We start from the raw sequence: 69,740 nt of genomic DNA, 5'->3' as shown, positions 1-69,740 counted from the left end.
ACTGGCCTCAGAGATAAGAGGCGTAACAGGAATCTTGGAGGCTCTACTTTCATTGCGTCTTGTGCGTTCTCCTCTCTCGCGGAGGAGGCGGTGTCACATTGCCCAGCTGAGCAGCCGGCCACCAGCGTGACGATTACGGAGCACGCAACGATTATCCAGGTTTCGACGTGCAACGCTCGTCAAAAGTGTTTGGCTTTGATCGCTTGCCTGGACGCCGCGGCGAACACGTCACCCACAAGCCGCAAAGGCGTTATGCCACGCATCGCGTGCGCTTGGCAAGCGGCAGTGAACCTACTACGTGCATTCTGCAGGGTGACAATGAACGCATCAGTCACTCCGCAGAAGGAAGCCAAGACATGCCAAGACCATACTCTTTTTCTTTTATTTTATTTGCACGTTCAGTGCCATCTGGCGGAAACGGGGAAGCGCCGAACTCGGCCGCGAAAGGGCCCGGGTGTCCGCTCTTTACTTTTATGTTACTCTATGGTTCAGCTTCGTGGCTGCTGTTGGCCGGCGGCGGTTTACTGCGCGCCGGATCCCATCCTCGTCGCCAGATGTTCTGTTCTAAGCAGCAGACAGACCCTTCAGTGGCAGCAACACAAAAAGCCCTTTATTCGAGACAGCAGCGTACTTTTATAGATAACGCTGCATGGCGGCAGGCAAGTGCCATTGCTGATGCAATCTTATCACACCGACTGGCTGCTACAGAACAGTACTCGTGTCACACGACATTTGGAGGCCTTTTCAGCAAAGACACCTCTTTCCACTAAAGGGGCGAAAGCTCAAAGTAGGAGCGACGCAGCTACAAAGTACAGCCCAAAGGTGAAGTAGCACTTCAGGCTTGCCACCCACTGCTGTGCATGATGTGGCTGAAGGGTGTGTTTTGAAATTTAAGTGGGGTGTTCAATTCACTCGTTGAGCTGAGATATTTTTTTTATTCTTATTGCCTCCATAAAATAAGTGCAACAGGTACTCTCATCAGCAGCTGCAGGTTTTGTGCATTAGCTTCGACGCCAAGGGAACTCGGTGCTGGGGCAACAGTTTTACCGTCTTGAAGTCTAAGTGTAATATACAGGGTGTCCTAGCTAACTTGGACCAAGATTTAAAAAAAATAAACTAAGTGTTCTTCAGAACAGAAACCGCGTGGATGTTGTCAGGATTTATCTGAAGTTACAGTGCCATTTTTTCGCTCGTTCTATTTGAATAATTAGTCCAGATAAAGAAATTAACTTTTTAAATATAGCTTGAAACGTTCAGGAGTATAGGAAAGTTGTGGAGCTCCACAAATATTGTCCAACCTAGGCACTTCCAACGAGATAGACTTAGCGTGGCCGTTTTTATTCGGAAAAAACGAAACCCCGCGGAGATTAAAAATACCTAGTGAAAGCGCGCTCCGTGCACCCGGAGGCGCCATAAAGCCCCTTGATAAAAGAAAGTACCGACACTCTCCTCCGCGCGGCGCTTTCCTCCTCGTTTCTCCTCGCCCGCCGGCTACCAGCACTGCACACGGCACGCTTTTTCGTCCAGGCGCCCGTAGCCAATCCGCAGCATCGGAAGCTGGCGCGCGTTTTGAGGGCGGCCGCCTTGAGTTATCTGGTCGGAACGAAGTCTTTTCTTGCAATATTATCAAGCCACTGCTTCCTCCGCAAGCCATCCTGCTTTCCTTGCAGGAGCACGAATACGGCGAAACCATCCTCACGTCTATTTCTGCAGTTAAGTGCACAGCAACCCGGCATACTGCGAGCGCTCAGCATAGAGAACTGTTGCCAAGGCGCTTTGCAGAATGCGAAGCGTGCTCCGTCCGCTGCGTCCAGACAAGACGAAGAATGCCGCGAACGGATAACAAAATTGCAAGCACAGTCACAACCGGCGCGCGCTTCCGTGGGCAACGGCAGGAATCGGCGTGAAGCGAAACCAGGGAGGACGAAAAATGACGCGCACGGAAAACAAAAATGACAAGCAAAATCACAACCGGCGCGCGTTTCCATGGGCAACTGCAAGGAGACCAATCGGCGTGAAGCGAAACGCGGCTGGACGAAAAATGGCGCACCCAGAAAACAAAATACTAAGCAAAAACACCAACCACCCGCGTTTCCATGGGCAACGCCACGAAGACCAATCGGCGTGATGCGAAACCTGGCTTCCAGCCAGCGCCCGCGGCCCGGCAGCGCAGAGGCGAGGAGGAAGCGAGGAAGTCGCGCGGCGGCGGCAAAGTTCTAAGGTTTGCGGTACTTTATATTATCAAGGGGTTTTAGAGGCGCCGCGATTACAGCGCTCCCATCCGTGCTTTGTAAAAATATCACTCGTTTCGCGCCTTTCGTTCTGCCGAAGATAGCTTCGCGTTGTGCTTGGTTCCAAGATCAGCGCCAGTGGGTACGGGCGGCAGTTGGAAGAAAGCGTGGCTCCCTTTTCTGCGGCGATAACTGCGCTCTCACGTTAGCAGAATGCATGCGGAGAAACAATGACTCATGAGTTCGAATTTGTGAGCAAGATCCCAACAAGCAAAGACGCATATAACAAGCTTGATAACGTCGTGCGAATTACGCTGAAAAACGGGAGCCACGCTGTCTTTCGACTGCCGCCCGAACCCACTGGCGTTTATATTGGAACCAAGCACAACGCGAAGCGCTGTCTTGGGCAGCACGAAAGGCGCGAAGCGAGTGATGTTTTTTACAAAGCACGGATGAGAGCGCTGTAATCGCGGCACATCCGGGTGCACTGTCACACGGAGTGCACTGTCACGTGGAATTTTTTAAACTCCGCGGGCTCTCGTTTTTCCCGAATAAAAACAGCCACACTAAGGCTCTCTAGTTGGAAGTGTCTGCGTTGGCTAATATTTGTGGAGCTCCACAACTTTCCTGTTGACGCCTGAACGTTTCATGCTATATTCAAAAAGGTAATTTATTTATCTCGTCTAATAACTGAAATAGGACGAGCGAAAAAAATGGTACTGTAACTGTACATAAACCCTAACAACATCCACTCGATTTCAGTTCTGAAGAACTGTTAGGTTTTTTTTCAAAATCTTGGTCCAAGTTAGCTGGTTGTTTTTTTGGTTTGGTTTATTGGGGTTTTACTTCCCAAAGCAACTCAGGCTATGAGGGACCCCGTAGTGGAGGGCACCGGAAATTTCGACCACCTGGGGTTCTTTGACGTGCACTGACATCGCACAGCACACGGGCCTCTAGAATTTCGCCTTCATCGAAATTCAGCCGCCGCGGCCGGGATCGAATCCGCGTCTTTTGGGCCAGCAGCCGAGCGCCGTTACCACTGAGCCACCGCGGCGGGGCCAAGTTAGCTGGGACACTCTGTATGAACACCTGTCCAAAAAAAAAGCAAAGCCAAACAAGCCTTTGTATTTTTAAAGATGTTTTCAAAAATTGCCAGATGCATATATTTCTTCTCTGCCTTTACTTTTGGACGTTGAACGGCACTCAAATATTAGGTTCTCGAAAGCCGCACCTTTGGGCTCCAATGGTATCAGACAGGCGCCTACGCGTCCAAGGCCCTTAGCGGCAAAGGCACATTATTTGTGCTTTGTAGCGGCAGTGCTTACGCCTTTGAACATAGGGACTTGATTCTGAAAGGCCGTTTTATAGTATTTAATATTTACTTGACACTATTTCTTAATCTGACTGATATAGTTATTTCATTCCTCTAGAAAGAAGTCTTCTAAATTTTGTCACTCTTGCATGGTCATATTAGTATGTTTAAAAAAGCGTACTTTAACGTGTGCTATGAGCCACGTGCTTTTCATTGCACGATATGTCATGAGCTGTTTCATGAGGTAGTGCCTGATAGCGAAGCCTGTTTGGAGAGAAAGAACCGCAGGCGGGCCACTTGTAGAGCCGGTCAAGTGAAACACTGTAGTGAGATTGAGATAGGATGTGGCAAATAAAAGTATATTCGTTATTTATGCATGAGATGTAACTAAATTTGGCACACACGAAATTTCATCCTAATTCCAGTACTGCGTTCCATTTTCACCTAGATAGTACAGTAGCTGGGTAACCATAATTAACATCTGCGTCAAGTTATCCCTGGGTCTGTCTAGAAGGTAAAAATTTTTTATACCAGTAAGCCCACAAAGCCCTGTTTTGTGTGATGAAGATATTGGCTCTTTTTTAGATGCCCAGTACATATACATTCATATTTACTTTACAACGTTTCCTGCAAAAAAACTTTGACCTACTACTGCACGTGTACGAAAAAAATCCAGACATTTATTACATTCCTCAATGGCTGAGGATTTATTCGCGAAAAATAGTATCGTTGTATTTTCATTCGTTAAGAAATTACGAAGGGATGAGTGATGCTATTCGCCGAAAATGTGAAAGCTTAGAAAAACAACCTGAAGGTTTATTCCCTCGTTTAGCGCTTCGTAGGTTTTGCTTTGTTCAAAAAAGTACGGCTTTGAAATTAACCGAACCTCACATCTTTCGAACTCTCCTTTTCATGGTGATACTAAGATGGTGGTGCTCCGTCGTCGGAAACACGCGGAATTCGTGACACGCCGGGGCCATCAGAAGCGTGATTTGCTCACAATTTTCGACGATCACGCATCAAAAAGCGTAATTTTCTAAATTTACACCTCATATTTTGCTAGTTTTTCGTCAAAAAACAGATAAAGGCCCCCAGTGCTAGCAAAGAAAATCAATTCAGAAATCGAAAATTTTGACCATATTGACCATATTAACAAGGGGTGAAGTGGGTTTGGTTGGCGCATGGTCTTGAGGCGAAAAACAGCACTTACGCGAGCCAGCGCAGAAAGGCTACACGACGCTGTCACCACTTGTCGCACGGCACGCCATGTGTGCCAAGAGACTGTGAGCGCACGTCTGCTCCACCGAGACAATGCCACAGCTTCTCCTCCTACTGTCCTAAAGGAAAATCATTTTATCAAGTACAGAGTGTCAAAAACTGGTTATTTTATTGAATTTGTAGCGCAGAAACCAACGGACGCTACGCTTTGTTTGCCGCTAACAACATTATGTAAACAGATGTAAACAAAAAGCGTTGCTGCCGTCGATTTTGGAAAATACACAGGGCCGAGCTATTTCTCTGAATACATCTGACGTCGTAAACGCAGTTCTGTGTACTTCGACAAATAACTGAGTTCAAAGCATCAATTACGTTTCTGAAACTGAAAACGCGCCTACAAGCCTAGAAAAAATTACGAGGAACTTTAGCGGCTAAAGTGGTGAAAGGCGAAAGCCTGAGTGCTGCATTCTGCTACGCGATTGTTGACTGCTCATTTTGTTGGTGCATTAATTAACTGCTAATTAATGACGCTTAAGCTTCGCCTTTAGGAGTGGAACGCGACAGACTGTTGTATCGCTGCCACGGAGTCCAAGGAACGCCACCACCCGTTCGGAGCGATGCGTAGCCCTTTGAACGCAACGCTTCTTGAGGAAAGGAAATTACGCAGTAATTCACTGTCATCTCGGTGGACACCTGAGCCGCACCGTACAGGAAGGGAGAAAGTGTGAGTCACAGAAAGAAGAAAGAGGGGCCTTAATGAAGAAAATGAAAATTGTATTTGAGGAAAGGAAATTACGCATTAACTGACTCGCATATCTCAGTAGACACTAGTCCAAAATTGTATTTGAGGAAAGGAAGTTGCGCAGTAACTGTCTGACATATTTCGGGGGACACCCGTCAAAATTCGCGCGCGGTGACGTCACGACAATTTCGACCAATATGAAATGCGGGCAAATACGCCTTGCTCGTCGGTAAATTGGTTTTTGAGGAAAGGAAATGTATCTGTCTCTCATATCTCGGTGGACACCTAAACCTCGCCGTAACGGGAAGGGAGGAAGATGGGAGTGAACGAAGACACCCTACTCACTAGACGCACCTTTGTTCATTCCAAACCATCGAGCTGGCATGGCGGAGTGGTAGCGTGCTCGACTCGCACTCCGGAGACCGGGGTTCGATTCCCAAGCTCGGCCAATTTCTTACTCGGTTTTATTTGTTTATCAGGTCTGACTAGAAAGGTTATAATTAGACTACTAACTAAACTCAGTTAAACTTACTTGGAGCATCACTATACGATCCCTTTAATTGGTTGCATGGTTAGTAGCCAAAGTACAATTGGGCCCGTTTGAAATTCGCGCACTGTGACGTCACTACCGTTTCGACCAATTGAAAAGCGTGGCATTTCTGTCGACAGCTCCTGCTTACAACGATGAGGCATTAAAGGCTTCCGCCTTAAAAAAGTGCTCCAAATCTCTCCACGACGCCGCTCCTGGCCTCTTATCTACCGCGAGCCCGCTGGCAACTTCAGCGCCACCACGTTTCTTTGCAAACATGCAGGATGTCTTTCTGCTCTTCGGTATAAGACAGGGTGGCTGTGAGCAGTGATCGTCGCTGACGGCAGCAGTAGGGAGCCATAATCCTGTGCCCAATGTTGCGACAGTCCCTCAGTATAGGACAGAACGCTGCAGCCGTTCCTCGCGTTCGTTCCGCGAGTGCGGAAAAGTTTCATGTGCGCTAATCCGAAACAGCGCGCCGCGGAAAATTTGCAGTGGGGGACAAGCAACAAGTGTAAAAGTTGTCACTCAAGTTGCGTTTTCGCGAGACTGTGTTGAAAAACGTTCCGACTGCTCTGTCAAGTTGGCACCGAAACCAGCGCTGAGACTCGAGCGAAACCAACGATATTTTCGCTTGCCTAAATTTCCTTGTGCGAGCGGGAGTGCAACTATCATCGGCGCAGATAGAGAAGATTCATGTTGGCTACCCCTGAGACAACTCCGCAGTTGCCGATTGGCCTCATGTGTTTTTTAATTCGCATGCAGCACAGACGGCGGCACGCGCTAGTGACTAAATCGATGTGCCTGTAGCAAATGCGTTAGCTCTGAGTGCGCTGGTAATTTCTGAGGGAAAATACAAGTGCAGTAACCCACTGCAGTGGCAAAAAAGAAGAGGGCACACATCACCGTCACCATACTGCATCCGTTCGTTCTAGGCTTCCAGATGGTCGCAAGCAGGAGTGTCGCAGCCGTGTTTTGCAGCCGTAGGAGCCCAGAAATCCGAAGTGTTCTCTTAAAAAGGGACGCTAAGCTGGTTTGACGCCGTAGTCAAAGGAACTCTTTATCTCGGCAGCTGCAGCCTTATGTGACAGCACACGTAGATGAGAAAGCGGCCAAAAGCAACCCGACATATCGCTGAGAAAGAGGACAAGCGAGCTAACGTTGCTCCGACTCACGCGCCGAAAGCAGCGAGCAATACTGAGCGCGCTGCCCGGCACAGAAAAGGCAAGCGACGGAACGCGGTGGCACGTTAAACATCAAAGCAGGAACCCATCGATATAGTTGAGATCTGCGCTACTGCCGGAGGTCTGACTTGCGCGGCAGAGAAGCTGCTCTGTCCAGCTCTAGCACGGGCCCGTGGGATAGCAGAAGCTACCGGAGTCTTGGACTGAGGACCCCGGCCACCAGGACCGGCCCTCCAGACTCCCTTCGTTTTAGTGAAATAAATGTGATTTCACTGCAGGTGATTCCACTCTATAAATCAGGCGACAAGCATTGTCCTCTCAATTACCGACCTATATCTCTAACCAGTATCCCGTGCAAAATATTAGAACATATCCTATATTCATATATTGCAAACATTCTCGAATCTAACTCATTTTTCTCGAACTCACAGCACGGCTTTCGTAAAACGTATACCTGCGAAACTCAACTCTCCTCTTTCACACACAAGCTAAACATTATTCTTGATAATCGTTCAATGGCAGATTGTATTTTTCTTGACTATTCTAAGGCTTTCGACAAAGTGTGTCATAAACTGTTACTTTACAAATTACAGCTAATGAACATGGACCTCAAACTTCTTACTTGGATTGAATATTTTCTCACTAACCGTTCGCAGTACGTATCAGCCAATAATCAGAACTCTCAGTCAAATCCCGTTCACTCCGGCGTCCCGCAAGGCTCCGTCCTTGGTCCTCTTCTTTTTCTAATTTACATTAACGACTTTCCTCCTTCTGTTTCCTCACATATTCATTTATTTGCTGACGATTGTGTAATCTTCTGGGAAATAACATGCAGCGACGATATAACTACCCTTCTATCAGACTTAAACGCTGTTTCTTCGTGGTGTAAACATGGCTAATGGAACTTAACATCAATAAGTGTAAATCTCTTCGCGTATCCAGGACTGACAGAAGTATCCCCACTTATTTTCTGAATCATATTTCCTTAGAATCAGTACACTCATACAAGTACCTTGGTGTGCACATCACTTCCACTCTCACTTGGTCTCTACATATCACATACATAGTTAACAACGCCAATCGTATGCTGGGTTACATCCGCCGCAACTTCGCCAGAGCTCCTTCATCCCTCAAACTGCTATTGTACAAGACATTAATACGTCCAAAACTAGAATATGCCGCATCCATCTGGGACCCTCATCATGAAAGCCTTATTCGTTCACTCGAAATGGTCCAACATAACGCAGCACGCTTCATTCTCTCCAACTACAATAGGACCGCTAGCATATCTTCAATAAAATCAAGCCTTAATCTGCCATCCTTAGCTTCACGTCGCAAAATGTTTCGTATCTGCCTATTCCATAAGATCTTTCATCATCCACACCTGCGCAGTGAATTACTCTCCTCCCCGCATCACCTATCATCAAGATTAAATCATGCATACAAAGTCGGTGTCCCATTTTGCAGAACTAACGCTTTCTTTCAGTCATTTTTACCTCGAACAGCAGCAGAGTGGAATCACCTTCCCGCACCAACAGCAACCATCAAAGATTACCAGCTTTTCAAGAACGGCTTAGCTAACATTGTATGATTAGACACATCTGTAACTTTTTTGATAATAGCCCCATATCGTTTATTGTATTGTTATGTTTTTTTTTCACCTGTAACCACTCCCCTCTGTAATGCCAATGGCCTTGAGGGTATATGAAATAAATAAATAAATGTTTTGCACCACCACCACCTTCATCGAATGCGCCAAGGGTTTAGAGAACACGGCGCTAAAAGAACGGGAGCGGGTGATGATGGCGGCACATTCAACAGTCAAAGGACCTGGCCGAGGTCTGTACCAAAAGTGCGTCCAGCACCATCTGTGATCTCTTCTTATATGTCTTGAGCCACTCCTGCAATGCATTTCATATTTCCAGGTACTGGTGACGACGAGTTAGACCGAAATAATTTCAGACTTTACGAGATTTGTTGCAGGCAAATAATAACAGCTTAACTGTCACTAAGGCTACTCGTACAATGCTGCGGAGAATCAGCACTACTGAGCAATGTAACTATAGTTATCAAAGGTGAAAACATTTTTCAATAAGGACTCCAAAAATAACGTTAGAGGTCAATTGTTCAATAAAAATATGTTGAAAAATGTGCCTGTTTAATTATGGTGAATGATATGGGCAAAACTATACGAACTCTTCATGGAACTTGTTATTTCAAACGGTAATAGCTGAATAAATCAATGTCTAATCGGCGCTTCTGCGTGCTAAAGTATATTCTATTCCACGGGAAATCAGTATACCTAAAGGTTTTAAGGGGTCACCTCTTCTCAACAAATGCGCTCATAGGAACTGCAGGCTGTTACACCAGTCCACGATCTTAGAAGACAGCAGCCTTATAAGAATTTTTTTTTGATGCGCCAAATTTATGTCTTTTACTTGCTTCAGTATACTCTTAAAGAAAGATTGTGACATGCTACCGGACAAACTATCGATGCGTAATCACCTCTGCACAAGAAAAATCACTACCTATTGGTAGGAATAACTGCGAGGCACAGAAATTAAATTTTCATGTAAGTTTTGTGAAAAAGAAATTTTATAAAGAGGGAACTTTTTTTACTCCAGCGCAGATATTTTAAACGAATATGAAATAATGTTTAATCTACTGACCTGCTTTGGTGATTTCAATTTGTTCTGCTCACCATATTGGTGCTTTTAGGAATTTCTTTTCTCCTTTTTATACCTCGAATGCTTATTTATGAAATTAAAGTTAGGCTGCTGATTTCGTGTCTGCTTTAGCGCGATACCCTTAAGCCTTCCGTTCGGCAGTAAATCCGGCGTCGTCGTAGGCGGCGTTGTGAGCGAAAAATTCCCGGAAAAGCAACCTGCGTGGGCAACCCAGATCACGTTATCTTGTGGCATCGTCATCACAGCCTGCCGACCGGATTGTTACCTTGCTGATCACCGTAACAGGTTGGTTGGTTTATGGGGTTTAACGTCCCAAAGCGACTAAGGCTATGAGAGACGCCGTAGTGGAGGGCTCCGGAAATTTTGACCACCTGGGGTTCTTTAACGTGCACTGACATCGCACAGTACACGGGCCTCGAATTTCTCCTCCAAAGAAATTCAACCGCCGCGGCCGGGATCGAACCCGCGTCTTTCGGGACAGCAGCCGAGCACCATAGCCACTGAGCCACCGCGGCGGCCCGTAACAGGCGGCAGTTAAATGATTTATTGGTGGCGAGAGTTTGCTCCAGAAGAGAAACTCGGGTCGCACAAGCCCCAGCGGTGGCAGCACCGCGGATCTATGAACGTAAAGTCGAGAATGACTGATTCCTCATATATGGTCATTAACCCATTAATTCCATGACGTCATACCCTTAAAGTGGAGCTCAAGTGTGCCCACCAATTTTGATTCCTATAAGTAAACAAAGTATTTGTGTATTGCTTTGAATGCCTTTTTACATCACTTTCATATGCCTAATGCCTGATGTGTTTCATTTAAGGTTGTATTTGCTTTGTATGTCCAATACCTGGGAGTATTGCTGTCTGGACCAGGAATCAGGACCCAGTAAACTCAACGCCTGTTGTCTTTGCTCGCTCTTTTTGTTGCAAGAAATTAATACGAAGCGAAATAATCTGAAGCGACCCTGCCATTAGCCGCCGTACATCGGAGGAGGCGCGCTCAGCGCACCAAGCAGGGCTGTGGATTTCGGCAGTGTAACCCAGTAACTGATCCGCGCAGGGAAAGGATACACGATCAAAAGAAAGAACGCAGCGCTGTGTCTCCTTCTGGTCGTCTTTTAGGGCCACGTTCTTCTCTCGCACTTTGCTAGAGACATACCACAGCTGCGTTATTGTCACTTAATAGTTATCGCGGTGGCGTCTAAACAAACACTAACTGCACAACCATGAGCTCAAGATAAAAGCGTGCGAAGTCACAGAGAGGTTAGGAAGCGAAGCACGTTTTCGATGAATACCTGCACGGCACAGATTACCCAGACGACAACAGCACCAGTGCAAAGTCGTCATAGCACTTTTGTGTGTGACGAATTTGCACCGACAATTTATAGTTTTCTGATTTACGCCACCTGCTGCCTGGGGCCCAACCCATCTATCTCGGTTCGGTAAGTGCGCCGGTTGCCCGTTCAAGGCGATTAGCATCAGACAGCGATATTCAGCAGTACAAGCGTAAAAGAAATAAGAGACAGGTCCGCGAAGCTAACGCATGTTAGATGTTATCGTTCTGTTTTACCTAGTTTTTTCGCCTTTAGTCTTCGTCTTCAGTCACAGTAGTTGGCTAATTGACCATAACTACGCGGAACGCCTTGGAATTAAATAAATAATGAGCTGGTAATAACCATCCCAGACGCCTTTCCAGGTAACACGTCGCTGGCACCAGAGCTCTTGCTGGCACAGGGTGTCAGCGAATCGTGCGGGGCTGAATAACCGGCCAGCCGGGCACTACCTTGAACTTTGGCGGCGCCAAAACAGACCTCGCCGTGTCCGCGAACGGAATGTGCATAAAGGCTATGCAGTCTGCGCGCGCAGAGCGCCGCCCCGCGCTTGCAGAGCCCGGCTAAAAATACACGTCGGCAAACACGCTTTCGGTTATAGGCGGCGACTGAATTCATGCGATGCTCGAGCAGCGAAGTCTGGGCGAGGAATGCACCAGGGGGGCGTCCACAAGCCCACTCGAAAGGGTTGAGAGGCGAGGGAGAATTGACAGCGCGACGGCAGCCTTTAGAGAGCGCAGGCATCCAGAGATAAGACAGAAAATGAAAGGTGTAACGCTTAGAAAAAAAAAAACCTTCTGCCTACCACCGCCCCTATTGACCACTACGCGGTGCTGACGGGGCCCATTGCCGGTCACAGGCCGCGTGCAACGCCCTGCTAAGCTTGCGAAGACCCAAGGCCAAGGCCACAATAAATCATGTGCATTTCGCTCAGGCCGCTCTCAATGTGCCATCTATATTATTCACCGGGTTCCTTGTCTTCGGATTGGAGACCAAATATGCTCATGCGACTTCATGCGCGTGTGCGACCAGCTAAAAATGCGGTGAGATATTTGTTCGTTCGACCTTCACGGAGTTTTATGTTTCAGCGTATTTGCGGTTTTTTTTTTCGCCAAGATCGAGTCATTGTTCCAAGGTTGAGTCTCGGTGCGCGGGCCGTTCCTTCTAAGGCTTCACTATTTACACAGCGTCGCCACAGATGAATTCGATTGCTTCCACGGACGCAACACAATCGGTTGGGGTTGTCCATCCAACCTTGTAGAATAAACCGACAACTTCGTGTCACGCCCTCTCTGGCATAAACCTTACTCGGTAACATATTACGCTAAAACCTAGTTCGTGAATGCATATCTCACTCGCATTGAACTATGCGGCTGGCGTCGGGAAGCACTGAGTATCGTAAAGTTCCTATAATGCTTCCTCGGAGCATAGCATTGCTTTTCTCTGGAGCCATTAAAACCCGGCCTTTTTCAATGGCTTCCGGTCGACTTTGCGTGCAAGGGAAAAGCAAGATCGCGCTACTGACTACCACGAGTCGCTGCTTACGATTGCAAATACACAAAAAGAAAAACACACCTCTGAAAAGTAAAGTGAATATATCTTTGCGGCTATTTTCAGCGGTGCCAAACCACCTTAAGAAAACGTGGGCTGCTTTTCAGAGTTGCAAGAAAGCTCAAGAAGGGCCTTCGAGAAAACCGTGCTAGCAGCTCGTTAAATGTGTCGTGTGACTGGGGCGAAAGGCGTTAAAGGCTAGAGAGACCGTTCTGATTTATCTATTTACGGTCGTTCATGTCTTGACACTTGGCGCAGAAATCGCGTGCGTGATATCTGCAAGGCCACTATACAGAGTCCCGCAGCGCCTATCTGCGCAGGCACGTACACTAGAGGTCTTTTCTAAACTTAGTAAAGAGGTAAGGAAAGACTTCCTATAGGGGAACTCATGGGCCGCTTGCACGAGTGTGGGTACGTTTGAATAAGTCGCAGAGTTTTCGCTAGCCTCGTGCGAATTCTCCCCAGCGGTCCCCAGCCTGCCCCTTTCGCTACGTGGGGCACGGCGCCGCCTGGCGAAGCGAGAGCATTCCGCTTCATGGCGGATTTTTCTTGGTTCGGTTGCAGAACGCAGCTCTATCAAAGAACGAATTTTGCGTAAGGCTTTCACCTATCTCATTTCGTTCGCTCAAACAGGGTCTTGAGAAGAAAAGCTTTCAAAATTTGGTCCAAAGCACTCCTCGATGCTTCTCCAAACTGGACGCAAGCACAGTTACCATGCCAACTTTACCAGGAAAGAAGCGCACCATTCAAAATATATATGCACAACAAGTACACTGCATTCATTTTATTATGCGAATTTGATACCAGACATCAAGTCCTAGGAAGCGATACTCTTTATGCAATATTCTCATTGACATACGCTTACGCTGATAAAATCAAGATGTATCTGTATTGAACTCTTAGTTCTGCTGCGAGCGAAGAGTCAAACATAGCGCAGTTGTTTTGAATGGTGCGTGAGGCTTAGGGTGGGGTGTGACTTTGTATTGTCAAAAAATTCGATTTCGAGATTCTGCGGCCATCTCATAGAACATTTATCTTTCAGAAAATATACTACTCTTGGGTATTCGTGAATTCAGAACTAATGTTTGTTCCTTTTTCATCGTCACGTTGAACAGAAAAGTGGGTGCTTTCAGAGATCACAGCCGTGGCGTAGTGGTTTGAGCACCCGACTCGCATGTGGGACGTGCGGGTGTTCGACCCTCATTGCTGCCGGTACCCACCGGTGATGCAATGGGTACAAGCTTTCCCTCGGCCTCGTGATCGGCTTCTTTAGGTTGAAATGCTTTGAAAATGGGTCATTGACCCCACCTTGAGAAGGAAGAAAAATTGGCGCCTTTCTCACAACATTTTTAAAAATTGGTGCACCTTTTTCTAGGCAACTACAGTGCATAAGGAAACAAAATTTTTCACAGATGTTAAGCAATGCCACTTTCATAAATATTACCTTAATCAATAGCCTGCGCTCATTTGCATTTTTCTCAATAAAAAATACACATTCATGGGGGACAATTTTATAACATCGACAAAGAAAAAACAATATTTTTTTAAGCGCATGATTTTGCGTCCAGTTACGTAAAGCACTAGTAGCTATTCTCGTAGATAATTTAAACATTCGGCAGATAGTAGATATTAAGAAACAGGTGTGCATTAGTCGAAAAAAATACTCCCCAAAATTTGTCTGGTTTTGACCTCTAATGCAAGCTACGTCTATCTTTAAGATTCTTAGAAAATTTTATGGCCGTAGCTTTTTTTTACAACTGCTGAGAAGGCAACGTTTAAAAGCGATTTTCAAAGTCTCCGCCCACCTTAATTATTTCGAGCCTACACTTACGCTATTAAAGGAAGAGTAGGGATAGCCTCAGTATAATTTTCCACCACTTGCGCTTTTCAAAAAGCTTGCATGACATCGCATATCATACGAGGGTTATGCTGATTCGCCTCCATTGAAATGCGGCCGCCGCACCTCGGATCATCACCGACATATAAAATTTAATAGCTATTGCAACGTACTTTGTCGTTATATTTTTCGTGCGAATGTACAGGTGCTATCATTTTAAAATTCCATTTTTTGTCTGCACTTTATAATGACGCATTTTCATTTTGCAAATTACCCTTTTATAAGGATTAGTTTGAAAGCCATTGTATGTATGCATCTGGTACGCGCTATGAAGCGTCTATTAATGTGAGCAACTGAAGAACACGAATGCATTCTTGGCAGTCTCGCCGATTTCTCGCTTCGGCCGCATCTCGGGAAGCGTCGACTTCGCGGACCTCAGCTTTTCATCGTCACGGCGTTGCTCTTCCTTCGCTCGAGCCTGTTACATTGCATGTTCATTGGCGAGCTCGTTGAATGAGCGCACTCAGTTGCAGAGCGCGTTATGACGGCTTTACTTTGGAGCAGCGTACAGTCAACAATTATGGCTGGTTGGAGCAGCCGCTGCATGAAACTGGACGTGAAAGGCATCAATATTTTAATAGGCTGTACTGTTGGAACATGATGAATATGAAGCCCTGATGCATAAGCAGTCACACAATTCTGAGTTTGCCTGGCCGTGTGTGGCTATGTGCGGAAGTAGGAAGCGTGACATACTTTTAGCTACGTTTTCGACAAGCTCAGTTAAGAGAACATGACGCCTAACCGGAAGCGAACTGCCGTGAAAACTACCGTCCACCGGCTAAAGAGAGCGACGTACTACGAGAAGTAGTGGTCAGTTACTGCAAAGATCAAGTTGGCATTGGCAGCAAGTAGCACAGTGTGTATGACAGGAATCATATATATACATCCCTCACAAGCCCCGACAGGCGCCGGCGTAGTGGCAGCAGATAGAGCGGTGTGTGTTGCAGAGATGTAATTGCCTCATTGCTATCAAGCTACGGCACCAGCCTGCGTGGAAGGAACTCATGCGTCAAGGTTGCGATCTTGTGCGACGCAGCTTGGGCCAAACAACGAGGAGAGGCGGGGCGTCTTAAAAAAGAAAAGAGTGAGCAGCAGAAAAGGTGTGTTCCTGGCTCGTGCTCTCACGCCGGAGTCGGTCATTGTGTGTGATACGGAAAATACCTTACAACGAGGTTCAGTTTGATCTGGACACGGTAAGCTTACAGGCCTGTGTCGTTGCCTTGCGAGCACATAATCGTGAATGCGCGGGACTCTGCCTCGTTATGCGCCACAGGTCGGTGGAACGAGGTCTGTGGAAGGACGGCTTTGTAGTGTGATGGGACAGTGTGATGCATAGTGGGGTGGACTGGGACGAGGCCCATTTCGAGAATGCGGCTAGCCCATTCTATATCTGACCCTGGGCAGTGACACGTTGGTACTGCAAGCATTTCATGCCGACATCTTTTTCGACGACGAGAGATACTTTTTTTTTTAAGCGAGTAACCAGACGTTAATTTCCATGTGTCACTCATGAAAGCATATAAAGGAATTGATTGCCAACGTTTTGTTTTTATGGAGAAGATATTTTTTGTGTTCTGAAGTACAAAGCTCGACAAAAGCTTTTTCTGTTCAGAGTAACGGCGCAACACCCCAGGAACACAAAAGCTGTGGATCTTTAACATCAACCAAGGTTACAATTGTACTGGCATATTTCGTGAAAATAAAACTCACGTAGTGGAATTGTGCTATCTAGTGCCTCTGAAACCATTATTTCTTCACATACTAGATATCTAGTATTTATTTGTGACTCTTTCTTACCCTGCTTATGTTTTCCGCCCTCAAAAGTGCATCTGTTGCTGAGATTTGTGTTTTCAATAATTGCCCCACTACTCGATTCAAATTCGTGAGTCTCACACAGAAAAAAGACTCCGTGATCAACGTTTTGGCAGTGTATACTAGGTTGTATCCGCGACAAAAAACTTCGTCGACGCCCCGCCGTCCACATGCGAAATCGGCCGGCGATGGCGACAGCTGTATTCCATTTACGGGCTTTTTCAAGCTTATAAAAGCTCCATTTCAACTGAAAGCAGCGCCTTTGTTGTTGGCATGCGGTAGGCTATCGACATATGCCAACCTTAATGTATCCTAAGGGTCTTTTTAAAACCGAAAACGACCATTTCTCGCGAGCCATTGGAAAATCGCGAGCCTGCAGTGCGCGCGCTGCGACACCGACCATGCATGTGCCACACGACCTTCTATGCCCGGCCTCGTATGGAGCAGCGGTGAGCTCTGCAAAGCGGTTGGCACAAAGAGGATGACGTGTCACGTGTGCCACGGAACGACGAGATTTGATGGGTGTGGCTGTGCACCCAACGCAGACGCGCGATTTTCGAATTGGGCGACGAATGGCCAGTTTTTTTAATGCTACAGCGCCGCGATAATCACATTTTCGGAGTTTTGAAAACTGACAAGATATTAGTAAAGTTGAGCGCCAAATCTCTGATTGCAGCCAGGCTCTCTGTGGAATAGCTAAAAAGTTCGCTTCTAGAATTTAATTGATTTATTGGGGTTTAACGTCCCAAAGCGACTCAGGCTATGAGGGACGCCGTAGTGGAGGGCTCCGGAAATTTCGTCTACCTGGTTTTTTTTTTTTTTTTAACGAGCAGTAACATCGCCCAGTACACGGGCCTCTAGAATTTCACTTCCATCGAAATTCAGCCGCTGCGGCCGGGATCTAACCCGCGCCTTTCGGGCCAGAAGCCGAGCGCCGTAACCACTGAACCACCACAGCGGGTCGCTTCTAGAATTTAGTTACCGTGCATACTAGTTAACACCATTCATCTGTTTTCTGAGGTGCGTCATCACTTGTATAACTATGCCGCAAAAGCGGTCTTTTTCCCTCCGAAAGCCTATTTTTATAGATCAGTGGCGGGCTTCCCTGAAATATTTGGTATAATGGATATCAGCCGCGCTCAGAACTTTTTCAATATTATAATTGAGGTGCCTGAGTGCTGAAGGGTTTGGGGTGGCACTTTACAGAGGCGTGAGATTTCAAAGCAAGTGAACTGTGTGTACCAAGATGACAATAAAATTATTAGAAATAACTAAAAAATTAAGAATGAAGAGCGAGTTCCATTTAGTAAGATTCATATGATTAGCAAAAGAAACCAGTGAGAAAAACGGGACAATAGGAAATGGAGGGCTAAAAACAACCTGTACACTGGCAATTTACTTTTATTGAAAACAGCATGAATATACAGCCAAATACAACGGCATATCAGTAATGCACAAACGGCTAAAATATTTAAAACGCTCAAGTAACGCATCCTCACTACACATCAGACACCGATGGTTGGATCAAATATGCATTCTATCAAATCCTAGATAGATGAGCAATTTCTCCAGGAATCTCCAGGAATCTCCAGAAATCTGTCGAAAAATGTAGATGAACCTGGGCTCTATGGCTGGCAGGCACCGACAGTGACTGTGGGACAGCGCCGCCAGGGTGGGTTGACCCACCCTGGCGGCGAACCTTGCCTGCGGCGACCCACCTTGCCTGGGGTTGACCCACCCTGGCAAGCTCGGCTTTCAATCTATAGACGTTTTACTATTCGAAGGCTTTGTTTTGAACGTTTCACTACTTTTAGCTGCCTGAATAAGAACGATGTCACAAAGCTAGTGATAATATGTGGTTTGGTTTGGTTTGGTTTATGGGGTTTAACGTCCCAAAGCGACTAAGGCTATGAGAGACGCCGTAGTGGAGGGCTCCGGAAATTTCGACCACCTGGGGTTCTTTAACGTGCACTGACATCGCACAGTACACGGGCCTCTAGAATTTCTCCTCCAAAGAAATTCTAGCCGCCGCGGCCGGGATCGAACCCGCGTCTTTTGGGTCAGCAGCCGAGCACCATAGCCGCTGAGCCACCGCGGCGGCAGTGATAATATGTGTTTCTTTTTATGGCCTAACTGCGGGTATCTAAGTGAAACATTTTATGTATCCTTAACGGTAACCCATGTGTAAATTAACTTGGTTTTCTTCATCAATTCAAGTTTCACGTTCGAAAAATAAACTGTTCTTTCTTGAAACTATTCTGTGTAGTCCGCCCTGCGCATACTGAAGTCTGAGTACAAGAAATGGCACAAATAAACACAAGAGATGCGCATGAGTGCTTCCGAGCACCATCCAGCTGCACTCAAAAATCCGCCAGAGTGCCGTACGAGAGCACAGCGTTCCAATCTTTGAACAGTCGCGCACAAAAGTGGACAGACCACGGTAATGGCGGTGATTGCGATTGTTCTGCGCATAAAGGCGTGTCTGGCAGAAGCGGGTGGAGAAAGAGGTTAGCGTATTCGGACACGAATATCTTGAAAACAGGCGCTTCACCGTGAGAAAGCGCTGGCGCGAACTTCTGTCAGCTGGCGTGGTCTCTCCACTTTTACGCAGGAATGTGCGTCTTTGTAACGTCCAGTACTGCGCTTAATTAATGAACTAGGAAGTGCGAGTGTGAGGCCTCGGGTAATATTGGAGACAAAAGTCTCCAGGACATGTAACCGCAGATTTTGGCGCATAGGTACTTAGTGTGCCAATGTTCCGTTGATTTCACTAGCATACATTGGAGAGCCCAAGCGCAACTTTCATCTCCGCAAGTGTGGCTTAAAATTACCGGCTGATAACAATGCTATACGCGTTAGTTGTCGGTCGCATGTCCTGGGGAATTTTGTCCCCAATGGTACATTTTGAGCAGTAAAGAAGCATACTTGCTTCGACAGCCTCAAGAATATGCCTCGTACAAACACTGACAAACGTTCCATTCGATGCCATTGCTTTAATGAGAACTCGGACAGCACACTATAACACTGCACCATATCACTTGGGACTACACGCTCCGGGTATTTACTTTCATTTTCAGAAAACACTGTAATCGCTGGCCGAGAAAACTGCCTTTAGTGGGGCGTTTCTGAGATGTCAAGCAAAATATTCCAGCGATAGCGGTCGCACGGAACTCTTCTCGGCGCATTCAGAGCGTAGGCTTTCAACGTGTGGTCACGAGGCCGACACGTAACCGGTCACGTGTCGTTACGTGACCAGCACTAGCTACGTGAGCGTCCCTCTGTTGAAGCTGTTGTGGTAGCCCAGGTTGCCATAAGTGTCTGTAGGTCTTACCTATAATCAACGGGCAGCAGCAGCACGACGACAGCTTTCGCTGAGTTTAACGGGTCATGCAGCAGACCTTAAGCTCTCAGCATTTTTCGTAACTGCTATCCTTCAAGGCCTCTCTGACACCCTGATATCCCGCAGTATGGCAGAGCGAGACAAAAGGAAGATGGAGAGGTTCGACAGTGCAGATCGTTCGGTTTTTAACTAAAATGGGAACAATTTAGTGCATGCCCCTCTTTCAACCCTGGTAACGTTTTTATTGATCCCAGGATGTTCAAGGGCCTTGATTTGGGACCTCTTTCTGATTGTAACGTACTGGCTACTCCTTCAAATACGTTCGCAGGGGTTTGAATCGTTCGACTAGCCAACGGCCTACGATCACGCGTACTCTAAGCTGTGTCCCTGTCGCCTACTATGCCCCTATCAAGTCTGCAGCCTCTTCGGTTCGCAAACATGGGTACCGGGAACCACTCGTCTCACACACTGCTTTTCGTTTCTCTGGAAGGATTCAATGATTGTTATTTTTTTACGCTGTGATCTATGAATACCTTAACTAGATGAATAGCAATTTCTGGCATTCACTCAAATTGGAGCTTCGAAGTTTCGCTTGGCAGTTTACGTGGGCGAATCACAGACGAGACCACGCATTATGCAAGAACTTAGCGTCATAATCTCCGTTTTTCTTTCCGTCTTCCAAATCATTGTTTTTGACGCAGGAGGCAGCAACTTTAGGTTTTTTGTTGTGTGCAGGACCGCGGCAGGAAAAAAGTTGTTTTTCTATGCGACCCGTAGGAGCTTCGCAGGTTGTAAACAGAAGGAAGCTGAAGATGAGAGTCCACAGCATCACGCTGAAGAATATGGTTGCCTGAAAGGAACATTTCGTAAGGTTATATGAGAAGCGACCGGGTTCCAGCTGATGACTGTTTTAAGACATATGCACAGTGCTGTGTCCCACAGTAAAAGAAACACATACGCTGTAAGAGAATCGCGAACGCTGAACTAGGCCTTCAAGATACACAAATAACAGAGGTATATTCCGCAGCACAATATATTGGGCGACTTAATTTTTGAGAGCCGCCGCGGTGGCTCAGTGGTTAAGGTGCTCGGCTGCTGACCCGAAAGACGCGGGTTCTATCCCGGCCGCGGCGGTTGAATTTCTTTGGAGGAGAAATCCTAGAGGCCCGTGTACTGTGCGATGTCAGTGCACGTTAAAGAACCCCAGGTGGTCGAAATTTCCGGACCCTCCACTACGGCGTCTCTCATAGCCTTAGCCGCTTTGGGACGTTAAACCCCATAAACCAACCAAACCAACCAACTTAATTTTTGACGCCCATGACTGCAGCGCATTTGACGGCACAGTGAAGAAGACACTTAAAGAGCGCTGACTGCCAACTAATTTTATTGGATGGCCAGCAGGGTTTTTATAGCCACTGGTGACCAGGAAGGAAAGAGCTCACAAAAAGATCCATGAAGGCTCTGGTTGCGGCGGATAACTGGCACGCGTCAGATTTCACAATCGAGATACTTGATTTCTTTGTGGAACAATGCTACTGAGGGTGTGCTTGTGCAATCGTCCTGCAATATATACAATTATGTGTGCCTCCAGTATCTCTCTTGCTAGTGCGTCACGGTGTTCTCCTATGATGCTGCGTTCTGCGTATAATGGTTCACAAAGTTCGTTGTGATTATCTTCTGCTTTGCAGTCCCTGCAATGCTTGGCGACGTGGCCTGAAGGGGCCACACGTGCGACATGGTCACAATGTTCCAACCATTCTCACGTCGCCTTCGTTCTTTTCGGAAATGCCTTCAGTTAAGCACGGCTGAACAATACAGAAGAGCAAATCAGTTCAGGAAAAGAAAAACAGTTTCCTGCTGACTTCTCGTTCGTGTAAAAGTGGTCACGCTTATTTCATTTTGCTTTTTTCTGGTGACTGCAAACAGCACTGCTATACTGTTACAAACTTGTCCGAACTGAAGTGCATTTCTGACACGTTTTGCCGCCTCTGCTGCGTTCTTTAGAATTTTTTTCATGAAGTCGGAATGGTGATCTCTAATATACCACAATGTAATTTGTAAACTGCGGGGGTTTAATGTTCACACGCGGCAAATGGGCTATAAGGGGCACTACAGTGCCAGACACGGCATTGATTTATACCACCTAGGGTTCATTAACGTGCGCTGACATTGGATCCCACGACCATGGTATCAGCACCCGAACGCCAAAGCCACTGAACCATTGCGGCGGGTGAGCACAATGCCGGTAACAGCATCGGTAAATCACATCATGACTCGAATAATGAAAAGACCACATCGAAACTGGAGCCCTTCCACGTTACCCTGCGACTCCTCTGGCCTCACTACAGGCTGCCTGGAAATTGTTCTAGCCATCTTGCACTCTCTTCAACGGTTGTTCGCTCCTGGAAGGGTTCTCAAGGCTTGTATACTATTCCATTAACAAGACTGAGGTGCAACGTCTCAAGTTTTCTTAGCTGCTTATGCGAGCCGTTAACATCAAAGTGACGCTGTTGTAGTAGGCAGGCTGTACTCACCAGAGAGAAGGTAGAGTAGTACAGCCTCTCCCTGGATTCGCTGTAGTAGAAGTGGAGGAAAGGAAGGTGGATGACGTACAGGCCGAGCGTGAGGCGGCTCAGCGGCACGAAATGCTTCCACCCCAGGAATGCCCCCAGGTATCCTGAGGAGAGAAAGCAAAGAACGATGAAGAAGCTTCACTGAATCTCATAGTTTAGAGCTCGATGGTATCGTGAATTTCTGGCCAAAAGACGTAATTTGGGGGAGCGCGTGGGTGAGTGTGCGCACGTGAATGAACGCATGTGTGAAACAAACGCAGGTTCATTCAAAAAGAAGAGGAGGGTGATCGGGCCTCGTTTAAGATGATATAACGTGCTTCTGTGTGTGGGTGGGAGAGGTAGGGTGAGTGAGAGTGCGCGTGCATGTAAGAGTATGTGAATGAGTGGGTAAAAGTAAGTGCTTGCATGTACCGCAGCGATGGCCTAGTTGTTTGAGTATCCGCCTCGTAAACGGAGGGTGGGTTGTTCGATCTCCAGTGCTGTCGGGCACCCAACCGTTTCCAGGGGGCACAAGCTTTCCCCTGCCCTAACACTTGGCTTCACTGAGGCGAAATGGTTGGAAAAATAGCTCTTTGGCGTCACCTAGTGTAGACAAACACGTTGTGTCAGCGCTGTTCGTCCAAGCTGCCCCAAAACGCTCCAAGCTCTTCGAGACGGATTCGAAGTAATGAGAGAGTGGCATTAAACTAGCTCATGGGATGTAAAAAATGAGCTGAGACGAAACGCATAGCGGTTGGCTTCACGCGTTAGGTGCCTCGACGATATGACCTGTGTTCGTAACTGGAATCTATAGCATAGGCCACGCTACTTGCCGGGGGCACACATTCACATATGGTTATCTATAGACCACCCTACTCGCTAGCGAGTAAGCCGGCGAACTGGTGACGGCGCTAAAAGTGCTGGTAGTTACAACATGATGGCACACGTGGCAACACCTAGCACACTAGCAGACAGTAAAAATGCATAAATCGTTATCAGCGTCGTAATCAGACTACGTTCATGCCTAGTACGTTTCTTTTGCACGTCCACATGCTCGGCGGTTGAATTGATGCAGTTGATTGATGACATTTGGTGATATCCTGAGCCAGCAAACGCCCTCCAAGATCTGAGAACTGCATGGCAGCAGTAGCAGAGAGGTGCTTGACTGGTACGCAGCCTCAAGCAGCCAATGGGGAAGGCCAGCAAGACCGTCAAAGGCGTAGCTAAGGTGAAAGAAGAAAAACAGAACACTGTCGTAAACATGTAAGCACTATTGTGATGGAAAGAAACGCGAACAACGCGGCGCCTACGCACTCCTCTGTTCGAATTTCCTTTTATCGCGCTTTTACCTGGGTGATAATATAAAAGAAGACGTTAGAATCGTCCGAGAATGCATCACGGACGACTCTAACGTCTTTTTGCTACCACCGAAGTAAAAGCGTTATTAAAAGAAATGCGAGCAGCGGAGCGCCTAGGCTCTGCTCGGTTCGTATTTCTTTCCATCAACCCTGTACATGTATCTCACCGATACGAATTCAGTGTCTGCCTAGCAGGATCTATGACCGGTTCTACGCCGGTCCAAGAAAGCATTTCGTGCTGGCGCCTGTTCTCGGCGACGACGTGTACCGAAATGTTTTCTTTTCGGTATCGGTTAAATTCAAGGAAATATGACGCAGATTATAATGAAGCACCATTTCATGTTCATCGTTCTTTTTTTATGGTTTATGGCGGTTTAACATCCTAAACCGACTCAGGCTATGAGGGACGCCTTAGTGAAGGTCTCCGGAACTTTCGACCACCTGTTGTTCTTTACTGTCCACTGATATGGAACAGAACACGGGCCTATAGCATTTCGCCTTCATCGACAATGAACCGCCGAGATCGAACGAGCGTCTTTCGGGTCAGCAGCCGAGCGCCATAACCACTGAGCCACCGAGGCGGGTCTAGTGCATCGCTGTCTGCCCTTGCTACCTCTTGATCCTATCAGCGCCAAAAAAATGTCAGCTAAGGCGGGAATGACGGTAACTTTTCTAATAACCTAAGTCTTCTCGAAATGCTTCAGGCCTAGACGCAATAATCATGCAGATTGATAATTGCGTGCTTCTGTTCAATACAATGCCTACAAATAACAGTGCCGTTATTTCCACCACATGAATTTGCTGCAGTCTTTAAACTGCTTGACTGTAACGACAACTGCTGTCGGGTTTCCAATCCTAGGTGTCCTCTTTTTTTTTACTAACAGGACTTACCTTCTGGGCTTTTCGCAAAGGACACATCAGCGGCAGCATCGGCGTTGGTATTTAATGACGTAGTCACATCAAATGCGAACTTCTATACGCCCTCAACAAAAACTACGTGCAGCCGGCCAAACGAGCTAGCGTTCAGGATTAGTTGTTTCTACTGCATACATTCTTTTTTAACAAAGCGCCACTTAATGGGAGACGCTACGGAGCAAAACAATTTTGTTAACATTTGTGCCAGGCGGCTGTAAATTTCGAAGTTGAGATATCTTTTCCGGCTTTTTTTTTTAATGTGCAGCCAGTTCTCACCTTTCTTTCTTGGTTTAGTTTAGTCTTGCACACGTTCCAGAAAATAAGTAACCAATTACAGTCACAATTACGCCTTCGAAATGTAACTGATTTCTGAGGTCAATAACAACCATTGAAAAGTTAATGAGGATTACAGAAAAGTAACCGATCAGTATTGCGTTGTTTGCATCCAAACGCTTTTTGCAATAACACACAATTTACTCACACTACAATGAACTTGCACGACTTCATTGCTTGATAATTTGTTACATTTGTTCATTTTGGTCAAATGTTTAGGGGAATCCCCCAAGGTGAAGTAGATTTGTAATAAGGGAGCAATTCTTAAGGGAGTTTTTTTTTAACTGCAAGGTTTCTGAGAAAGCTGTATAGCTTTCGTTTGTAGCCGTATGGCTGCGCTCGGGTGGATGCCAATGAGTTATTACTCCCTTATTACAAATCTACTCCACCTTGGGGGATTCCCCTAAACATTTGACCAACACATTTCCCACTTCGAGTTATTGATCAATTCGCTCTCGCCCTACAATAAACTTGCCGTCCTGGTTAGCTCAATTGGTAGAGCGACTGCTCCGGTGAAGCGGCGGTCCTGGGTTCGAACCCCGGACCAGGACGAATTTTTCTTTAACTGCGAGGTTTCTGAGAAAGCTGTATAGCTTTCCTTTGTAGCCGTATGGCTGCGCTCGGGTGGATGCCAATGAGTAATTACTCCATTTGTTCACTTTCAAGAGTTGTTTTTTGTAACTGTCGTCGCTAATGTTCCCAGTTTTCCTCGTGAAGAGATCCGCAGCTACGCTTAACACAGGTAAGGGCGGTATTAAAGCGTATGAATAACACCTCGCGCACCACCTCGTCGTTGCCGGCCGTTGGGGCTTGCATGCCAGGTATAGCTGCGTACGTTGCTCCTGCCCGGGAGGAGCTCCACCAGTGCGCCAGGTGAATTTTTTTCTTGTTTGTTTAGTTAGCTCAGCTGCCACTGCCGCCACTGACGCTGCCAGCTAATATTCTCTTGCGCCTGTGTTTGATTGGTTTGTTCGCTTGCAGTAGGTTATGGGCGCGTGCTTCAAACGTTTCATTGCTGTATGCAGCAGGCAGTGTGTACTGAACTTGTGAAGAAACTTGCAGTGTTCCTAAAACGCTGCTTAGAACGCGATTTTTTTCTCTGCTGAGTCCCGCTATACAAGCCGAACGCCCGTAGTGTAATCCGAACATTTGTCACGCATTTCCTCTGACTGTCGTGCCCAACTAGCGGCTTAATAGGACATATCGAAAAGCAGACAGTGAGCCAATAATCGAAACACCCATGAGGCACAAGGCTCGCAGGAAATTTGCTAACAGTGGCGGATTTTAAAGGCGCCGGCTACCTTCCCAAGCCGTGCACCCAGGAAAGGCGAGCACTGGGCCAAGCCGTGGCCTGCACATATTTGAAGAGCCCAGTAAATACCTTGGCCACTAGAGTGCTCAAGCGGTAGCATAGTGGCCACAGCATCCCCCTCGCATCCGGAAGGTGCTGGGTAATATCACCATTCACCGCCTTTTTAGAACGCACAAGGTTTCCCCGGCGTAGTGCTCGGCTCTCCTCAGGTGAAATGCTAGAAAAAACGTCTGAAGACACTCCACACTCAGTGGAAGAATCTAATAATGTTACCTTCCTCCATAAAACCGAATCACAGTCGTGTGTATCTCGTGCCTAATCAGTTTTAAATAGCATTCTCAAATTATTACCACTGACGTTCGTTACGCATATCGCCACGTATCATTGTAGTGTTCGTTCGTTCGCGCTCAAGGCCGCAGGAACGGGCAGTTATCATTTTTGTTCGTGACGCGAGAAGCGGCTGGACTAATCTTAATTGATTACAGCCATGAAGAACTGCGTCTACGTTTTCCAGATTACTGTAGTTGATTTTGACCAGTTATCTCAAAGTTTCCTTGCGGCTTTAAATTGAGCCATGCAGCGAGCGGCGGGCATTTGTAGTCCCACGACTGACGAAGACATTTGTTGCTTACGCCACTGCAATGTTCCCGATGTTGCAGCGCCTCCGCACGCGCCTCTTTGAGCAAGCATGCGTGGACGCACTGTCAATGAGCGAGGCGGAGTTTTTGCGCAAGTGGTCGACATACTTCATCGTCCTGCGCGGCGGTCGAGTATCGGCTTTCTTATTGCCCTACTGACGTGCTGAGTGCAGCGGCACTGCGCATGTGCATGTGACATCAGACCTTTGAGTTCAGCCGTCTTGTTTTGTACTTTTGTTCACATTAGAAAAAAATAAACTTCTCTTTCTATGCCACTGCCGCGCTGTTTAGTTCCTTTGCGGGCGCAAGTCAGCTAGAATAAAGAACTTCGTTTGCAACTCATGTTGCTGTCTTCCTGACCGCTGTACTACTGTCACTACAACGTGACTTCTGGTGGAGGCGCGGGGTAGGCTTTCATGTACCGGACACCCCCAGAAAGTCGTGACGCCAGCCCTCTGGGTCATTCACCGGTGGACCTAACTCCAGTTCACCCCGCCAGCCGACGTCTGCTAAGGGACGCACCTGAGTTCGGGACTCTGCCACAGCCTACCTGGAAGCGAAAGCAAACAGCTACGTCAACCATGAGCTTGCCCTAGACGTCGACTCCAATCATTCTGCAGCAGCCCCGGGTGCCGCCAACCTTCGGCGCTTCAGCTCGGGTCTACCCCGAAGAATGGATGGAAACGTTCGACCGTGTGATTATCTTTAACCACTGGGATGATGCCACGAAATTAAGGTAAGTCTTCTTCGACTTTGCCAAAGATCCTCCGTGCGAAGGAAGACGGGCATATGCGACTGCCCAACTAGGGCAGGCCAACCTGGGTAGCATTTCGCCACCGGCACCGGGGACATTGAACCCGCTGCCTCCCATATACAGGAGTTCGGCCGCCCTGAAACGTGTTGGAAGCGTGCGCGTGTCATACCCATCCTCAAGCCTGGAAAACCATCAACTGACATAAACGCCTATCGTCCTATAGCCCTTCTAAGTTTTCGTCGGGAAGTTGATGGAGAAAATGGTTCACTCCCGTTTAACCTGGGACCTGACGAACAGGGGAATTTATCCTCCGACCATGTCTGGTTTTCGAAAAGGACGAAGCAGCATTGAGAATGTTATTGCCGTTGCCAATTGTGTCAAACGCAGCAAAGTAGTGCGGTCTATGACCATTGCAGTGTTTCTTGACGTGAAGGGAGCATTTGACAATGTCACACATGAGGCAATTCACTCAGCTTTACAATCAATTGGCATTACCGGACGAATGTATAACTGGCTGCGTGACTATCTTCCCGAAAGATCGATTTTTATGTCAACAAGTGAAGGTGACACAGCTCCCCATCAAATATCTCGCGGAGTACCTCAGGGGGGTATACTAAGTCCCACCCTTTTCACTCTCACTTGTTGGCTTGGAAAAATGCTTGCCACCGACAGTTGAAATCTCTCTTTATGCAGATGACATCTGTATATGGTGTTCCGGACGCAATAGGCGCATTGTGCATGCCCGCCTACAGAGGGCAATAGGCTGCATTGATTCATTCTTGAGCAAGCGCGGTCTCGCCATGTCGTCCGATAAAAGCTCAGCAATTGCATTTTCAAGGCGTAACGTTTGACAGTGACCTGTCAAACGTTACCCTCAGAAATTTATGGGTTGTGACGTACGGTATTGGAGTACCAGCAACTTTCAGCACGTAGCGCGTGCTGAAAGTTGCTGGTACTCCAATACCGTACGTCACAACCCATAAATTTCTGAGGGTAACGTTTGACAGGTCACTGTCATGGTCCCCACATGTGCAACAGATGAAAGTCAAGCTCTGCTCTTACGCCTCTATTTTTCGTATGCTCTCCACCACCAGAAGAGGCTGTTCTACACCATCATTACTTCGACTGTATGGAGCGCTCTGTGAAGGCCTTCTGCGCTACAGTCTCCCAGCTCTGGAGGCTATCTCGCAAACTAATATTAAAATCCTTGAAGCCATGCAAGCTAAAGCCTTGCGAATCTGTCTCGGCCTTCCCAAAAACACCTCCACAATGGGTACTCTAGCTGAGAGAAGACGTCTATCGGCATCAGTGCTCTTAACCCAGGAGCTCCTTCGTGCCCAAGTGCGGTTTGTGGCTCCTGTACCAAACCACCCACTCGCTGAGTACTGCATGGAGGAAATTTCTAACATTCTCCCATCACAGTACCAGCGTCCTGTCATAACCTCCACCGCACCTTGGAGGTATGCAGCATGGCAAATTAAGATCACAATCCCTGGCATTAAAAGAAAAACAAACATCCCCAATCCTGCACTTAAATACTTTGCGCTTGAGCACATTCATAGTTGCTACAATGCGTACCGTCACATCTACACTGATGGCTCTGTCACGTCCTCATCATCTGCGATTGGCGTCTGGATTCCGTCAACATGCACCACAATTTCAGCGATACTCAGTCACCGCACCTCGACTACTGCTACCGAGCTGGCTGCTCTGCGTGTTGCATTTACTTATATCCTACAAAAACCGCCAACAGCGTGGGTTACCTTCAGACACTCTAGCGCTGCACTACAGGCGATAAATTCACCAGGAAGCCTTCAGGAGCAGATCGTCGATGACTTCAATAGGTTACACACCGAGGCCTGTGAGTAACGTCACCGTGTTGTGCTTCAGTGGTTACCCGCTCACTGTGGCCTCGCAGGCAATGATCGTGCTGACGGTGCAGCAAGATCGGCGCATGGCGACACCTCCTTGCTTCTACCGATACCCTTTTCTCGTAGTGATGGCGCGAGACTTCTCGCTACTAAAGCCTGGCAGACGCAACGCTCTTTGTGGTGTGATCCGCGGCGTCAATACAGACCCCTCTTTCGCATCGACCCCGTTTGTGAATTCCGCATGCCCCGGAATTTAAATAGACGTGACTGTAATTGCCTGCACTGAATTCGCCTGGACGTTGCCTTTACTAAATTCTATCTTTATAAAATTGGTGTATCAAGTAGCTGTCTGTGCCCGACATGTGGTGTGCGCGAAGATATTCAACACTTGATCTGCCACTGCCAAATCTTTAATACTCATCGCAAGACACTGTTAGGTGCTTTAGGACTTCGTCAGGACGACCCCGTGCACCTGGAGCATGTCCTTGGGCCCTGGACTGATGCGACTTCGGCTGAGCGAGGGACAAAAGCTTTCTTAGTTTTTTTAAGGGACACGTGTTTAGTGGACATACTTTGATAGTCATCTAAGGGACACGGTTTTAGTGGACATACTTTGATAATCATTGTGTGTGTGAGAGTGCGTGAGTGTTGAGTATGTTTGATGTCACCTTTTTTTATCTCTTTTTCTCTCTCTCTTTCACCCTCTTCTTTCATTCTCATCTGGAGTAGCATGCCAGGCCTATAACCAGGCAGATCTCTCTATTATCCATTAAAGTCTCTCTCTCTTCTTCGAATTGGAGGGACCAGCAAGAATCTGGTTTGAGAATGAGGACGCTAGCCTTACGAACTGGGAAACCTTCAAGGAGCAGCTTCTGAGGACTTTCACAAACCTCGTGCGAAAGGAGAGAGCCCAGCAGCTGCTACAGTTTCGCATATAAAACCCAAACGACACCGTTGCAGTGTACACTGAGGAGATGAATCGTCTCTTCCGACGTGCGGACGCAAACATCAAGTAAGAAGAAAAGGGAAAGCTGCTTATGCGAGGCGTTAAAGAGCAACTCTTTGCCGGCCTCGTCCGCGACCCACCGAAAAGCGTCGCGGAATTAGTAGAAGAAGTATCCACCATGGAAAAAACTCTTGATGCCATAGCCCGCCAGTATGACCGCCAGCAGCGCATTTTCTCAGGAAGCTGCCCGGACACCGCTAACAACGATAACCTGCGGGAGGTTATACGTTAAGTTGTGCGAGGAGAGCTCCGACGATTGCTGCCAAGGAACGCAGCCACAGCTTACATCGCTCACTGACGTTATCCGGGACGAGGTTCAACAGGCCTTGGGTGTGACGGCGACAACCACGCAGCCTCTGGAGCCCCCAGCCATGACTTACGCCGCAGCAGTGCGCCATCCTGCACCTCGACGACGGGACCCAAGCCCCTATCGCACTAAGCCAGCTGCGTTGAACCGCCGCCCTCTCGCCCCAACCCGGCGATCGTACGAGCGTTGCACACGGCCGAGGAAAAGCGACGAGTGGACAACTCCCGACCAGTGCCGCCCACTATGCTTCCACTGTGGCGAAGCCGGTCACATCCTCTGGCACTGCCCATGCAGAAGAATGGGCACCCAAGGGTTCTCTTACGACGCCCCACGACCCCGTCCCTGCCAGCGACCAGCCGAATTCGAGGAGTTTTTACGTCGGGAAGAATGCTCACCGCCGAGCCCCCTATCACGTTCCCCGTCGCCATCGTCACCGCGCTCTGTATCTCTTAAACGAGGCTACGCCGTGCGTGGACACTCCCCCAAGGTTAAGCGGAATAAAGCGGAATCTGGAGGTGAGGTTGCTTCTAAGCGCAAGATTAAAAATCCTCCATCGACGAAAACGCAAGACCATGCCTCAACTACAACGACAACTACGAGGGCAACACCGACGATGACGACGACGCGGCCAGACTTGAAGCTTTTACCGCTGCCCAGAGAAGTAACGTCGGAGTACGCCCACCGCAGCCTCACTACTCGACGAAGCCGAGATTGGACACCGAAGACAACGGGCAATACGATAAACTGAACAAGTGACCTTGAAATTACGGTCGACGGTCACGCGGTTACTGCCTTTGTCGACACGGGAGCTGACTATTCTGTCATGAGCGGGCCTCTCGCTGCGCGACTCACGGAAGTAACAACTTGGAATGACCCGATGATCCGCACCGCAGGTGGTAACCTGATTACGCGTCACGACGCTGCACCGCGAGAGTTACAGTAAATGGAAGAAACTATGCTGCAACCTTCCTAGTCCTACAGCAATGCTCGCGAGATGCGGTTTTGTGAACGGACTTCCTGAATGAATATCGGGCGATCATCGATCTGCGGCCAATGTCGATCAAGCTTTACACAGATAAAGCCATACCTGCTGCGACGAGCGCGCTGATCACGTTGTCTTAAACATCCTCGACGAAGCATTGAACGTCCCGCCCCGATCAAGTGTCCTCGCCTGCATAGGTACTGGAGACATCGAAACTGCCGAAGGCGTCCTCGAGGGGAACACCCAGTTACTCCTTGATCGACGACTGGGCGTGGCAAGGGGAGTCGCCCAAATCCGAAATACCCAAGCCCAGGTGCTGCTAACCAGCTTCACCGAAGAATACCGGCATTTAAACAAAGGTACAACGATTGCTTTTCTCGACGAGCTGGCAGACATCAGAGACAAATTTGCCCTACCTGACAACCCATAGAACCACCTGACCAAGGCCATCAACCCACGTTTTTATGCGAACCCAGCATTACCCCGGAGCAGACAAGACCAAATATGCAGTCTTCTTCAAAGGTACAGAGATTCCTACTCATCAGCATCGAATGGGCAACGAACTCGGCTTGCCAAGCACACAGCATTGTCACAGACGAACACGCCGACCACTGCGGCAGGGCCCCTACCACGTATCGCCGCTAGAACGCCAAGTTATCCGCAAGCAAGTTGAGGAAATGCTTCGTGACAACGTCAGCCAGCCATTGCGGAGTTCCTGGGCAGCACCAGTCGTCCTAATGAAAAATAAAGACGGCGCCCTTCGCTTTTGCGTCGATTACCGCCTCCTGAACAGCAACCCCCTTCCCCGCATCGACGACACATGGGACCGGCTGTGCAACGCTAAGTACTTCTCATCGACGGACCTGAAGAGCGGCTACTGGCAAATTGAAGGCGGCTACAGAAATCGCGAGAAGACTGCGTTCATCACACCCGACGGACTCTTCGAGTTTAAAGTGATGCCATTCGGCCTCTGCCCTGCGCCAGCGACGTTCCAGCCAGTAATGGATACGGTGGACGCAGGCTTTAAGAGGCAAATTTGTCTAGTCTTCTTAGATCACGTTCTTGTCTTCTCCTCAAGCTTTGAAGACCACCTCAGAAGGCTTCGGATAGTGCTGGAAACAATCAAGTCTTCAGGCCTAACACTGAAACCACAGAAGTGCCACTTCGACTACGAGGAGCTGCTGTTCCTTGGTCACGTCGTAAGCAAGGATGGAGTTCGCCCAGACACCCGGAAGACGGCTGCGATCGCAGAGTTTCCACAGCGTAATGACAGGAAAGGTGTCCGCAGGTTTCTTGGATTGTGCGCTTATTACTGGCGATTCGTCGAGAACTTTTCGCGCATCGCTGAACCTTTGACCCAACTTACCAAGGCTGACGTGCCTTTCAAACGGGAAACGCCGCAAGTGGAAGGTTTCAAAGAGCTGAAGCGCCAATTACAGTCCCCTCCCCTCCTCTGATGGGGCACTGTGATGAAAATGTCGAAACCGAAATTCATACCGATGCAAGCAGTGCGGGCTTACAAGCGGTCCTCGTTTTGAAAAATGGTAGACAGGAGAAAGTTATCGCGTACGCTAGCCGTTCGCTGTCAAAAGCCGAAGCCAACTATTCGACGGCCGAGAGAGAATGTCTCACCATTTTTTAGGCCACGTCGAAATTTCGCCCCTCCCTGTGCGGACGAACATTCAAGGTTGTGAGCGATCACCGCGCTCTGTGCTGGCTAGCCAATTTGAAAGATCCATCCGGCCGCCTTGCTCGTTGGGGTCTGCGTCTTCATGAATTCGACATAGCTGCAGTCTACAAATCTGGCCGCAAGCATTCCGACGCAGACTGCTTGTCGCTGCCCCCGCCGACGCAGCACCCGAAGAGAAAGACGACGACGCTTTCTTAGGAGCGGTAAGCGCCAGCAGTTTGATGCATTCAAATTTGCACATAAAGCCGTCGTCCCATCTTCGATCTCCCAGCTAACAGGACCCCTTTCGTTGCGTCGTCCAATCTGTCAGCAATCTATTAATTCTCCTTTTCCTCTAAAGCTCCTAATCCTTCCAACAGTTCACCGCCTGTGTCTTGGCCACTCCCCCGTAGTGGGTATGTGCCATTCTACTTGAGGCCAACCAACCAACCAACCAACCAGTTTCGCGCAGCAGCAGCGCTCGGATCCTGACCTGCGAAGCCTAGTTGATTATCTGAAAGGCAAGACCGCATCGCCTCCCCGAAGGTTCAAGCGCCAATTGCCGTCCTTCGCCTTTCACAATAATGTCCTCGTGAAGAACTTCGCGCCCAACAGGACAACGCATCTTCTTGCCGTGCCTAAAAATTTTAGGGAAGAAATTATGCAAGCATGTCATAATGAGCCGACTGCGGGGCATCTCGGGATTGCTCGTACGTTGCACCGCATCCAAGAGAAGTACTATTGGCCGCGGCTAGCTGCTGACGTTTCCCATTGGATGAAAACTTTCCGTGAGTGTCAGCGTCGCAAAACGCCTCCGACTAGACCAGCCGGACTCCTGAACCCCATACTACCTCCAACTAAGCCCTTTCAGCAAATAGGGATGGACCTCCTCGGCCCCTTTCCGACTTCATCACCTGGTAACAAGTGGATCATCGTGGCCACCGACTACATGACTCGCTACGCCTTAGCAAAAGCGTTGCCTAGTGGTACCGCAACACAAGTCAGAAAATTTTTCGTCGAACGAATTCTGCTCCGACACGGCGCCCCCGAAGTGTTCATAACAGACACAGGAACGGTTGTTTACAGTAGACCTGACGCAAGCCATCTTAAACCAGAGTCAGACAAGCCATCAGAAGACAACTGCCTATCATCCGCAAACCAACGGACTCACTGAGGTTCCGAACAAAACCATCGCAGACATGTTTTTCATGTACATCATCGCTGAACACAAGACGTGGGACATCATTCTGCCCTTCGTGATCTTCGCCTATAACACTGCCGTCCATGAGACAACCAGGTCTACCCATTCTAGCTTGTATATCGCAGGAAGCCCACGACAACACTCGACGAAATGCTCCCGCACTTTTCAGACGAAGACAACCCCGACGTTGCCCCCTACCTCCATGGCACCGAGGAATCCCGAAGACTATCGCGGCTTCGCATTAAAGCAACATAGCATAGTGGGCGAGTTGGTATTGCATCTTTAAGGAACGAAACAGCGCAACTAAAACGAAGGACCAAGAAAAAGAGAGACACGAACACGCGCTGACTTACAACTGACTGTTTTAATCGGAAAACCACATATAAATATAAACCACATATCTCTAATCGCTGCGTCACAGGCTCACGTCGTCATCGCAAACCACTAACATAAAAAGAAAGGAAAAACCATTGGCGAAAGGTAAGCACCTACAGGCTCCCACGCTTTTCCAACAGATATATCTCGCGCTTAGACAAGGCTATCGAAGTGCTGCTCACACATGAGTCACCTTCTGTGCAGATATGATACGTATGATACCATAAAGAACAACTGGTACGGGAAGTAGTAGAGGCGTATCATGTGGGTCGCATTCCTTCTAATATTTTTTTTATGCGTAATTTTCTGCTATGTGCTTTGTATTTCTCACTTACCTGTTCTGTGCCCACCCCTAAAAATGGGATGCATTAACAAAGTAAAATTACTCCTGAAGAAGATGGGTCTTCCGATCGAAACGTCGAGTCGAATAAATATGTTTCCTTTAACGAAGCGTATACTTCGCTATATATATATATATATATATATATATATATATATATATATATATATATATATATATATATATATATATAGAAGAAGGGGTCACAACCTTGCAATTATCTTAATTTAATACCGACAGTTTCGGACGGAGGACCGTCCTTATATATATTGGTTTGGTTTATGGGGTTTAATGTCCCAAAGCGACTAAGGCTATGAGAGACGCCGTAGTGGAGGGCTCCGGAAATTTCGACCACCTGGGGTTCTTTAACGTGCACTGACATCGCACAGTACACGGGCCTCTAGAATTTCTCCTCCAAAGAAATTCTAGCCGCCGCGGCCGGGATCGAACCCGCGTCTTTTGGGTCAGCAGCCGAGCACCATAGCCGCTGAGCCACCGCGGCGGCGTCCTTATATATATATATATATATATATATATATATATATATATATATATATATATATATAGGGAAGGGGAAGCTCAGGGAAGCTCATATATAGGGAAGCTCAGAGGTAGAGCACCGGACGCGTAATTCGGAGGTCGTGGGTTCGGATCCCACCGGCGGCACATGGTTGTTTTTTCTTCTGCTTTTCTAATCAATTTTCTTTCAGCGATAACATATTCAGTAATATTCTAAATTGATCAACACCACAAAATAAATAATTAAAAAAAAAAAAAAAATCCCCTGTGCCCCTTGGTTTCTGTGGCTGTTGGCTTCTGTCATATATATATATATATATATATATATATATATATATATATATATATATATATATATATATATATATATATACACTGCGAAGAAAAACTTTCTCTGCTGCTCTTTATAACTTTCTCCCCTGCTCTAAACCCCCATCTCCCCCTTTTTTTTCCTTCTCTTCCCCCTCTTTTTTGCCCCCCCCCCCTCCTTGTAAACCCACGTGCAATACCTTCATACTCAGTGCTGATGAATGCCGGCTTCTGGTCGAAACGTCAACCAAATAAATGTTTCGAAATGAAGCGATTCTCCTCCTTTTACTTAACTTATATATATCTATACACCACCATACGCACGCGCACACGCGCAACGCGGGGCTGGCACGCACGGCGCTCCGCTGTCCGACGCACCACTGCCGATACGCCGAGTTCCAAAAATCCCTCGACAGTGTGGTGTGCACATCACAACAGTGCACTTCCAACCCAATGCGTAGCCCATCGAAACAATATATATATATATATATATATATATATATATATATATATATATATATATATATATATATATATATATATATATATATATATATATATATATATATATATATATTGGGTGCGTACTATTCCAACAGATAACTGGCTTGAATGTCTTAGCAATATTTGGGGCTGAAAAGAAGAAAAGTGTCTTTGACGACAGCTTGGGACTAATTTGTTTGTTTCGATGGGCTACGCATTGGGTTTGAAGTGTACTACTGTGATGTGCACACCAAACCATCGAGGGATTTTTGGAACGCGGCGTGTCGGAAGTGATGCGTCGGACAGCGGAGTGCCGTGCGTGCCAGCCCCGCGTTGCGCGTGTGCGCATGCGTATGGTGTGCGCGAGGCAGGCACGAGGAGCAGAGGGCTGACGTGTCAGCAAAGCGAGGTGTAAGGGAAGACACCGCACCACAAGTCTAGTCATTCAAGCGTCGAAGTGACAGCTGTCGGAAGTTGGGTCCGTGCTGCCGATGACTTCCTTTGAATCATCGACGCAAGACCATTGAGCCCCATTCAAGCGTCGAAGTGGCAGTCGTCACACTTCGGGTCTGTGCTGCCGTGGACTGCCCTTGAATCAACGACGCAGGCCTACTGCGTCCCTTTCGAGTTCGGAAGTGGCAGCAGATTGATTGAGGGTCCTTGCTGCCGAGGCTTCCTTGGATAGGCTGCACAAGCCTACGGTGTGTTGGAACGCCGTTGACAGGACCTGGCTACGGTTTTCCTGCTGCAGCTGCCCAGTTCTTGGGGGCGGCTGACAGGAGTTCGTCAGCGTCTACCGCGTTCATCTTCGTTCCTCACCTCCTGGCTCTCTACCACCGCTTCCCTGTACGTAACGCCAGCGACGCATTGCAAGTCGCCAACCCGCGTCCTTGCTACCTGCAAGGCATTCCCGCTCCACCTGGGGCGCTTTGTATCCGATGAACTCTCTCCTTTTCATCCGTAGTGTTGTACGCGTGTCTAGTGTGTGTTCTCCTTGGTGTGTTCGTTTCTTTCATTGGCTCCTTTCCTTTTAAAGAATACTCACGGCCTCGTTTTGTTTTGTTTGATTCGTTTGTTTTTCTTCTTCGAACCTAAACGCAAAAGCGTTCCGCTCCAGCCATCGGGGACGCGTCACCACAATTCGCGACAACTACTGCCTACTGTTCATACTGAAAACTGCGCAAAAAAACGAAGACACAGAACGAGAAGGCACGACACGGGCGCAGACTATCAGCTGAATTTTTATTCACATGAAGAGGCCTATATAAGTATCTTCTGCCCACAGTGAGACAAGCACAAAAACACAACAACCGCGAAAATCAACCCAAAACACAATCACCCACTATCCCTTCGCGTGCACCGTGATGCAACCGTCAATTACACTTCCAAAAAACTGCGCACAAACAAAACCACGACAACCTTAACGGTCACGCTGATATCACGTGTTTTTGTGCTTGTCTCACTGTGGGCAGAATATACTTATATAGGCCTCTTCACGTGAATAAAAATTCAGTTGATAGTTTGCGCCCGTATCGTGCCTTCTCGTTCTGTGTCTTCGTTTTTTTTTGCGCAGTTTTCAGTATGAATTCTTACCAACTAGCCCAGTTTACCGTTATTATTGCCTACTCTTGTATGACTTTCAACAAATTTTAATCCTTTATTTCTTCTATACAGTACTCAGGAGCTGTATTACTACAATCGAACCAGAAAGCCACGACCTAAGTCAGCGACACCATGCGTGATCGCCCTAGAAAAGCTCTCGTAAAATAATGAACTCTTTGTTTTGATCCAGCAGTATTATCAGGCAAACGAGTAGGGTAGCCTACGTACGAAAAATTCCATTATTCCCTGCATGGACCGCTGAGGTGACAGAAGCGTAGTGTTAGAAACGAGAGCTGTAGTTACCTTGGTTTAAAGGTGGCGCGCTGATACCAGAGGTATGCCTACAACCGATGAGCGCCGCAGAATGGTGGCGCCCATTTCTCTGCTCTATTTTTCTTGATGACCCAAACCGGACAGCAGTTATAACGCAAGCAGTATGGTCACTGCTGCGCAACAAGTTGTCAAGGGGTGCAACTACGTGAACTAGGAGAAAACTTGGCCGGTTACTTAATGAGACAGTAATTTCTTTGAACCATCGGTTTCCATCTTTTTTTTTATTCGACAAATGCCCATTGCGCTGCGGCTTAAAACGGAGGATGAGGATGTTTTACATGAAATTATCGGAATTAATGCGATTCATTTGCACGAAGAAACCGACAACGCTAGCGTTTGGCGTCAGTTTTTCGGAACCATAGGCTGTAAAACCTGAAGGCAATGACTCTGGCTAATTCTCATCTGTACCTCAGTCTTGGTGTGTTGTTTCAAATAATTGTTTATTTTCTGCGTTTTGTCAATTTCACACATCACACTTCTATGCATGCCTGATTTTTGTTAGTTTCTTCACTGTGGACTCGATATGCCCAAGTTAGGAGACTTTGTTCTGTCCTCCACCCCTCCCGTACACCAGGTACACAGTAGGCAGTAATAGTTAAAGGACAAACAAATCCTCATTAAGTTAGAACATAATCATCCTCACGGCGTTAAATGGAACAAAACAGGGTTAGTATACACTTTAGAGAGAGGGATAGTGCTAAGTACAATATTGCGTTATTCGTGCTAGGCTTAACGTTTGCTTGCAATCATGAAGACAAAATTAGGAGTAGACTAACTCTACCTCTGTATATCTTATTCTTATATGTATTGCCGACTGCCCCAATCAGCGTCTCTTGATGAGTACACTGTCGTCTACACTCGTTAAATCTGCTGGTCCACAACCGTTCTCCTTAGTTCTTTTGAGACATAAGTATTTCCTTAATTTCTTATAGCATTTATTCCATTTTTTGCATAAAACGTGATCAGTGGTATCGATGACAGACAACCCTACCTTAGTCCTTCTGAATCCATTCTAAAGTTTTTCCAATGTCTCATAACTTTCTACTCGAGCCAGCAGCGTGAAATTTGTCGCCTTCATTCCCAGCCTGTAAATGAGCAACATTGTCATAATTCCCCGGAAGGATTTAATAGTTTATATCCTTTTTCATATTAAGTGCTCATTGGTTATGGCGCTGGATGCTGGGCCGAAAGACGCGGGTTCGATCCCGGCCGCAGCGGCCGAAGTTCGATGTGAGCGAAATTTTATAGGCATGTGTACTATGCGATGTTAGTGCACCTTAAAGAACCTCAGGTGGTCGAAATTTCTAGAGCCCTCCACTAAGGCGTCCCCCATAGCCTAGTTCCTTTGGGACGTTAAATACCCATAAACCAAGCCAACCTTTTCAATAGTAAATGAAATACATTTTAACCTTTTATCACTTGATTCGCATATCTATTATTATTTTTCGAGTTAACAACACTTCTTTACTATATGGCCAGATGGATTAGCGAGCCCAAATAGAATTTCCATTAACTTTTATGCTGTGCCGTGAAGAATTTTCCCTCCACCTTCACAGTGAAAGGTACAACAGCAGCAGGATGAATTTTCTACATTGTCTCTTTTTCACGTGCCTTCAACCCGGTGTGTTGATAATAGCCTATTGCGAAGATACCACGAAGTCTATCACAGCACGAACAACCTGAACATTTATGTTCTTTTACCTATGATAAATGCGTCGGTGCGACGTACAACCTCGCCTTTTACAAACACGTTTTGCTATGTGTCCTTCTTCAATCGGCAGTCATAGCCACACTGTGAAGAAATACCGCAAGCGGTGAGACATAAAAACCTGATACTGTGGGCGGGTCTTGCGCTAAACAAGTTACTGAGAGCACTGAGTAGCCGCGCGAAGCAATCATGGCGTATTCAAATCAGCAACACGGAGGATCTCTTCGAAACCGCGTAGGAGCAAGATGTCTAGGGAGTCTGGTAACCATATCGTTGCGATGAAAGCAGAACTCTGAATCTGAATCGAAATCGCAATTTGAACTACGCTTTTCAGCCTTGCGGAACAAGAAAACTTGCTTCGGATTGCCGATTCGAATACCATGGTAAGGGAACGTGGTTTCACCTATTGCAGCTTCTGGTGCCATGTCTAGCCATTCGTACAGAGGACAACGCTTTGTATTTACTCGGCGATGGAGTCTGTGTTCAGTGCCGCGTCGTCCATTACAGAAGGAACAAGGTGGCAGCAACGAACTTCAACACAAGCCTATAGGAACTAATGATGGAGCGATAGTCGCTTTTTTTGGATGAAATCTCGAGAGATAGCCGGCAAGTTTTTCATTTTATCTTAAAGCGTCAGACTATTACGACTTCTCACAACTACTTGCCGGCCGCATCGACGGCCAGAACTCTGACTTCCGCCTGAGAAATGCTAAGCTTTCATAGTGTTCTTTATCATAGAAAGAACGCGTATGTCGAGAAGGTGGGAGAACTGCCAGTGGGAATTAGTACAAGCTGGGGCGTATGAACGAGCAATGGTGTGTGCGCAGCCGTCAGTATGTTGGCGGCATTTTTTGGAATGATTAGGTTTCATGCATTCAGCTGGGAATTCTGCACATTAAGAAAAACAAATCTTAGTGTGGAAGAGATTCCAGTAGAGTAGACATAGCCTCCTCTCAGTTTCCTTCCTCATTCCCAATAAAGGTGCAGGTACAGGTGCTAATCGCTGAGTGTAGCAAGTTCGGGAAATGTCATGAGCCATACGCTTAGTACTTTTCCAGAAAGACGAAGCCAACAGAATCCTTACTGTTGGCCCCGCCTTCCACTGTGCAAGCCTGTGTTTAAACACTGTCTTCTTAATCAGGAGAGTGCGGAATCAGAAAAGTGCGATTGACGGGAAACAAATGTGTCCAACCTTCTTGGACAAAACTTTTGAATATTGAAAAACTGTAGGATGCTGGTATAAAAATACGGAAGGTAATGGCTTATTCTTGCGACATGTAGCAAAATCTTTTTTTTTTTTACAGTGTCTGCATCGCTCGCATCGAGCAATTAAGGCTGCCATAGAAGAACATAGAGAAACGCTTTTGACGGTACCAAAAACGTTAATAGCAAAAAAATTGAAGCCTGCCGACGGGAGATCTCTTGACGTATTGATTGTTGAAGTGAAATGTTATAGTGTATGAAAAAATTGCACTCATAAACTCTTTCGCGTTCAAAAATGCCTTTGTTCACAACTGTTGGGTGTGCTATGTTTCCGTCGTTCAGTTTTTGCTCGTCATTACCTTTTAACTTAGCAATTACAGAACTTTCGAGTTGGAAGGTTTCCTGAAGTAAGCTTTGCGTTTGCAAACTTTTGATGCCTTAGTTAACTTAAAAACATCCTAAATCTGTAATTAAAACTGAACATCATTTTGTGTTCGCATGCCGCTTCGTGACATCTTCCACCTCTGCGCCGCGTTCATCTTCCACGCTGGTTTCCTGCTTCTTCTTGTGCTATTCTCCACGACCGTCGCTCTCCATTCTGGTGCGAGTTTTCAACGAAGACATTAAACCACTTTCGTCAGGCTATTCTCCCGATACGATGCAGCAGAAAGGCTTCCTGGGAAGTCCTTGGAGAGGTCGCTTTAAAGCTTGCCTCTTTTTTTTACACCACTTTATTAGAACCCATTACACCTCTACGTCACGCTCTAAAAGACTTAAGCCAATAAAAACAATAGTGCACATACGCGTGTGCAGACACAGACACACGCACACATACACACACATTTTTTTTCACGTCCTACAGTACTCTCTCATGAGAAAACAATAGCTAAAGATTTAAAGGACTTGCTATATCTACGGTTAGTCTGCATTTTCTGGGTCATTTTTTTCATTAAGCCCTTTACGCGATCCGTTGTAGTCCAGTAGTACGACTAATGAAGCGTTTGCATAATTTTCTTTCAACACGTTGTTCCTAGAGCATCTTGTGAGGCCGCTGTGCTCCATACCGCGACCGGCTTTGCATCACTTTCAAAATACCGTTAAAATCTGGTAGGCCGTTCTAACTACTTCCATTTCTACATTACTAATGCAATAAAGGGTAATACTGCTATTGCTGCCAGCATTAGTAATGGTACATTGCACTTTCTTTTTTTTTATTTCTTTCCAGTGTTTATTTCTGCAAGGTGGCTGCCCACGTGCCACATGGTAAGACTAATCAAGAGATAAAGTCGAAGATACTCCGCTCTGAAAGGCGTAAATATGGGCTACCGCTTGAAGATGCAGCTAAGCTTGGCCCAGAAGTGATATACTCTTCTTCGCTGAGTATCTTCAACAGCCTCATAGGTAAACTGAATTGAATGTCAGAAAATGGCAACTGCGTATTTTGTCCTGTGCCTTCTCTGACGGCGCAGTGTCTATGGGACCAACAATGGCTTGGCACTCACCGCCTCTTCTGGTCGAGAAGGCGAAAGCACTCCACGAGAGCGAGAAAGACCAGGCGATCTTGTCACCGAGGGCGAACGCCACTTTGGCCCAGTAGCCTTCCGGGGCTTCGCCGCGGTTCCAATCGTACTTGTTGAACACGCACGCCAGGCAGCAAGCAGTCGACATGCACCACAGCACGATTGCTGTCCTCTGAAAGGTCAAGGGGAAACAAGAACACATTCACTGAAATGGCTCTAGAACTGTACGCAGATGAGCTGACCAACAGCAGACCTCTTTGAATTGGGTTCTGGTTCGTTCGACAGTTATAAATGCCTTGGCGTGATATTCCCGTTTAATACGACCTGGGAACAACATCCGTCTATATAACGAACAAACCGGCACGAATAACTGCTATTATAGGTAGGATTAGAAATTTCTTGTCGATACATATAAAAATTATGTAATATAACACATTTTTCTGCTCAAACCTTAATTATTATCATTTATTTTGGGGAGAAGCCTGTTTCTCAAACTTACAGCGCATTGAATTCCTGCAGAAGAAGTACAGTCTAGCGCAATTTGAAGGTTATCGCGCGAGCGTCGACCGGCCCAGCGTTCCGGGCGCCTAGCGGCCGGTTTTGGAACAATGAAATTTACGATTTCCTGTTCTTCTCTCCGTCGTTCGCTGTTCCATGCTAAAACCATCACCCCCGTGACGAAATCACTGTCTTTTCTTTTTATTCTAATCTTTCCATTCTTTGCGATCAAGTGTGGACTTGGTTACCTCGTATCTTCGCGGACGATAGCAAAATTGGTAGGAAAAATCTGGTAAGCCAGGTGATCCTTGGCACGGCTTCATTTGAAAGACTTTCTGAGTTGCAAAGAATATACCATCACAACATCGCCTCGTCAAGCTGTTTTTGTTCGGCAATGAAATTTCGCAAAAGATTTTTGCAGAATGGTATAACCGCGGCAGCTTCGTAGATGCAGCTTCGTAGCGTCCAGTTCCAATAGCACAGAGGAATACGTCGCGCGCATTACCATTTCTGCCTGTTCCATGAAGCAAAAAAATTAAAAATCTACTTCCCCAGAAGGGAGTGGCGGCGGCTTAAAGAACAGCAAAGAGAGTAAGGAAAGCTGGCCTGATACCTCCCTCGTCCCGGCAGATGATTCTGGGCCATGGCGCGGTTCCTGTTCTGGTCGGCGCTCGCGCGGTAACCTTCAAATCGCACTAGACTGTCCTTCCGGCACATCTACAATAAAACATGTGGATCAACTACCAGAAATATCTTTTGTCAGTCTCGCATATTACAGATATTTCACCTATATAAATACCATCTCACAGTGAAATTTATATCTGAGGGGCAGAAAAACATATCTAGTCTTCAAATTCTCGCCCCACTTCACAGTAAAACAGCGCATTATCCAACACGATCTCCATCAGAATGGTATATGCGTACGACTCGCCTCAGTTCCGGTAAACAACAGCTTTGCTATATGCTACATTCAGTGCTCAATAATTGCCTAATGAATGACACAAATATATATCGCAAAATTCAGTGTTTGTATTGTTCGATGTGTGATATGTAGCTGCGTAATTTCTCTTCTACTGACCTACTGTAATTTTTTCTCTTTCTCATTTGTCATCGCACTAGTTTTTGTGTAATTCCTCCAGTGTGTGCTATCTCGTGTAATCTTCATTCATATTATCTGCCCGCTGCTGTTAAAACGACTGGGTTAGCGGGACAGTCAAGCTGCCAAAGAGCCGCTTTTTCCCGCAGCCCTTTCATGTACGTGCGCATACATGAAAAATAAACAGTTAATTCATTTGATTGCTTGGTATACCAGCTGTACGTAGCACGGACAAGTCGGCATTCTGTGTTTTTATTATCACTACCTCATGTGCGAAAAGCGGAAGAGGCCTTTTAACAAGGAACACCTCTCTGCTGCGTTGTGTGCGCGCCGCTATGAAGCTTGTGTTCAACGAAGCCTTTTTTCCAGGGTGTGCCGTGCTGCTTTCGCGAAAATACGAACATTCAATGTAAGGTTAACTAGTCGCAACTGTTTGTCGTGTCAAGTTGAGTAGATATGTGGCAGACATCTGTGTCATGATGCAGGCAGCAGGCAAAGCGCGTAGCCGCTTCTTTAGGCCACTGAAGAAGCACCAATCTCTCGTAGAAAATGGAGGACCAGTGGGAGTCGTGACATCCGGTGAGGTTATTCATCACCTGCTCAAAAACGAGCTGTCTATAACCGAGAGCGAAATGGTAGGTATCTGCAACTCATTATGGGAGACGCCACTCAAGCGTTCTGAACAAGTGGGTGGACGTGAGTATTTATGACGACAAAATGGGAGTGGGACCATGTACAAAAAACATCAAAAGAAATAAAGTGTTTGCCTAGGGCAAATTATGTCACGTTGTTTTCTTTCATTTTTTTCGAATTAATTGTATAAAGTTGAACCTTTTTATAAGTGGAGGAGCCCTGGCGATTCCTTCGTTATAGCCATATCTTCTTTATAGCCCGTGTAAGCCCACCTTCCAAGGCAATTGCCATTCCTGTGTGTATCCATATTTCGTTACAAACCGTTCCAAAGCGGCATTCATGTTGAATGCTACTTAACGAATGACTTGCGTCCGTCGCTTCAACAACGCTGATAGCCCGACTGGGTGCAATAGGAAGGGGCTCGCCAATCAAGAAGAGTTCAAACTAGCTTTGAAATTTCGACGCTTCTCCCCCCCCCCCCCCCCCCCCCTGGCTCACTGGCGCCTGCTGAAGCTTCCGTTCAAATGTCATCAACAAATTGCGAGACAGATTACAGAAACTTTCTCCCATGCCGCCCATTCCACACACACCCTAAAGCTCTCCGATGGCTAGATTTGCTTCCGCAGTTCTTCACAAAAAAAGAGGGGTTCACAGCAAGGAAAAAAAGCGCTCGAACTTCGTGCCAATGCCGCCAGAGTGCTAGCTGGCACTAGCCCGGAATTGTCTCGAGCAAGAGTATACATCTCAAACTCATTGAAGTCGCGGAAATTTCTTGTTGCGTAAACAGGTGACTGAGCACTAACTTTGCGCGGCGAGAAATATTTTTTTTGAGACCGTCCTCTTGGCCGCATTTATCCAAATAAAGCTGCCATGGTGGCTCAGGGATTATGGCACTCGGCTACTGACCCGAAAGACGCGGGTTCGATACCGGCCACGGCGGTCGAATTCTAGAGGCCAGTGACTGTGCGGTGTCAGTGCAAATTAAAGAACCCCAGGTGGCCGAAATTTCCGGAGCCCTAAACTACAGTCTCTCTCATAACCGGAGTCGTTTTGGGACGTTAAATTCCTATAAACTAAAACTAAACGAAATATAACGCTACTTAATAATTGTTGCCTGCAACTCTGCTATTCGAACCAATGATCCTTATCAGCAGTGGAATAGTTCCCAAATTTTTGGTTACGCGACGTGTCCTAACGATAGATGCGGTTCCAGTAGAGTCCTTCCTTATTCTTGCCTAGTATACAGCTACGAACATAAAATCCGGGCGCCTGCAGTGGCGTGTTTGTAATGGATTCTAAAAAAAATGTTTCGTTGGGAAAATCCCGGCATTTTTTTTTTTTTTTGAGCGGTGAGGAGTTCACAGAAAACGAGCAAACTCGATTAAAAAGCTCTCCTGAGTAGCACAGCACGCGTGTCTCGGCCGGCTAGCCGGGGTTTTCTTTTTCCCGTCTGCGCTCTCTTATTCGTCTGCGAAAGTGCGCACGTGGCAAAGAGTTTTCTTTCCAGTAAGCACACACGCACGTAGTCTCCCTCAGCGTAGCGGCGCAATTTCCTCGCCATGTCCCGCGCAAACAACCAGATGCGGAACGTGATTACGCCAGCGGTTCCCTGAGAATAATTTGTCAGTGCTTGGCGCTCGAAATTAGTAGCAGACGTCGACATGCCTAATTTGTTCAGTACCAGTGAATATCTTCCGTTTTCAATTATTTACAAAATGCATGCTTGCGGAGAAAACTGAGTAGAAATTTCGGCTGATATATGATTTTCTGTCTGGAATTGAATTCAATTACTGTCGTCCTCCATGTCAAATTGCAAGTACCCGTGGCAACGAGGGCGAACGTCACTTGAGCCAACGACAAAAGGCGATGAGGATTAAGATTCAATATGACTGAAACACAATCTTCTCGTAGTTCATGTCGCAGTTTTTCTTTTAGAAGTCATGCCATCGTTCAGGTTTTTCAGGATCATTTCACCAATAACCAGATTTTTCCTCACTCACACGTTTTGTTGCGGGGCATGCATATGATATTTTCAAACACAAGGTAGCAATCACTGAGATAATGCGTTCTCCTGCTTTATATGTTTATTTTTTTACATTCTTCATGCATTCTTACCATCTTCTCTCGTGTTAAATGTGCTTTTATGCTAGAGCTGACAGCCAGCTGAAGACATGGTACGAAAGTATTTAATATCGGAATTGTCATTATGAGATTCAAAGAGGAGCACCGGTTAGCGCTGGGTACAGCTCTTGATTCAACGACGACAGCGGTGCATCACTTCTATACCGGCGTGCTGCGGGCTGGCTTTTAGCAGGTGCTCCCTGACTCCTAGAATTCGTCTTTAAATGAAGCAACACTGAATGATAGAAATAGCGTGGGGGGAAAAAGACTCATGCTCACCAAAAACTTATCTAAGACGCCCTTTTGGAGAAACTTAAATGACGTTCGCGCCCGTGGTAATCCAGACCATCAGCGCTAGCTGGTCCGGAATGTGATTTTGCAGTTCATGCTTTCGCTTTGAATGCTGCTGCAACCCATGAGTGTGTGATGCTTGTTTCTATTTCTGGAGGGTTAAAACGGGTGCTTTAAGGTTTGAGAGATGTGTCTGGACTGACTTGAGCATCTTCTCGTGCAGCGTGTTTGCGACTCTGGCTTCCCACACACGTGCAGCGTTCAGTGCACGACGCACCGCCTCGGCTACATCCACAGCCTTCCCCCAGGGCGTCTGATTTGAAACGTCACCGCTGGCGGCATTATTATAAACGCGGTCACTGCTACCGCCCAGGCTGCGTAGGATGCCGCCCCATCAAGTTGGAGGCGTCTTTTTTTTTTTGGCCCCACAATCCTTCTGATGGCGACGAAGTTATCGCGAAGCGCGACAAACCGGTTGTGTGTACGGGTTGGTCAACTCATCGTGGTAGCTCGATGTCGACGGAGGTCGCTCGATGCATGGGGGGACTCGCCATAACTAGTTCTGTAAAAGCTTCCGAATAGCGGCCAAGTTTTCACGCCACAGTCACAGCTGTTTCTACTCAAAATCGGCTTTTCATGTAATAAGTAGGCAAAGGCTTATATATATATATATATATATATATATATATATATATATATATATATATATATATATATATATACATATAAAGGAAGGGGAATGAGGGGGCTTCCCTCATACTTATGTATGAGGGAAGCCAACAGCCACAGAAAGCAAGGGACACAGGGGATTTTAATTTATTTTTTATTTTGTGGTGTTGATCAATTTATAATATTACTGAATATGTTATCGCTTAAGCGATAACATATTCAGTAATATTATAAATTGATCTCCCTTTCCCTTGTTTGCTTAATTGCTTAGCGAGGGCCTCGGTGCTGGCAGCCTTAACGCCATAGGAAGCATAAGAGGGTTCTCACACACAGCTTCCACCCTCGTCGTTCGATGACGTTCCACGTCACACCAGCGGTAACTCAGGGCGTATTACGTCCGCCGCTTATGAACGTGGGTGGCGCTGATGAACACTGTCAAGTTTATGAGAGAAGCCAACAGCCACAGAAACCAAGGAGCACAGGGGATTTTTTAATTTATTTATTTATTTTTTTATGGTGTTGATCAAGCAAGAATATTACTGAATATGTTGTCGCTTAAAGCTAATTGATTAGAAAAGCAGAAGAAAAAACAACCATATGCCGCCGATGGGGTCCGAACCCACGACCTCCGAATTACGCGTCCGGTGCTCTACCTCTGACCTACGGCGACGACTGTCAAACCTTCTGCTTTCGGGGGTATTTATGTTTACAAATAACCTAACCTTGAGAGTGTTCATCAGCGCCACCCACGTTCGTAAGCGGCGGACGTGGAACGTCCTGAGTTACCGCTGGTGTGACGTAGAACGCCATCGAACGGCGAGGGTGGAAGCTGTGTGAGAACCCTCTTATGCTTCCTATGGCGTCAAGGCTGCCAGAACCGAGGCCCTCGCTAAGCAATTAAGCAAACAAGGGAAGGGGAATGAGGGGCTCGTTATAAATATGAGAGAAGCCAACAGCCACAGAAACCAAGGAGCACAGGGGATTTTTTTTTTTTTTTGTGGTGTTGATCAAGTAAGAATATTAGTGAATATGTTGTCGCTTAAAGCTAATTGATTAGAAAAGCAGAGGAAAAAACAACCATATGCCGCTGGTGGGATCCGAACCCACGACCTCCGAATTACGCGTCCGTCACTTGTAAACATAAATACCTGCGAAAACAGAAGATTTCACTGCCGCCACCGTAGCTCAATTGGTAGAGCAGCGGACGCGTAATTCGGAGATCGGGGGTTCGGTTCCCACCGGCGGCACGTGGTTGTTTTTTTCTTCTGCTTTTCTAATCAATTGGCTTTAAGCGATAACATATTCAGTAATATGCTAAATTGATCAACACCACGAAATAAAAAATAAATTAAAATCCCCTTTGTTCCTTGGTTTCCGTGGATGTTGGCTTATGTGTGTGTGTATATATATATATATAACAGAAAAAAAATATTAACGCACATGCGCACACACAAAAAGTAAAAACTATTGATGAAATGTGTCGCCAAACAAATATGACATGGTCACAGTAATTTGACAAAGCTTGGTGCAGTGCATGTGCTTTCGAGACCTACATCCACGCGCAGGTTAAATCATTCTGACACTATCGACTTAAGTCGATGTTTTTCAAGTAAATAACAAACATCAAGACATATGTAGAAAAATGAAAAACAATCGAATGCTAGAAATGATACACAAACAAAAAATAATAATACATGTGTGCGAAAAACGCGAAAGGTCTGCGGCCCGCGGAGCTGACGCGTGGTCCGAGCACTGATCTCCACTAGGTGGCTGGATGCCGCATTCCCGCTTTCCGAGACGAGCGCGAGTGAAGCCACCGGAAGTTGGACTGCTTGTTCCGTAAGTCGGGTGTCTGCTGTGTATTTCAATGCAAAAAGTCGCGTCTTTCGCCCTTTCGTTCTCAGTTTTTTGCATTGTTCTCATGTAATTTCTACTGTTATATGAAAGGAACAAGCAAGATGAACGCGAGAAATGTGAGCATTGCGTGCCGAACCCTGCAATTTCTGAGAAACAGAAGAAAATAGGCATGCAGGTCTCACCCTGCCTCGGCAAAGGGGTACGTGCATTAAAGGGCAACTGAAGCGGTTTTAGAATTCGATGAGTTTAAGGTTGCCGAATGTGCAAAATGCGCAGGCAAAGCCTACGAAATCATTTTGCTCTGGCACTTGAAATGGCGGCGTAATCGCCGAATAAAGTCGTCGACGGTGTTCAGGCTTCTCTGAAGTGCACAGCGACGGGCAGAGGCCCCGATAATGACGTCACGTATTACGGCACTACGTTTCCAGAGAAGAAACGGTTATTCCGTGGAAGAAAACCGGCGCCATCAAAGGTGAAGCTCACAATGCATTGTCTGGTGCCGTCTGACGACGCACAGCAGCATGCAGGTGTAAGCAGCGGACGTCTGAAATTTCGGCAACAATGACGTCACTGCTGAGTTTCCTCGCACTCCTCCAACGTAGTGAGGAGAAGCCTAACATCGTCGTCGTTTTAATCGAAGATTATGACGCCAATTAAAATGCCAGTGCAAAATTACTTTTCATGCTTTATCTAGAAGCTTGATAGATTATAATTCTTGAATAACCTCAAATTCTCAAAAAAGTGTTTCAGCTTCCCTTTAAACACGATGTTCTTGCCTGGTTCTTGTCTTCCGATCGTGAAGGAAAAGTAGTGGAATGACGATGAGGCTAGGTAATCTTAAAACCGAATTTTCGTGCAGCAAAGAAAAGGCACAGCGCGAGAGGAACGACTGACAAGAAAGACGAATGCTGCAGTGCGCAAGAGAAGCGCTGTTAGAAGTCAACTGCATCAACAGCCACGAATACAAGCCCATTCAGGCTTAACTTGCTCCAATATGAAAAAGTACATGACACGCTCCGTCGAAAAAGCAGTACCATACCTTTTGGAGGCGCTAATGCGAACCAACCGAACACCATCGACACCTCACCAGATAGTAACATATATAGCCCCCGCTTCGGTTCTGTCTAAACATAATTCGGTGAAATGGTCGCTGCAAGGTCAGCTGCCTGGTGAAGGTTTCCATCTATTCTTTCTTAAATTTATCCCCCACTGATGGTATAACTTGGGCTGGAGCGCGGGAACGTGCATCACAGTAAAGAGCAGTGTTGGCGACGGGACGACACAGAGCTGAGCAGACGGGGTTCCATACTTGCTGTGTGTAGCGACGTCCTGTCGTCTGCTAGTGTCGTCCCATTGAGATGCAATGGGCCCTTATTTTTGAAACGCCTTTCACGAAGATTTCGCTGCTCTCCTCGCTCAGTTGACGGCGCAACAGGAAGGCATTGTCATGGAAAAAGATGAGAACGGCGAAAAGACGAAATGCTAAGTGGGAAAACAAAACTAGAACTGAAAAACCGTGCTGAGGTCTGATTTCATGCACTACCAAAGGCTGACTTCCGGGACAAGACCGCTTACTTCCGGTGGCTTCACTTTCGGGCGCCCGATGCGGCATCCAGCTCCCCTAGTGGAGATCAGTGGGTCCGAGTGGTCAAGGGGATAGAGAGATTATAGGTGTCTATTTGGGATAAAACGTGGAAGCTGGCAGGGGGTGGGGCAAAGGAAGTGCTCATAAAAGAAATTGCTAGACTCCCAGCCATTGAAGAGTGTGGCCATAGTCCTTCAATGCTTTTATGGTCATGAAACTTCTCCGTAACGCTATGGGAGAGCTTCATATGTTGACCGCGCCTTCCACGAGGCGGCGCTGAGTGTCCTGTGGGGGTAGGGTGCCTCGATGTCAGCGCCGCCGTTCAGGGTGGAGACAACATCGCGGGCGCCGCCATATTGAATCACACGGAATCAGCTGCGCTAGCGTGTGTAACGGCGCCACTCTTACTCTCGGCGGGCGTGAGAGTGCTTTTGACTAGCACAGTCTTTTTCATCCACATCGCACTGCTTATCTTTTCACTCATAATAGCCATTTTAACATCCGAGGGTCGAAGACGTAATTGCATGACTTAATTTTACAGCCCCAGGTGGTCGAGGTTGAACATTTACTGTTCCGTGTGTTGGTTTGAAAAGCACGCTAATATTTTAAAGATCTGTTGCCGGGCAGGTGCTGCTGCTCCATGCGGATAGAAGAAATTGCTGCCTCTTCTTTTTCCACGACATTTTGGATTTTAATTCCCACGTTCTGTTACCGACCGCGTGTCGTCAGCCGCCCGAGCGCTGCGGCTGGTTTCGCTATCGTCGCGCGGGCTGTTTCTGTTTCTTCTGCTCGCAAAAACTGGTGTCTGTCTGCTTTCTAATCTTTCAAAGGGTATAACTGCCAGTTGCTCGCCCGTCTATTGCTCACAAGGGTGCAATTACATCTGCTTATGAGGCGGGAGCTGGTATATACAAATGATGCCGCCGTATACCGAAGTTGCCACTGCTCCTGCGTTTTCTTTCACGAGGCCAAAGAAAACGAATCGCCCCTCGTTGGCGATAGCATAAAGGATTACTGGAAGTTTCTCACTCGTTTCATTTTTATGAGGGGCGCACAAGCATGCGCTCGCATGCACACTTCGCTTGCGCCATGGACAAACGCACCGGTTGCTCTCCTGCGATTCCTCAGTTTGTGAAACACAATCCTGCACATATTTTTTCATATTTTTTTATTCATGCCAATCTGTATTCATTAATAAACCATGCATGTAAACCTGCTCAAAAATGGGTGGATTTTAGTCATTAAAAAACTGCAGCAATTCTGGAAATTTTAAATTCGAATTAATCGACATTGAAAAGTCACGCTTTTCGAAAAAAATCGACCATAGAGGGTTTTGTTTAAAAAAAAACAATGCGGTTTTTAACGTTGGCTATCCGTGTATTTCCTATTCTGTCTACAAAATTGTTGCTGATGGGTTGGGCTGTTCGAAAAATAACTCTTACCTAAAAGTTGATCTTTATTACTGATGAAGACAAATATGTAACATAGCTTTTCAGCCTACCCTCTTGCAGAGGGTACAGAGAACAAAATAAAAGATAATGCAAATTATTCATTTAATGCCAACTGTAATTGCAGGTCATGAAAAAAACACGAACTACGATATAAGTAAGCAAGACATTGGCACAGAAAAGTGGGGCATGTACCGTGGGGTGTAACCTTAAAGAAAAACATAAAAGCAAAGCATGAAAAAATGTTCAGACCACGAAATAAGTCAACAAGACTTAGGGAAAAAATGTTGTTGTGCACAGTGTGGTGCAACCTTCGCCGCAAACATGAAAACAAAGTATGAAAAAAAAAAGATGCAAATCACGAAATAGCAGAACGAGACATAGTGGTAAAAAAGCACAGTGAGGTGTAACATTTAAAGCAATGTACTCTAGATCCCGCTTTACTTAAGCTTCACATTTTTTCCTTCAGTCTCGGGGGAATCGAAAACAGTGTAGGCCTTTACGCGTTGACCCGGCGCACATTGACACACAACAACCCGTCATGCTGTCTCGGTGGACTTGACAAGCTCTTCAGTCATGCGGTAGAGCAATGTCAAAGAAATAAAGCCACCAGCGATCGTCCGCAGCCACTGGGTCTCGAAAAACGGAAGCTCAGCTGCTTGCACCAAGCAACTGAGGCCAGCCCGACCGGCCGCTGTGATTCAAAATGGCGCCGCAGGGAGAGAGAAGCGGCGTTGGAGCGGTCAAAGGATGGCACCACCCTGAACGGCGGCGCTGGCATCGAGGCACCCTATGTGGGGGCAAAGACGCGAGGAAGCGAGCGTCTCTACGGCCGCGAGTCTACGGGCGGAATAGGACGCCGGCGGTGCGGCAGCAACTATTTTCTCCACTTTGCCTTCGTTTGCAAAATAAGTACAGTGCACAGGACGTGCAAGCCTGTGATGCCGAATACTTCCTGCGTAGCGGGTTGCCGCTCCGTCTACGGAGGTACGCAGGAAAAGGCCTCGCTGTTCTGTCTGCCGAGCGACGCCGAGCAGCGTAAAATATGGAAGCGGGCGATACCCCGACAGGAAAGCGGTGGCTTTAGCTTCGACTCCAAGCATGTCCGTGTCAGCGAGAACCATTTTGCCCCGCGGATTTAATTCAGCCTCACGGGTTCGTGATCAACGGAGAAGCGGTGTCGCCGCAAAGCGAGAAGCTGAAACTCCGGCCCGGCGCCGTCCCACGGATATTCGAAAGCCAACCAGCATACTTGAGCATGAATCTGTGACGATTTTGCATTTCAGTCAGCTGTACTCTTCAATGTGCTGATGGCTTTTGGTGCGAAAGCTGCTTCATGGGGTCAAACACAACCAAGAATCTTGTGGTGTCCCTGAATTTAAGGATGCAGAAATAAAATAAATATTGCCGCGACTGGAAATTTCGAACCCCCGGCGGAGCGAACGGATCAGTTTCGCTGGCAACTGCACAAGAGCACTGTGCTATTGCAGCAGCCTATCACGCCTCGTGTTGTTCTTGTTGTCGCCTCAAAAACGATGGCACAATACCCACGGTGGGAGATTGGCCAGGGTTTCGTGCAGACCCAAACATGAAAAAAACTAAACTGCAACACACTCACGCGCTGCGTGTATTGCACACCGTCGTCTTCATCACGAACCTTCGGCACGAACACGTTAGAGCAGCTTAACCTCGATCAGAGCTTAACTTCAGTCTAATATCGTCGCCAGACGTGCCAACGACCCAGCGAAGCAAAACCATGAGCCAAATAGGCTAAACGCATGCGTCCGCACGTCTGCTGGGTATAACCACGTTAAAGACCTAGAGTTTTTTTTGTACATATTTCTCCGTGATTTCTATAATTGCTCATTTTTGGTTTGTTGCGTGGCCGCTCACAGCTTGTCTCTCATTTTGGTAGCGCGAAGCCAGCACATGAGCAATGAACAACAAAAATTCATAATTTCCTTGCACTCGCCAGCGCCTCCGCAGTCGAAGCATGACAAAGTGTAAATAAATGGCTTATGTAGCAAGAGCCTTGAGCAGATGGCTTTGCCACCTCCGAAAGAGGCAGCAAAAAAAAAAATGAGACAGCACCATCCAACTACCAGTGCATTCGTCATGTGATCGCTTTTGTAGCGCGCACTCCAGTTCTTAAAATGCCTCCATAACGTCTTCTTCTTAGCATTATTGAGATTGCGGTATTTCTCACAAGGTAAACGCCAGCCTTAAGCAGCCTTGTGCACTTAGATGAAAGCGAGGACTAGGCCGAGACAGGCGCAACCCAGACACACATAGATATGTTACTGATCGCTTCGCTATATCTTCCAGAATTACGTTGTAGGCAAGTTGCGGCAGAAATGATTTCGAAGGCTGGACCAATGTGCAAAATTCGCTTTTTTTAAAAAAAAAAGCAACGAGAGAAAGTAAGCGGGTTAATCGTTTGCCAGAAAACAGCCGCTAACAAGGTTTACTAGCGGCCGTCGTCGATTGCACAGGGTATTTAGTGTCTCGATGTTGCAGCCAAGCTTTCAGGTGATAACCAGTAAAGTAGCGTCCATCCTAAGCCCAAATACTGATCCCCAGAAAGCGCAACTACCAAGCGAATATGAGCCTGTTGGCAGGTAAACAGCCGCTGCGAGCAGGTCTCGCGCAGCGACTCGTGCCCCCTCGCCGACAGCCGCGCCACTAGCGGCGCGCGCTGTCCCTATATGAAACTTTGGCCGGAGTTTCGTGACCAGAAAAAAACATTGAAGGACTATGGTGTGGCTGAGGTCGTCAATAACAAGTTCCGGCGTATTCCGATTTATACCGCTGTCCAAGGTCTATACGGGTGAAATTTAGTACGTTGGCTCCTTTAAGCGGGAAAGTCTCCCGGGAGAGCGTTCATGCCATAGGAGAAAGTGCCAAGCTTGTGAATGAAGTATGATTCCCTTTGTTCCCTGTAATAGGTGTTAGTGAAAAGGACAGTCGCGTTTTTTGTAATGCTCTACCCATATATATATATATATATGGTCTTCCGGCTGGAGGACCAGGCTGGTCCTCCAGCCGAAACCTCAAGAATTAAATCCTGTTATGTTTTTCAGTTTCTGGTGACTTTATCTTATATTGATCAATCAGCTGCCAAGAAATCGTTGTTGATATTATATATATATATATATATATATATATATATATATATATATATATATATATATAGTACAAAATTTAACTGCAAAGCTCTTAGGTTAATTTTAGTTGACGCCGTTTAGAGCAAACGAAGAAAAACTTACCTTTGATATGTGCGAGTCTTTGTACCTGAACACGAGAAGGAGCGTTATGCAGCCAGAGAAGTAGCACACCCCATGGTAAGTGGGCAACACGTAGACGTCGTTCAGGGTGGCGATCGTTGCCCTGCAGAGCATTCATACATGTCAATACACCATGCGTCTTTAAACACGGAGGCCAATAGGCTATTTACACTGCAGGAAAGAACAAAACCTTTGCAAATAATTCGTACAAAAAGGTATAAAGTATGCTGCACGCCAGGAACCGTTCTCTACTGATCGGATCAACGTGAGCTGCAACAGCAAGCAAAGCTTATGCAGTGTTCTTTAGTCTATCACTGCGGCGAACAATTTGAAACTCCGTCTGCCAAGCATCGAAAGATGACCCTGCAAAAGATATATTAGCACTGCTGATCCAGGTTTCAAATCACGCGTACTAAACACGACGGTTAAAATGAATCTTTGACTTGTATTAGAACGAGCGCTTGGTTCTCTAAATTCGGACTTTTAAAGGGACCAACCACTAAGTTTTAAGAATCATTGTTTTTCGTCGCAACGGAAAACTTGTCAGAAGTGCTGAATTCTGCAACCGTCTTGTTAGAAACGATGCAGAAGATTTTAAGCCGTCAGCGTGAGCATCCCCGTGTCGGAAAAAATTGCCCGGTGTTGCCGTGCATGGCCGTTTGAAGCCTTGCAGCCGGAGCGGCCGGAGCATGCAGATAGAATGTGGTTCCTGCTAAATAGTTTACGGGATCTTGTGACGTCATCACATCTTGCCCATCGTGGCAGGTGACGACCTGCCCACCGGACTGTGAGCGAACTGCCCATGGTGGCAGGTGGTATTCAAATTAATGAATGGTCGCGAAAGGTTGTTCGCGACGAGCAACCTGGAGCTCTCAAACTGAGTTCCTGGTGATATATCGCACGTTCATACATATGCAGTCGACAATGTAACTGTTTATGTCTAAAATCGGCAGTCTCAGAAAAGTGAGAACGCAGCAGCAGCCGCCGCCCTGATCATATTGCAGCCGTTGCAGCCCACTCGGAGCCGAGTTCATCCTGCAGCTGGTGAGCTCCTCGCCGAGAGAAGCGCCCCGTCGACGCCGGAGTTACGTTCGCCCGTTGCCTATAGTGGAGCTCTTACGGCATTCCTAAAGACTGAAAGGTTCGACAGAGGAGGCCAAGGCCTCTTCTGACCTTACACAGATCTGGACCTTACAGGGTGCCATAAATGCTCCATTACACGGCTAGGAAGAAAATCCTGTTGCCTGGTTACTTTTCGCAAAGACGGTACGTCTCGTCGACAAACATTTGAGTGGACGTGATTACCGTTTCGTCCAAGAAACGCAAAACACTGTGGCAAAACCTTGTGACAGAAGCTAGAAAATTCCATCAGCGATGTGATGGGACCGTCGCTCTTAATCAGTGCGTGCACTGGGGACAGCAGAAACTATAATAAACCATAACTAATACTCTTGAAAGAAAAATTTCTCTGCATTTAACAACAAATCTGAATTATTTTACTGCGATGTCTCCACGTGGTGGGATACACCAATAATGGCAAGGTTTCACCGCAAGATAGCACTTGTTTCACAGCTTTGATAGTTTGTTTCACGAGATTTTGAATGCAAAGTTAACATTATAAATCTGCGTTTCTTCAGTATTTCAATGCTCAATTCTTACAGGAGGCAAGATGTTTTCACTTCGACCATACTCTAATGATGATTTTTGTTGGTTGTCGGTTGTTTTAAAAGGCTAAAAACTCAATCTGAAAGGCGCTGCTACCTGGACAGGTTGGTAATAAATGCAAGCGCCTCAAGAAAGTTACACATTCACAAATTTAGAACGATCGGCTTTACGTTACTAATGCACCGTTGTATCATCACATGGAGATGAGCTGGCTACAATTGACCTGAAAGGACGAGACGAGGACACAAGTTTCAAAATAAGTGTCTATTCGGTGAAATTTTTCTCGCAACACATGGTGGAATAGTTGCTACGGCGGAGGAAGGTGCTAAGAAAGGCTATAGTGATAGTAAAAATCGAATGGTCGGCTTTTGACTGGCGATTAAAAAATGCTTTTGAGAGCACTTTTGCAAATTCTTGAAGACTGCTGGCTAATGTATTGACAAATTTCCTGTATTCGTAAATGATTATATGTATTTCAAATGTACCTATGCTGTCTTCTTGTCTGCAACAATACACAAATGATTCTCGTAATTAGCACGATCCCAGATCCCATCTACGATGTGTCTACGTACAGTCGCCCTCAGCAAGACTTCCGACACGGCACCGGTGACCGTACTCTCGTTCGCCTTGATTTAAAATGAATGCTTCGTGATACACAGCACTATGAATTCGGGAACTCATCAGGGCAGCTAACTGCATAACCCTGCCGCTGCGCTGGACCCGCGCTGTTATCTAAAGTGATATCCTACCACTTCATGCGTGTTGAAAGGCATACTGAAAGCGACAGTGCGGCAACCAGAAGTTAAAGTTGCTGAGGTAGCTGCGTTGCTAGGGTACACCAAGCGACAAGAGAAGGCAGCGAGATTTGTCCCCACTAGTGGCTTGTTGTTTGTAATTCTACTTTTAGCAAGCTGAACGATTACTTAGATTTTTCCTCGTTGGTTTTACGTTACATTAGAAAAAAGCTAAAAGCCCGTCGAAACAGGGAAAGTGTACTTGATTTTTGCAAACCTGCCGACTGCAACATACTGCAACTATAATAAGGGAGTAATTACTCATTGGCATCCACCCGAGTGCAGCCATACGGCTACAAAGGAAAGCTATACAGTTTTCTCAGAAACTTCGTAGTTAAAGAAAAATTCATCCTAGCCCTGGGTTCGAACCCGGAACCACCGCTTCACCGGAGCAGTCGCTCTACCAATTAAGCTAACCGGGACGGCAAGCTTATGGGCTTATGGTAGGGCGAGAGGGAATTGATCAATAACTCGAAGTGGGAACAGTGTTGGTCAAATGTTTTAGGGGAATCCCCCAAGGTGGAGTTGATTTGTAATAAGGGAGTAATTGCTTATTGGCATCCACCCGAGTGCAGCCATACGGCTACAAAGGAAAGCTATACAGCTTTCTCAGAAACTTTGTAGTTAAAGAATAATTCGCCCTGGTCTGGGGTTCGAACCCGGAACCACCGCTTCACCGGAGCGGTCGCTCTACCAATTGAGCTAACCGGGACAGCAAGCCTTTTTTTAATTACGAAGTTTCTGAGAAAGCTGTATAGCTTTCCTTTGTAACCGTATTGCTGCACTAGGGTGGATGCCAATGAGTAATTACTCCCTTATTAGAAATCTACTCCATCTTGGGGGATTCCCCTAAAACATTTGACCAACACTGTTCCCACTTCGAATTACTGATCAATTCGCTCTCGCCCTACCGTAAGCTTGCCGTCCCGATTAGCTTAATTGGTAGAGCGACTGTCCGGTGAAGCGGTGGTTCCGGGTTTGAACCCCGGACCACGACGAATTTTTCTTTAACTACGAAGTTTCTGAGAAATCTGTATAGCTTTCCTTTGTAGCCGCATGGCTGCACTCGGGTGGATGCCAATGAGTAATTACTCCCTTATTACAAATCTACTCCACCTTGGGGGATTCCCCTAAAACATTTGACCAATACTGCAACTATGTCACTGCATTGTTGCCGGTCGAGATCAGAGCTTATCCCAGCTACGAGATATGCTTAGTGTTCAGCCGTGCAGCGCCGAAATTATCACTTCTAAGACTAGCATTTCTTGAGTAATGTAGCGACCACGCTGCAGTTGTCTACCTGCACTCATTGCTTGTTTCAGTGCACATACGTGGTATTCAAAAGTGGGCTTAGGCTACAAATTTGAAAGCAATCAACCCAGTCCAAAAAAAAAATGAGGAAATGATAGCCAGAATACGACACAATGGTTTGTCGTCCTGTTGCAAAGAAATATTTTTCGTTAGCATTTTAATATTTTTTGTATAGTTCTGTCACCGGGATGAGGAACCATGTAATGCTACAGAAAATAATGTCACTACAAAAATTCTCGGTGTTACCACGAGTTCATGTCCCACAATACAACAAAAAATCCAGTGTGAGGATTGAAATTTTTCGGTGGCGTTTTTCGATAGGGTAAACTGCGGCGGCACAAAAGAACAGCACATGTCCAAACAGCATGCGGAAACAGCGCACGCTAAACAGCACAGCGACAGAACAGCACAGCACAGCCACAACACAACACAGGGAAAAAACAGCACGCCTCAAAACAGCACGCCGTACAAAACAGCACCGCGACAAAACGGCACAGCGAAAAAACAGCACGACGACAGAAGAGGTACCCCCAAAGTCCTATGTCGGCCGTATCTACCAGAATTCCATGATAGTCAACCCGCAGAATCGACGCTTCCAGAACAAATTCTTCAGCGTTTACCTGCCAGAAAAAGTGGATATTGGAGATCGCAAATATTACCCTACCCTGTTCTTTACTGAGTCTGTGAAACGAGCACTCACTAGCTCTCATGGTCGCTGCCGTATGTGTTGCGATTTACCGTTGGCGGTTATGGCTATGATAGCTCACCCCTCCAGCAGCACTGCACCGTACTCCGACGTGCTGTTTTGTCACTTTGCCGCTTTGTTCGGCGTGCTTTGTTTTCTCCCTGTGCTGTTTCGGTTGTGTCACTAAGCGCAGACAGTCGACTAGTAGGTGGATTGTAACAATATGACTTCTCTCCTGTGCGCAAAAACACACGGACAGAGGGAGAGTACATACCATGGACGCTGGTTGGCTACTGACCCTCCGTCCGTGCGTGTTATGTGCACTGGAAACATGAGTCAGTGTTCGGCTGTGTACACTGCACTGAGCAAAAGGGACGACGCTCAGATGATGAGTAAAAATATTGAAAGAGTGATGAGCTGTATACTGTAAAAAAAAAATGTATGTATGTTAGTGAGTTTTGTTTTTAGACTCATTCTTAGTGAAGAACGTATCTTAGTGACTTTATGTTTGGCTCTTTTGTGTCATGTGTTAAAACTTGCTTTGTATATCTCTGTACAAATTTATGGCTTATTGAAAGTGTTTTTGTTGTCTGCCTTTCATGCTTGGAACATATGACGTTCGCAGTGTAATGTAAATAAAAATAAATAAATAAAAATATAGGAGAAGAAGCGGGATGAAGCAATTAGGAAGGCCGTCTCTTGAGGACCTCCATGCGGCAGTTGCAACCTATGGCGCAAGCAACGCGCCCTAACGAAGCTGTATATTTCATGCCGTCAGACGTGTTGATAGGTTTGGCCACCTTCAGAGAAATTTTGTCTCCGTCAGTGGGCGAGGATTACTACTGTATACTGCACAGGTCAGCTATTATTTATCACCAGGATGATTATATCTTAAACCTGGAAGTGGCGGGGCCATTCTTAGACAATTGAATCGGACCGTATTCGTAGAACGCCTTTTTTGTCTAAACATCATCCAGTATATTTCCAGCTCAACAACAGTGTAGTAACGCATGTAAGCTCGTGATGATCCCGGCAAAAATCCTCCTAGGACTGGCGCAGGTTTAGTGAATAGCGCTTCTTCCATTTTGCGAGCCCAAAGTTAATGTGTGACAATCATCGGCTTTACTTGTAGGTCTACGCTCTTGGTATACGCAACAACTGTTACACGCGGGGAAGAAATTTTGCCCCTATTCTAACGGCCTTGCTTGCGTACTTATACAGGCTGTGCTGAGAAATTCAGAGGTTGGTACCTTAAACGCAGATGTTCTGCGGCACATTTGCTAAATTCAATTGTCTAGGTATACAACGTCCTCTAACCTTCCAAATAAACATGCACGCTGACAGCAGCGGTTAAACAGTTTATTACTGATTTTAACTAACTATAGAATTCACCAGACGAAGACTCTCTGCCCACGTGGTTGCATAAACAACGTGCAAAAGCAGGCTGCGTGTAATACTCACGGTTTGATTTGGTTTATGGTGTTTAACGTCCCAAAGAGACTCAGGCTATGAGGGAGGCCGTAGTAAAGGGCCCTGGAAATTTCGACCACCTGGTGTTCTTTAACGTGCACTGACATCGCACAGTACATGGGCCTCTCGAATTTCGCCTCCATCGAAATTCGACCACCGCGGCCGATTTGGAACCCGCGTCTTTCGGGTTAGCAGCCGAGTGCCATAACCCCTAAGCCGCCGCGGCGGCTAAATAATAATACTCATGGTTTGATATGAGAAACAGTAAAAGAACAATTTTGAGCACCCGGTATTGCTGTTTCAAAAAAGCAACTAGTGTGTCACAGTAAGGGCTACACAGCGCGAGAGGAACAGAAAAATAAGAACACGGTCCCATATGCCTTTCTTGTATCTTATTATTCCCGCACTGTATGATTCTTACTGTGATTTACACAAAACAAGCCCGCAATTTTACCGTGGTAACAATTACCAATTGAACGACTTCGCTCAAATGTGATCATGCAGGCTTAGGCTTTGTCCGGCGGAACGATACCACAGCGGTTAAGTCATGAGGATCCCGGCTGGCGCAACTTCTGTTTTCAATTTACTTGGGTGCCTGCCATTACCGTTATGACCAATGAATCAGTGGGCACATTGGACTTAAAATTCAGAGGCAATGAAGACGAACAATTTGTGCTCAAGATCACTTAGACAAAGCAAGACGTGTTTGGTACTTACTTGTAAGTTTTACCTAGAACAACCGGGAAAGGGTAGTAGTCGCTGCTGCGCAGTTGCCACGCTGTGAACGAACAGCATGCCAGTGAGAGGCCGGACAAGACAGCTATCGCTGCCCGGTGTTTCCTAGAAATTTGGAGAAGAAATTAGCTCATGTGTTTCAGGCTTGCGGTAAAAACTTCGCTTTGCGGCTCTTCACAGCTGCGGGGTTCAGCATGTGCCCCAACTTTCGCAGTGCCCTCTCGAAGGATTGTATTAACTTCAAGCCCGAGCTCAAAAATTATTAGCGTTACGCACCTAGTTTGCGCCATAAACTTGACTTCTTATCGGATGACTATGCGTGTTATGTGCAGAGTGGTTGACTGCGAAGAAATGCACACTGCTTTTCCTATCATGCACTAACCGTAAAAAATTTCATGGCCATTTCGCACGTAATCGGAACAGTCGATTCGCCATGCTGCGAGCGTAGTATTGCATTCCGGAGGCACTACAACGACTTCATTCATTTGGCTGTCCCCAATAATGGGGCTGTACTTTCCACCAAGCCATGCTGTGCAGTTTGTTTTCGAAGATTAACAGTAAAAAGAAAATTGCCGTGCCAGTGACAATGTTTTTAATTTAGATTGATTGAAAAAACACGTGCTTTACAAAAAGTCCTTCATGTGGACTTTGCTCGAGGCATTTTTGAGGGCGTGTGGCGCCACCGTTGTCATGGCAACCGAGGCAGGTGCTGATTCGATCTCCGCCGACTACAGTAAAGTATGTTGCTCGGGCCTTTTGCCACAAATTCCCCGAGCTTTGCCCAGAGTAGAAAGACGACCGTGATGTGGCGTGCTGCTGGAAGAACCCAGTCAGTGTACGCGGCCAGGAGGATCACAAAAGGGAATACTTGAACTTCCGTGTGCGTATCTCCGTATATCCCTGGCATTTCCAGGCGATGTGGCTTACGGTCACCGGGCTACCGCAGCGGCGGCACATTCGTTCCGCGGGGCCATGGTTCAACAATGTGTCTCTTAAGGACGGGGTTAGCGCAGAATTATTTGCAAGGCGGTGGACTATAAAGTCTGCGTGCCCCTCTGTAGCTCCTCCGGCTAGGTGGAATAAGGCGCACATACTCGTCAGCGCGTTCCTCTAGTTCAGCGTGGAGGGGCTGGAGGGTCTTGCGGCGTCGCCTGTTCGCGAGATTTTTTAGGTTGAGGGATCAGCGGGTAGGTGTGTGCACCCGCTAAGGTGGTAGGTGCGTTCGGCGCGGTTATGAAGTTGTATGCTTCTCGAGCCTCGCTGTTAGCCCACTTACTGCCTTCGATGCCTGTGTGTGCAGGCAATCAGCAAATCTTTACATTAATGTTTAGTTGAGGTTCAGTTCCTAAAATGTCGCTAATAAATCACGGACAATGGCGGGGTATGTTGACCGGCTTCCGCTCACTTGTCTGCATGTTTCATATGGGCGCAAGAAATCCGTGAATAGGTGAGGTCTGTGCCTGGAGTTGTTTTAAGGAAATGTTTTTAGGGCCCACTGTGCTGCTTTTAGGAGAGCTGTAAGCTCTCCTTCTATAGTGGGCCTCTTCGATTTACCGCGCTCGGGTAGCCCGCTGGCTGCCAGAAAGTGCGCCTCTGACAGGAAAGCGCATCATGCTCATATGAGCTGGCGGCCACCGGAACCGGCCACCGGAACCAGCCTCCCGGCAATCACGGCGGCAAGCAAGTCGCGGATCACGGAGGGCATATGCTCTCCGTAGCTTTGCGCAAAGCCCCTACATGACGTGTTCTGCCGACCAGAAAAAAGCGCTAGCGACAATAGATGGGCTTTAGCTTTGTGTTCTGCTTCGTCTCACTGCTACGCACGCGTACGGCAGAAATAGGCTGCTTGAGATCAAAAACAACACTGATGTTATGCTGGGCTGCCCCAGACTGCAGAACAAATAGCTGATCGGGCTCGTACCCGTATACTACATCAGCGAAGACAACGCGAGCGTGTGCCTTCGGTGCACAGTGTGCTGTGCAAGCTTCGAGAAATCTTCAAAAGCATGCGATGAGCAATCGCAATCTAACGTGTTTTAGTCGACACCACATAGGACGGAAAAACTTCCCGTCCGTTGCTCATCAAACGATACGCCGTGCTCTCGGATTATCGCGTGTTTGTTTACTATGCAGTACGTATGACTGTTACGACCGCAGACGATCGACCCTGCATGGTGATTGACTCTGCTGGGGTCGTTGCGATTTCTACGCTCGTGAACTGCTTCCTGTAAGCCGCAATCAGAAACGAATCGGGATGCGTTCCGTTGAGCTATAGTCTGTCGGCCACCGGCTTTTTCTGCGGGCAAGGAATGTACGCATAATCTCCTCAAAAGCGCATATCAGCTTTTTGAACGTTCATCTAGAACAAGCGGGTGTACTCTAGAAAGTTAACTGCGTATCATACCTGTAATGGTTGGTTTATTGGGGTTTAACGTCCCAAAGCAACATAGGCTATGAGAGACGCCGTAGTGAAGGGCTCCGGAAATTTCGACCACCTGGGGTTCTTTAACGTGCACTGACATCGCGCAGTACACGGGCCTCTAGAATTTCGCCTTCATCGAAATTCAGCCGCCGCGGCCGGGATCGAACCCGCGTCTTTCGGGTCAGCAGCCGAGCGCCGTAACCACTGAGCCACCGCGGCGGTGCCATACCTGTAATGCTACAGCTTTGCCGCAGAGAAATGGCACTGTAATGAAAGGCGCTACAATGAAGCCCTGCGTGTCGGCACCTCACGTACCGCGTATGCTTGCATGATGATCAGCACTGGGGGATTCTTTTTGTCTCTTTAATGATCCAAACGCGAGGAGATGCATGCCTACGGTACCTGTCAGATATTTTAAGCACATTGGTTTATTGGGGTTTAACGTCCCAAAGCGACTCAGGCTATGAGGGCCGCCGTAGTGAAGGGCTCCGGAAATTTCGACCACCTAGGGTTCTTTAACGTGCACTGACACCGCCCAGTACACAGGCCTCTAGAATTTCGCCTTCATCGAAATTCGTCCGCCGCGGCTGGGATCGAACCCGCATCTTTCGGGTCAGCAGCCGGGTGCCATAACCATTGAGCCAGCGCTGCGCCCGCTATTTTAAGAATATGGGGAAGAATGGCCGATCATCAAGTTGTACAACAGATGGCGACGACAGAATCAGCACTCGCCTCGATCGGCTGCCATAAGTGACAACTGTGGGGCCCCATATATGCGCGCAGAGATGCCTCGAGCAATGTGCTCGTGAAGGCTTAAATAAAGAACATTTTTCAGCCACGCGTTTCTCTAAGCATATCAGCCTTTGCACTGCGCCGAACGCAATGAAGACCATACGCTCTCGTATCGCGCTCAACTAACACCCAGCAAAACACGTTCAGCATGTGCATCTATGCGCGCGTCTTAGCGCGTACTCAGAGCTATAATCTGTGGCTGCTGTCATGAAAGTCCTCGAACACCATCGCAATATCAGCCGGGCGCGCGAAATTGACAGCCGAAATATTTTGTGAATCGGAAGTATGCGATCGTATTATGAAGCGAGCATTTGTGCTTGCGAGGTGGTGAGACGATCGAAATGCGATCGCGCATACACACGCAAAACATATAAATAAACAGCGAGAACTACCGCAATAGGTGCCATTGCAGGCGACACAGACGATATGCACCGTGGCCTAGTCGAAACAAGCGCCAGCATTGCGCAAAAGATCGCATGAAGACAAGCGGTCTTTCCAGTCTATATAGAAATGGCCGCGAGCTTACCGCTACCATGCCACCTCTCCTTCGTCTGCGAGCTGCCTGAGCGCTGCCAGCCCAAAATCGTCCTGGCGAGTCTCGCTGCCCGCTGGCAGCCCGAAAACGCCCAGCCAGAGAAAAACGAACGCGTTCTGGGCACCCGCCATAACTGCACGGAACATCCAGAGAAAATCGAGCACGTGGCGCCGCGCTCTGGCAGCCCGCAGGCAGCCCGCGGACAGCCAGAGGCGGATAATCGAAGAGGCCCAGTGGCAACGTCATCGACGATGGGCAGTTTAGCCGTATTCACCATGCGACAGGTAATGTCGACCCACTACACTATCTGGACATGCTTGGGAACTGCAGCCTCGCTGGTATTACTATCCCCGGCTGTGAGCAGCACAGTCTCTGCCATATCGTTGTATTATATGATCGTGGCGGTAGCAGGTGGGCTGTGTGCTTTGCCGATGCGCATGCGCCGCTCGCTTGAGGATACTACGTTGTCGATTGATACTTCTTGGGAGGGATCTATCATTTGTGAGTGAAAGTGTAGAGGCTTTAGAGGATGGAAGCCATCATCTGAAGAGAGAACTTCTCTGTTTGCTGACGTATGAAGTTCCTCTAATATATAAAGTACAACTGCGCGGTGCAGTTCAGTCGGTTGCGCTGGGCAAGATTCGCCTCTTCAGCAGCCTACAAAAGCAGCTTCATAAAGTCGTGTGCGTAAATCTCTTTCGGAGGTGTGTGCAGAACCGTGACAGTGCGGATGGCTTGAAGGTTAAGCTTCTCAGCATTGTCAGACTGCTTACGTGAAATGACATGGAATTTATAGCCGTACAATATGCAGGAGGTAAGAAAGTCTGTGAGAGCGTGGCGGGGCTCCTTTTTCCTTGTGCGCCACAGAAGACGAGTCTTTGGGTCATTCTGCTAATAAGACGCAGGAGGATCTTGCATTAGGACCTTACTTTGATGACCGATTTGCTGGCCCATATCTTGAAAAGTGAGGGAAGCCACTAAAAAAATCTCAATCTTGAAATATTTAATATAGAGAACAATAAAGCAATTCATACATGGCATGAAGGCCATATGAAAATACAGAGGTCTTAAGGCACCATACAAGACAGTACTGAATGCAACTACAAAGTATGCTTTATCATGCACACTGAACGAGACAGTTATAGCTGTGCAATGTGATTTTAAAAGGCGACTATTTCTGATTCATGCGGGACAAGTTGGAACACTGGTAACGCTAACCTATTGCAATCGTGTGCTATTCCTCTTCAAGATTATTTGTTTATTCCTTTATTTAATGGTTGTGCTTTTATTGTCAAAAACATTACCTTCTGAAAATCTGTATGACGCAAAGGCCGACCAAGAACAGCTGGAAGTCCGTAGATATGTACCACAAATGCTGAAAGGTACCCTGATGAAAGAACAAGGGCGTGAACCATCAGTAATCAAATAAATTTTAGGTGTATACACCTGCGAACAAGCGTTCATCCCCCGACCCACCTGCGAAAGTAGCGCTAGGTTAGAAACGCATTTCATTCTCTATTATTGGCGCGTTAAAAGCGTGACCGTCCAAGATGAGCTGAGCGTCTTATCGCCTCACATAAATAGTCCTAACGTGATTATGAAGTTATTTTTGGAATGAAGTGTCTCAGTGGTATTAAAGGGCCTGTTTCACCTAGCCAGGTTTTTTCCGCCGTTTTGTTTAAAACCTTAATCGTAAAAGAGAAATGCATAACTTATGCGGTCTCTGATCGAATGTTCTCCATGCTTAGAAGATTTTAGTGATTGTTGCACCTCACTACGACATTTTTTTCTGCGTGAAAGTAAAAGTCTAAGCACTCATTTCGTGCAGTCGAGCTACGATCTGAGTAGGGCTGTCAAGCTAAGCATGGAAATACAATAGCTGATGCGGCCATATTGTTATGGGACGCACGCCAAGGTTTTTGGCAGGAATGCGACGTTTAGAGGCTTGCTAATAATGGCGCGAACGGCTCACGTACGACAGACAGCAAAATCATCAGTGACTGTAATGTAGTTTATTATAGCACTGGTTTCCACCCAAATTTCTGGTTTTGAGTTCCACGGGCTGTGACGTAAAAGCTCCAGTATGCACAACTTGGCCATATCTTCCGCAGTTTTGTCGTTCCTAAGGGCCTGCGCACTATTATCAGCGAAACATCGCCAGAAAATCTGATGTCTTACTTGTTTAGAAGCAACGCATGGTTTCAAAATGCCGTTTTTTTTGTGCTATATAAATTGTGGCCGCATGCCGGTCACGCAAGTGGGAATCTGGCATCGCAATGCGTACTCGCATACATGGGCGCATACACAGTAGACAAGGCCTACTCGAAAAAAAAAAGAGATTGCCGTCTCTTTCAATCCGATTTGAAGCTTCCCATACAGCGAAACAACTGCCGGTGTACTTACGGTTTCCAAGTCACTGGTAAAGTTCCGCACTTGTAGAAGGAGGGTGTACCACTGCTTATTCATCCCATCGTAAAACTTGTCCAACATTTCGGTTAACCCTGGTCCGGAAGTGAAGAGGGGCACCAGGTAAAAGAATCCGATGACCGTGAACACGGGCACAGTTGTCCTAGTGAAACCGCATGCAAAAAAGTCTTAATTGTAGCATTTATATAAAAAAAAAATGTTATTCCTTCACGTTGTTCTTTTTCTAATGAGGGATGCTGAGAGTACTCTCGTAATAAATTAGACTAGGAGCACCCATCACACGGACTTTCCTTCAACGCAA

The 69,740-nt window shown here is 46.9% G+C and overlaps 1 protein-coding gene across 1 annotated transcript; it reads right to left on the bottom strand.

Annotated features, from left to right (window-relative positions):
* Positions 1-20,444: 20,444 nt before the first annotated feature.
* LOC149354388 (nose resistant to fluoxetine protein 6-like) lies at positions 20,445-69,502 on the bottom strand. Its single transcript, XM_089577498.1, has 7 exons — positions 69,416-69,502; positions 68,317-68,399; positions 63,246-63,368; positions 56,586-56,706; positions 43,104-43,293; positions 22,366-22,508; positions 20,445-20,681 (listed from the first exon to the last, which is right to left on the bottom strand). The coding sequence occupies exons 1-7, from the start codon at positions 69,500-69,502 to the stop codon at positions 20,445-20,447; spliced, it is 984 nt and encodes a 327-aa protein (XP_089433624.1).
* Positions 69,503-69,740: the final 238 nt, after the last annotated feature.

The sequence above is a fragment of the Amblyomma mixtum genome, chromosome 3, assembly GCF_055824585.1.
Source record: "Amblyomma mixtum isolate Tamu chromosome 3, ASM5582458v1, whole genome shotgun sequence".
NCBI classification, from domain to species: domain Eukaryota; kingdom Metazoa; phylum Arthropoda; class Arachnida; order Ixodida; family Ixodidae; genus Amblyomma; species Amblyomma mixtum.
The sequence above is the reverse complement of the archived record's forward strand: the minus strand, read 5'-3'. Positions and strand labels throughout refer to the sequence as shown.

What these genes read in the sequence shown, in the direction of transcription:
- LOC149354388 (XM_089577498.1), bottom strand. Translation starts at nt 69,502, where the DNA reads ATGTTGGACAAGTTTTACGATGGGATGAATAAGCAGTGGTACACCCTC. An exon ending in AAGACTCGCACATATCAAAG is followed by an intron (nt 43,294 to 56,585) that starts GTAAGTTTTTCT and finishes TTGACCTTTCAG; the next exon opens with AGGACAGCAATCGTGCTGTG. An exon ending in ACTACTCTACCTTCTCTCTG is followed by an intron (nt 20,682 to 22,365) that starts GTGAGTACAGCC and finishes TGTTCCTTTCAG; the next exon opens with GCAACCATATTCTTCAGCGT.